This window comes from Lepus europaeus, chromosome 14 (assembly GCF_033115175.1).
Source record: "Lepus europaeus isolate LE1 chromosome 14, mLepTim1.pri, whole genome shotgun sequence".
NCBI classification, from domain to species: domain Eukaryota; kingdom Metazoa; phylum Chordata; class Mammalia; order Lagomorpha; family Leporidae; genus Lepus; species Lepus europaeus.
The window spans coordinates 76977819-77038766 of record NC_084840.1 but is presented as its reverse complement, the minus strand read 5'-3'; the positions used below and the strand labels follow the sequence as shown (position 1 = coordinate 77038766).

Genomic DNA, 60948 nt, shown 5'->3' with positions numbered 1-60948 from the left:
ATGGCCATTGTCAGTGGGGTGAGTTAATACTGCATTGGGCTTTTATTTTCACGCAGTGATCCTGAGCATTTTTTTCATGTGTCTATCGGCCATCTCTTTTTCATCTTTGGAAAATGTCTATTCATATAATTTGCCAACTTATTTTCTTTTTAGTACTTCTTTATTTGTTTGAAAGTCAAAATTAAAAAGAGATAGAGATAGAAAAATAGATGATAGAAAGATAGATAGATAGATAGATAGAGAGATATGCTCTACTCACTGGTTCACTACCCAGATGGCTGTGACTGCCAGACTAGCCCAGGAAGAAGCCAGGAGCCAAGAGTTTCATCCAGGCTTCCCACATGGATGGCAGGGGTCCAAAAACTTGGACTATATCCTGCCGCTTTTCATAGGCCATTAGCAGGGAACTGGATGGAAAGTAGAGCAGCTGGCTCATGTATGGGTCGCTGCCATGGTAGGCAGTTGCTTAACCTGCTCCATCACTATGCTGTCACAGTCTTTTGTCCATTTCTTTCTTGCTTTTTATTTATTTATTTATTTATTTATTTGACAGGTAGAGTTATAGACAGTGAGTGAGAGACAGAGAAAAAGGTCTTCCTTCCGTTTGTTCACTCCCCAAAAGGCTGCTACGGCCAGCGCTGCACCGATCTGAAGCCAGGAGCCAGGTGCTTCTCCTGGTCTCCCATGGGGTGCAGGGGCCCAAGCACTTGAGCCATCCTCCACTGCCCTCTCGGGCCACAGCAGAGAGCTTGACTGGAAGAGGAGCAACCAGGAGTAGAACCTGGTGCCCATATGGTTTGCCAGCGCCGCAGGCGGAGGATTAACCAAGTGAACCATGGCGCCGGCCCCTTGCCCATTTCTTTTTTTTTCTTTTTTTTTTTTTTATTAAACTTTTATTTAATGAATATAAATTTCCAAAGTATAGCTTATGGGTTACAATGGCTTCCCCCCTCCCATAACTTCCCTCCCGCCCGCAACCCTCCCCCCTCCCGCTCCCTTTCCCCTTCCATTCATGTAAAGATTCATTTTCAATTCTCTTTGTATACAGAAGATCAGTTTAGTGTATATTAGGTAAAGATTTCAACATTTTGCCCATATAGCAACATCAAGTGAAAAAACTACCATTGGATTACTAATTATAGCATTAAATAGCAATGTACAGCACATTAAAGACAGAGATCCTACATAATTTTTTTTCAAATTAATTAATTTTCTATGCCATTTCCATTTTAACACCAGGTTGTTTGTTCTCCCTTACCCATTTCTTAACTGCAACGTTTTTCAATGTTGTTGATTTCATTCCTGTACTTATGCATTTTGGATATTGATTTTGTTATCAGAGGCATAGTTTGCAACTATTTTCTACCAATCTGTGAGTTGTCTCTTAGCTTTATGAATCATTTATCTGTGGTACAGATGTTTGTAAGTTAGGTAAAGTCCCATTTGTTTATTTTCACTTTTATTCCATGTGCTTTTGGAGTCTGACTCACAAATTCATGCCTATGCCAATTTCTTACAGTGTTTCCTTTTTTTTTTTTTAATGTTATTTAAAAACAGAGAGAGAGCGAAAGCGAGAGAGAGATAAAGAGAGCAAGAGCAAGAGAGAGGTGTCTTTCATCTGTTGTTTCACTTTATTTATTTATTTTTTTTGACAGGCAGAGTGGACAGTGAGAGAGAGACAGAGAGAAAGGTCTTCCTTGGCCGTTGGTTCACCCTCCAATGGCTGCCATAGCTGGCATGCTGCAGCCGGCGCACCACGCTGATCCAATGGCAGGAGCCAGGTGCTTCTCCTGGTCTCCCATGGGGTGCAGGGCCCAAGCACTTGGGCCATCCTCCACTGCACTCCGTGGCCACAGCAGAGAGCTGGCCTGGAAGAGGGGCAACCGGGATAGAATCCGGCACCCCGACAAGGACTAGAACCCGGTGTGCCGACGCCGCAAGGTGGAAGATTAGCCTATTGAGCCACGGCGCGAGCCTCACTTTATTTATTTAAAAAGTTTTATAATTATTGTGAATGGTTTAATCTTTTAAGTTCTTTCTCAGCTAGACTGTTGTTGGTTTATATATAAATGCTACTGATCATTTGTGGTTGATTTTGTACCTGCAACATTGCTGAATATTCTTATCATTTGCATTTGTCTCTTGGTAGAGGCTATGTAGAGAAGCACATAATCTGCAAAAAATGATAATTTGACTTCCTCTTTTCCAGTTTGTATCCCCTTGGTTTTTTTTTTTTTCCTCCCACAATGGCTTGAGTTAAATCTTCCAGAGCTCTAGTGAATAAAAGTGATAGGAGTTGACATTCCTGTCTTGTTCTAGATCTTACTGTAAATGCTTTCAGTTTTTCTCTGTTCAGTATAATATTGATGTGGGCTTTTCATATGGCCCTTTAATGTGTTCAGGTGTGATCATTCTATACCCATATTTTAAAAGGATTTCATCATGAAAGGTGTTGTATTTTATCAAATGCTTTCTGGCATCTATTGAGACATTCATGTGGTTTTTATCCCTCATTTTGTTGATCTACTGCATCCTATTTATTGATTTGCAAAAGCTGAACCGTCCCTGCATTTTAGAGATAACCTCCACTTGGTCAGGGTGGATAATCTTTTCCATATATTGTTGGATTTGATTTGCAGCTATTTTTTTCAGAACATATTCATCTCTGGTCATCAGTAATATTGATCTATGGTTCTTTTATTTGTATCATTTCCTTGATTTTGGTATTTAGGGTATGCTGGTCTCATAGAATGAGTTTGGATGGGTTCACTATCTTTTCATTGTTTGGAATATTTTGAGAAGTATTGATAGTAGCTTTTCCTTGGAAGGTTAGTAGAATTCAGTAGTGTATCCATCTCGTCCTGAGCTTTTGTCTTTGGGAGGCCTTTTGTTTCTGATTCTATCTCCATCTTGGTTTTTGGTCTGTTTGGGTTTCCTTTATGTTTTTGCTTGAATTTTGGTAAAATATTTTTCCAGAAATCTATCTGTTTCTTCTTCCAAGTTTTCCAATTTTTTGCAGATAGTTTTTTCCTAAACATTTCTAATGATAATTTGAGTTTCTGTGGCATTGCATGTAACATTTCCTTTTCACCTCTAATTTTATTGATTTGAGTCTTTTCTCTTTTTTGGTTGGCCTGCTCAGTGGTTTCTCAATCTTCTTTAATTTTGCCAGAAAATCCACTCTTCATTTCTTTAATCCTTTATACTGTTTTTTAATTTTTATTTCTTTATCTCTTCTCTAAATGTAATCATTGGCGGCTCAATAGGCTAATCCTCCGCCTGCAGCACTGGCACACTGGGTTCTAGTCCCAGTCGGGGTGCCAGATTCTGTCCTGGTTGCCCCTCTTCCAGGCCAGCTCTCTGCTGTGGCCCGGGAGTGCAGTGGAGGATGGCCCAAGTGCTTGGGCCCTGCACCCCATGGGAGACCAAGAGAAGCACCTGGCTCCTGGCTTCAGATCAGCGTGGTGCGCCGGCTGCAGCGGTCATTGGAGGGTGAACCAACGGCAAAGGAAGACCTTTCTCTCTGTCTCTCTCTCTCACTGTCCACTCTGCCTGTCCAAAAAAAAAAAAAGTCATCATTTATTTCCTTTTATTTATGTTGCTTTTGCTTTGTTCTTGTTTTTCTAGGTCATTAAGATCCATTGCTAGATTATTTATTTTCATTTTTTATGGAGGCACTTACTGTTGTAAAAAACCTTCCTCTTAACACTGTGTTATCTGTATTCTACGCATTTTGATATGCTGAATTTTGATCTTCATAAGCACCAACAATGTTTTAATGTCTTTTGACTTCTTCTATGACTAATGATCATTCAGAAACATGTTGTTCAATCATTAGTTATTTTCATAATTTCTTTTGTTGCAAATTTTCAGTTTTGTTCATTGTCGTCATAAAGCTCTTTGAAAGCTATCTGGAATTAATCTCAGTCTGTATGTCTGTCAGTTGATGATTGGGTAAAGCATTGGAAGATTGCTCAGTCATAAAAATGAAGGAAATCCAGACCTCCATATCTGGAGGTCATTATGTTGAGTAAAATAATCCAATCTGAAAAAGACAAACACTACATGCATTATCTTTTTTGTAAGTTAGTAGAGAGCATAAAACTGTGGACATCCTATCATTTCCCATATAGTTCTAAAAATTGTTAGTTAAATCATACCATGTAAGAGACAATATATCCTTCTTGCCCCATTCTGTAAAAATTGTTATAAATCCCTCACTTTGTGATATTATATCTCTGTTTTCATAAAATTAAATTAAAAATATGAAATTATAAAAAATAAAGAAAGGATACATTTTATGATTTTTAAGAATTTATTGAGACCTGTTTTATGGTCTAGTATATGTTCTACATTATAGAATGTTCTGTGTCCTGTTGAAAATGATGTGTATTGTGCAGCTATGATATGGGATACTCTGTAGCTGTCTGTTATGTCCATTTGATCTACAGTGTAGGTTATCTCTATTGTCTCTTAACTGATTTATTTTCTAGTTCATCTGTCCATTCATGATGTTGGGTGTTACTGTATCCCAGTATTAAAAAATTGGAGCTAAGCCTTTTTCAGTATCTCTATTTGCTTTGTATACTCTGTCAAACACAATCCAAAAAATGGTCATTATCATTACTTGATGGCATATTCACCTCTGGTGTACTAGCCACCATGGATTAGTGTGTTTATAAACAATAACCAATAAATAATAGAAGTTCTGATGATATCTCAGGACACAGGAAATCCAAAAAGGGGGATCAGTTTCATCATTTTTAAAAGTGTATTTATTTACCCAAGAGGTAGAGTTACAGAGAGAGAGAGGGAGAGGCAGAGGGAAAAGTTTTCAATCCGATAGTTCACTCCCCAAATGGCCTCAATGGCCAGAGCTGAGTGATCAGAAGCCAGGAGCCAGGATCCAGGAGCTTCTTCTGGGTCTCCCATGTGGTTACAGGGGCCCAAGCACTTAGGCCATCTTCCACTGCTTTACCAGGCCATAGGTAGCAAGCTGGATTGGAAGAGGAGCATCTGGGTCAAACAGGCACCCATATGGGATGATGACAACACAACTGGAGGCTTAGCCTACTAAACCACAGTGCTGGCCTCATCAGATTCATCATTGTTAACTAGTAAAAAACCCTCAGTATGAGATGAAAGAATTCAAGTATATTGGATATGTATCCAGTCAGAGCAATAATGAAATAATGTTAGGAAATATCTTTGTTTTTGTCAGTAATTTTTACAATAATACCAAAAATTTACCCTTTTTTGCCAGAGCCTTTTCATTGATGGTGTTTATGACTGTGAGGCATTATAAACTCATGGACATTAACATTTTATAGCTTTTCTGCATTTTTTAGCATTACACTTATCATGGAATAGACCTTTGACCTAGGGTCTATAGTACAAGTATATACTGATTGATCCACATGCTTGCAGAGAGTTTAGGAACACTGACGGTTTAGCCTGTATCAAGATTAAAATTCATTATTTGTAGAGACCAAGGCCATGTAACTATTGACTTTCACAGTGAAAGAGAGGTATTACTCTAGAGGAAAGAACAGAACCACCCAAAGTAACGTAAATCCATAGAACCCTATTAGGATCTGGAAAATAGCATTCATCAATACACATAATAGATGTGAGAAGAGAGGAAGTATAGAGCATAATGACATTCCTTACCACTTGATATGCAATAACATTGTAAACATAAGTATGCAGAATGTTGCTCCAAATATTTCATGGTAGTCTAGTGTTCCAATTCCTAGATACTTCTGGCTGTACTACTCTGGGGTAGAAAATTGAATAGGGTGATAGAGTGAAAATGACTGCTTGTGTTCCAGTCTGTGGATGAGAGTTTTCCCACAGATGAATATGGAAATGTAATATTTGAGATAATGTATCTCCATGACACATAGGAGGTGACAATCTGGGTTAGTGAGTACAAAGAAAGCAGGGGGAGGGAGTATCAGATCATACTTAGTATCCTTGATAAGGATTAATCTGCTGGAGTGTTGAGTGAGGAAGACACACTGCATGTAACAGAGAGAAACAGAAAGAAATAGGGACAAGGAGGGCAGGCACGTTATTCTGTTCATGTACAACAATTTCTCTGGTTACTTACAGAGGGCATAAGAATTCCTTTTCTTTTTATCACTGTCTTTCCTTATGCTATTCATTTGTTTTCTCTTTTTTGGTCAGTCAGTGCCCATTAGCTTTATTATAATCTCTTAACAATGTTCCTTTTAACTGTGTTATCATGCTTTTATATTATTCAGCCAATGGTAGAAATACTCCATCACAATATTTCCCCCAGGCCATGGAAAAGTTCAAGGATGCAGGATTGTCCACGCCCATTGAGGTATCCAAAGTTATCTCAGACAGTTGCAGATGATTCTGAGCAAGCCAGAGCTCAAGTACAAGCCTGTCTGCAACCAAGTGGAGACTCTCAACATCTTCTCCTGCTTTCCATTCATTTCTTCTTCTCTCCTGGCATGTCCATTTGAGCCCTTCTTCAATTTACTTTGTGAAATGAAGATTTTACAGTGTGAGCCTCTATGTGAAAGAGCAGGGAGGGTCTGCATTGTATCTATGCTTATAAAAGTCTCAGTGAAAAGGTGAGGACATTTTCGTGCTGAAATGTGTGTAAGACAGCAGTCAGACATAAACCTCAGTGGGAAGATGGATTTCTTCCAAGTTAAAAAAAGGACCATTGCAGGACACCTGATATATTGACTGTTAAGGTAATGCGGAAGGCACCATTTACAGGGAAGAAGTCCATGAAAACCTCTAATGGGCAGTTGATAAAGACATGTGAAACAGGAAGAGATAGGTGGTAAAGGTTTGTGTGGTGTTCATCCCTGAGTCTTTTCCTCTTTGCATCTTTGATTTTAGGTGTCTTGAACAGAGAACTAGATACACAAAATATTAGCTGGAGACTATGATAATAATCTGGGGAGTAGGGAGCAAGTTATCAAATTATGATGATAGTATGGTGAGTAACATCAACACTCATGAAATTTTAGTAAAACTTAAGCAGATCTTGTCCATTAGCCCACTTTAGTCTGCGTCTCCTCCCTACTGTCTCTCATCAAATCAACATATGTCGATGCGTGGTTCTGTGTTTTATCTAACAACTTGCAGTCACCCAGTACAGATCTTTGGGTTGTGAACATACAGCCAATATTGTGGCATAGCATGTTAAGCTAACTCCTGAGATGCCAGCATCACATATGAGTGTGGTTAGAGTCCCAGATGCTCCACTTCTGATCCAGCTCCCTGCTAGAGGCCTGGGAAAAGCAGCAGAAAGTGAACAAATATTTGACTCCTGTCACCCATATCGAGGATCCAAATGAAGCTCCTGGCTTCAGCCTGACCCACTGCTGGCCATTGCAATCTTCTGGAGAGTGTACTAGAGGGCAGAAGATTTCTCTCTCCATCTTTTCCTCTCCTTTCTTCTCTGTAACTCTGTCTTTCAAGAAGAACGAATGAATCATTAAAAACTATAAAATAAAACATGATTTTGGTAATTAATAATGTAGCACTCTGATTTTAAATAAAATGTAAAATATTAGTTTTACTCCAAGTTTTATTTTATCATAATCACATTGAAACGTTCAGAACATTTAAAGGCATTAATGCAAAGCTTGCATGCTTTTTCACACACACTCAAAATTGTTGGCAGCTTTTCATATGTCCAAAGTTCGTAGGCATATATAAGTATGTCTTCATACATATGAGCAAAATTTTGTAGAACTTCTTGATAGTATTGTGTAAACATGCCTAAATAACCCTGCACACCTGAGAAAGCATCTCCTGTGGTTCAATTTACTCTCCCACATGGTTTCAGTTTCATTATTGAATCAAAATGAGTTAATAATTATGAGTTAATAATTAACAGATTAGCATTGATTTCAGAGGTCTTGAAAGTTTATTTATAGGAACATTTTCTGGGGGAAAGGAAATAGATGAAGGAGTGTTACCACAACAGGATAATTTTTTTTTTTTAATTTTTACAGGCAGAGTGGACAGTAGAGGGAGACAGAGAGAAAGGTCTTCCTTTTTGCCGTTGGTTCACCCTCCAATGGCTGCCGCAGTAGGCGTGCTGCGGCCGGCGCATCGCACTGTTCCGATGGCAGGAGCCAGGTGCTTCTCCTGGTCTCCCATGGGGTGCAGGGCCCAAGCACTTGGGCCATCCTCCACTGCACTCCCTGGCCACAGCAGAGAGCTGGCCTGGAAGAGGAGCAACCGGGACAGGATCGGTGCCCCGACCGGGACTAGAACCTGGTGTGCCGGCCTCGCAAGACGGAGGATTAGCCTACTGAGCCACGGCGCCGGCCGATAAAATTTAATTAGTGGTGAATTTAGGTACTTCACCACTAGCAATGGACTAGCAATAATAATGAATTTAGATACTTCACCACTAACAATGGACTAATAATGGAAGAATGGAAAATAACTAAGGTATCTCCATACTGTCTTCCACAGTGGCTGGACCACCAGCAGTGGTTTACATTACCACCAGCCGTGAATTAGTCTCCTTTCCTTTTCATTGGTATTAACGACTAAAACGCTGCATTTACCTTGAAAAGGTTTGGTTGTAGAAGAGGCACTAGAAACAATTAGCTATGATTTTCAGAAATATAATGATCTCAATGCAGAAGATGAAGTCTTAAAAGTAGATTTAAATCCAAAGAATGAAAATTTAGTCAGAAATTTCACAATGGGAGAGAATTTACAGCCAGCCTAAGGTCTTTACTCTTCTTCTGTGCTCTTAGGTTATAGAATCTAAGCAAAGAAATAAAGTGAGAGTAACAAGGATTATCTATTCCTCTACCTGTGAGATTTTTAATTCATGATACAAGCAAATCTGATGATGTATTTAAGATTAGCATGATTTTTTGAATGCCTGTCAAGAATGCCAAGAAGGCTCAAAATCCAAAATATCTGGTTGAAATAAGATTTCTTAAAATCATGACATAACATAGACCAAATTTGATCATTGTTACAAGGTGATTATTCAAATTTTTGAAAAAAGCACATATTTAAATAACCCATAGCTCTTAATAAAAATTCAGCTGTTTTTGAACAATTAGAATTTAACAGACATCAAGAGAACATAATAGATTACTTTAACACATTGCTTTAACAGAGCATCAGAGTTTAATTCTATGTCAAAGAGAAATTGAGCTTCCTGTGATCTTTTGCTGTGAGGTTTCCTTCCTTTACCTTCTTTCATATTGGTGACCATGTTTCTGTGTTTCTGTGTGTAACACATCTTTAAGCATCTTTTGCAGGGCAGGATGAGTGGCAACAAATTCTTTCAGTTTCTGTTTGCTATGAAAAGTCTTAATTTCACCTTCATTCACAAATGAGAGCTTTGCAGGATATAGTATTCTGGGCTGGCAGTTTTTCTCTCTTAGTACCTGGGCTATGTCTCGCCATTCCCTTCTAGCTTGTAGGGTTTCTGATGAGAAGTCTGCTGTGAGTCTAATTGGAGATCCTCTAAGAGTGATCTGACGTTTCTCTCTTGCACCTTTTAGGATCTTTTCTTTATGTTTCACTGTGGTGAGTTTGATTACAACATGTCGTGGTGAGGATCTCTTTTGGTCATGTTTATTAGGGGTTCTATAAGCTTCCTGTACTAAGATGCCTCTGTCCTTCTCCAAACCTGGGAAATTTTCTGCTAGTATCTCACTGAAAATGCCTTCTAATCCTTTCTCCCTCTCCATGCCTTCAGGAAATCCTAGAACCCGAATGTTGGGTTTTTTAATAGTATCCTGTAGATTCCCGACAATATTTTTTAGATTTCTAATTTCTTCTTCTTTTCTGTGGTTTGCCTGTTTCCTTTCCTGTTCTCTGTCTTCTAAGTCTGATATTCTCTCTTCTGCTTCGCCCATTCTGTTTTTAAGGCTCTCTAATGTGTTTGTCATTTGATCTATTGAACTCTTCATTTCATTATGATTTCTAGTCACTATCAGAGTTTCTTGTTCCACTAGTTGTTTCATTTCATTTTGATTCCTCCTTAATATTTCACTTTCACGAGAGAGATTTTCTATCTTGTCCATGAAGGATTTCTGTAGTTCAAGAATTTGTTTTTGAGAACTTCTTAATGTTCTTATCAATTTTTTGAGATCCACTTCTTGCATTTCTTCGATCTCATCATCTTCATAATCTTGAATTGGGGTGTCTTTTTCATTTGGGGGCATCATAGTTTCTTCCTTGTTCTTGTTAGCTTGGTTTTTGCGTTTGTTGTTTGGCATGTTGGAGATATTTGGTTTCTTCACTGTGGTGTTTTTTCTTGTTACACTATGGCTCTATATTAAGTGGACTGTCTGCTTTCAGTGGAGCCTTAGAGGCTTGAGATGAGTGTGGACTGAGAGCTGTGTTTGGTTCCTCAGGGTTGAGGGTGTGTCAAGGATGACACTCCCAGGTTAGGTGTGGTAAATCTCTCTTTCTTTGATTTAAAAGGGAAGTAATTCCGCACAGCTGAACGTAATTGGAGGTAGTTAGCAGGCAAATGATATACCCACAGGAGCCAGAGATCGGAAGCTCTTTCCCAAGGACCACACAGGGAATCTCTGCTGCCCTCAGTGTGGGCTCCAATTCTCCTGCAGTCTCCCACTGGGTTGCCAAGTTAGATGCTAATCTCCTGTTATTTCACCCCTCCCCACAGAGTCAGGTTTTTCTGCTAGGCTCAGGGCTGGTGCAGACCCGAGGTCGCCCTGCTTAAGACGTATGCCCCAAATGGCGCCTGCTCTGTCTTGCTCGCCTTTGAGAGGTGAGCGGAGAGAGAGAAACTTGTGTCCGTATCAGTCACTTTTTTTATTTTTTTTCTCTCTCTTCTAGTTAGCCTGGTGAACTTTTCCCCACGGAGTTTCAAGCCTCGTTCCCTCTAGCCTCCTCTTTCCGCTTGCCTGCTGGTATCTCGGGCTATGGAGCTTCGGCTCACCTCGCGTTCCAGCGCTGGTGCGTTGAGTCTGCCGCTGGTGTCCCGAACTTGGGCTCCCACACTCTCCACGCAGGTCCACTGTGAATCACTAGTTCCGGAAGAGTTTCCTCTGCTGTTTCATCCCCTACTCTTCCTTGACCCTGCAGTATCTCCACTTATATTAAACTTTCTCTCCCCCCGGACTAAGTGTGCTCCTTGCCTATTCCGCCATCTTAAGGAATCTGTAGGATGCACAATTTAATCTTTAGACCTTATAAAAGAGATGGCTAACATTTTTCTGCAATAGCATAGCCAAAATAAGAACTCAAATAATAATCTCATAGCTAGATTCACGTCGTCATCAGCGAAGTATACAGTAAGTAGAAAAAACCTCCCTTTCAGACCAAAGGGAAAGAAAGTTTTAAAGTGAGAATATAATTTTCCTCATGGGCATTGTCTACCTTAGAAAAACTACTACAGAACATGCCTGTGACTATAGACTTGTAGTTCAGGCCACCGAAGATTAGAGATGGGAAACGGGCACTCCCTTGACTTGCATCCTCTGGTCTGCTTTAACACAAACCAGGAGGAAAAGAAAGCTAGGCATCAGAAGCAATGGGTGGCAGGCCTATTAATGGCTGATCTGTACAGTGATCTGCCCTCAAGGAGACCCAACAGGCCAGTCCACTGCAGTGGCTTTCAATGTGGTAAGCCTGGGCTTCAGCAGAAGTCAGCTTGTGAAGAGCACTGGCAGCTCTGCCAAGAGTTGGATCACTGGACATGGACCTGCCCTGGAGTCGAAGGATGCCCAGGTCAGAGCCACAGATCTTATTGGCTCCAAGCTGAAAAGCCCTTCACTCAGCCCAACTTCCAAAGTGACCACTGCAGCTGAGGGGATGGTCAAGTAGGGTCAGCAACATTGCAGGCAGAACTGTAAATTTCTTGTTAGAGATGCCCCCTGCCTTTACCTGGCCAGCTCTCCTCCCAGGCCAGCCAAGTAATGAAAGTCAACAGAGTGCCTTCCCCTAGGAGGTTCACACCTCCCTTAGGATATACCCCATGTGAACAGATAGATAGGTCTGGGCCTCTTAACTTACAAGGCCTAAAGCCCACCAGATTATTATCAAGCCCCTTCTGTCAGGTTCTATTTGCCTCTCAATCAGAAAACTTAATTGTAGCTTAGACAGCACCTTTCTTAGCTCCTCTAATAATGACTCTGTCCTTTGTTCTAGGCCCTGTCTAGTGCACTTGGGCCTCATTCCTTTGTAATCATAACCTCTACTCTACCACCAATGGCTCTACTCCCAACCTGTGTGTACTGATGGTCCTCTTCCCCACTTAATGCTGTATAATTGTTCAAACCTGGTAAATGCCACTCTTAGGATCCTTGGTTACTATCCTCACTCTGTCTTTTATGACCTTGTCTAAATATGATCAGAGTCGGCAAACTTGGAAGGCTTCCATAGCCTTGGCAACTCATGACGACAGCCTAGGATGGTTACTGGCGCCATAAACTAGAGTGTCAATTTGTTGGGTCAACAACAGGAGCCACTGTGCACTTGCTCCTCATGTGGGATCTCTGTCCTTAATGTGCTGTACATTGTGATTTAATGCTATAACTAGTACTCAAACAGTATGTTTCACTTTGTGTTTCTATGAGGGTGCAAACTGTTGAAATCTTTATACGAAATTGATCTTCTGTATATAAAGAAAATTGAAAATGAATCTTGATGCAAATGGAAGGGGAGAGGGAGCGGGAGAGGGGAGGGTTGCGGGTGGGAGGGAAGTTATGGGGGGGGAAGCCATTGTAATCCATAAGCTGTACACTGGAAATTTATATTCATTAAATAAAAGTTTAAAAAAAAAAGATTAGCATGATATAAATATATACATTATTCAAACTTGATAGGCTATAATTGCTAATGTCTTATTAGTATAGAAGAAAATGCAGAATTCAGCAGAGACACAATGCAGATAAAGAACCAAGCAACAAATAATTCCTACTGTCTTTAAATATTTTAGTAACTATTCTTTGTTATCACTTTATATTTTGAGCAGTTATAAAATATAGAGCTACACAAATTATGCAAGAAATCTTTGGCCATTGAAATCTATTTATCAGTGCCATTCTCTCCAGTTCCTAATCTGATATTTTAATTTTTTTATTTTATTTTTGATAGGCAGAGTGGACAGTGAGAGAGAGAGAGACAGAGAGAAAGGTCTTCCTTGGCCGTTGGTTCACCCTCCAATGGCCGCCGCGGTAGCGCGCTGCGGCCGGCGCACCGCGCTGTTCCGATGGCAGGAGCCAGGTGCTTCTCCTGGTCTCCCATGGGGTGCAGAGCCCAAACACTTGGGCCATCCTCCACTGCACTCCCTGGCCACAGCAGAGAGCTGGCCTGGAAGAGGGGCAACCGGGACAGGATCGGTGCCCCGACCGGGACTAGAACCCGGTGTGCCAGCGCCGCAAGGCGGAGGATTAGCCTGTTGAGCCACGGCACCAGCCTAATCTGATATTTTATGCTGTGTCATGGGTTAATAATTAAAGGATTAAAAAAATCATATCAAATGACTTGAAGTTTTGGACATTGAACTCTAGTTTATCAGTGACATTCTCTGAAGTTCCTAATCTGATATTTTATGCTGTGTCATGGGTTAATAATTAAAGGATTTAAAAAATCATATCAAATAGTTTATAGTGTAAAGTCAATAGTCGCTTGATCAATGTTTTGCAATACTTTACAACATATAAGAGATATGAAGGGAAACTTTACTAAATGTAATGGTTTATTTATAAGTGATTAAATGTTTAGTTTCATATAAATTAGTGACTTGGTTCCAAGTCTCTATTTAAATGTGGAGTGCTGCTTTAACTTCACTCCTCCCATATGTCATAGATATTTATATAGGCAGTGGGGCATTGACTTCCTGTTATCCCTCTGAAGGCAGAAGTAATAAGCAGAGTGTGCTTGGCCAGAGGAGGGAAAGGCCATGGATCCCAAGCATCAGCGTATGGCATTAAATGATGGTCACTTCATTCCTGTACTTGGACTTGGCACCTATGCACCTGCAGAGGTAAGTCTAGCTGTTGTTCTGTGGTTGATGGAACAAAAGAGAGTTGACTAGGAAGGGTGCAGCATGACATGAATGTGAAGTCAGCCCGCTCCTGTGTGACTGCAGGACTCACTTAATTCTCCATTTCCCCAAGCTGGAGCTATTTCATGCAGAAAATTGAACTTAGTCACAGTTTATTCTGTGTGACAGTCAGGTCCTGTGGTGCTCTGCTGATGAACAGGATTTTCATGCTGCTTCTTGTTTCCATTTACTTCTTGCTTTGGTTAAGGGAAGTAACCCCACTTTCAACAAGACTGCTCACTTGCCTGTTATTTCTCTACAGTTGGAGAAGATTTTTTTTTTAGCATTTAAAAAATATTTCCTCTTTCCAAAAAGGATGATACAGAGAAATTTTTGTCACTATGCAGAAAGAAAATGCATAGAACATGAATAGGGTTCATGCTGTTCTGCTGTGGGTTAACCTTGAGCACTACAACATAATCACTAGATCTGAATCAAGTAGATATTCCATTATACTACTCCTACCTCTGACAAACTTACCTGAAAGAATATATGGTATCGAGTTAGAGGAAAATGGGAATCCAGTGAGATGAGAACAAGGCTAAATTATTCATTGTTGTTATCAAGTGTTGGACTTAAAGGAAAATAGTGTATGTGTGGGCCATGAAATAAAAGAAGTCACCATGACTTACTCCCCATGTAGGACCTCTGTCCTTAATGAGTTCTACTATGAGAATAAGCTGCAAATCGAGTCCTCAAATTGTACTCTATATGTTGTGTGTGTATGTGTGGTGCAAACTATTGAAATCTTTACTTAACACAGAGTTGGTCCTCTGTATATAAAAGCAAACTAAAGGCCGGCACCGCGGCTCACTAAGCTAATCCTCCGCCTGCAGTGCCGGCACTGCAGTTTCTAGTCCTGGTTGGGGCGCCAGTTCTGTCCTGGTTGCTCCTCTTCAAGTCCAGCTCTCTGCTGTGGCCCTAAAAGGCAGTGGAGGATGGATCGAGTGCTTGGGCACTGCACCCGCATGGGAGACCAGGAGGAAGCACCTGGCTTCTGGCTTTGGATTGGCTCACCGCGCCGGCTGTAGCAGCCATTTGGGGCGTGAACCAGCGGAAGGAAGACCTTTCTCTCTGTCTCTCTGCCTGTCAAAACAAACAAACAAACTAAAAATGAAGCATAATGAGGAAGGGGATGGGAGAGGGAGTGGGAGGTAGGATGAGAGTCAGGTGGGAGGGTGGGTATGAGGGAAAGAACCACTATCTTCCTCAAGTTGTACCTTAAAAAATGCATTCATTAAATAAAATCAAGCACTGAAGGGTTGAGGATGGGTACATCATTATATTCCTACAATGTATCTATGGACTACATTGAATCTGTTCTCTTTGTATTATTATTACATTAACATGAAAAAATAAAGTATAGGAAATACATGAACACTGTTAAGGCAAATTGGCACACTAACATCTTCTGATTACATAGTTGTATGGCAATGAACTATTTAACACAAACTTGAACTACTATTTTATGCTTTTGTAATACTTAAGGAAATAACTGAAGTACTTTTGGAAGACTCATGCCAAGACAAACTTTTCTTTTTTTTAGAAGATTTGTTTATTTATTTTCAAAGTGAGAGAGACAGAGAGAGAAGAAAGAGACACAGAGACTGACTTTCCATCCTCTGGTTCAGCCCCTAGATGGCCCCAGTAGCCATCCATATCTCCCACATAGGTGGCAGGGGCTCAAACCCTTAGGCCATCTTCTGTTTTCCCTAGACCATTAGCAGGGACCTGGAATGGAAAGTGGTGTCCATATAGGATGCTGGCATCACAGGTAGTGGCTTTATCCACTATGCCACAGTGCCAGCCCCATACTAATTTTTCAAAGTGAAGTAATGTGAAGGAGAGTAAAAGATCAAGGACACCAGATAAATTCTTGGTCATGGTAAATGAGTGAGTGTCCTTACATCTATGAGAAGTAGAATGCTGGTATCAGCAGAGGGTAGTAGGACCTACTATGTGCTTCATTGTTATTTCATTGCATAAAGGGATCCTCTCAAATTCTTCACATAAATGGAAAAGTTTTTGTTCCATTTATTTGTTTATCATTTACCAAATACTTTCAAATCTTTACACAATTTTTAAAAGCTAATAATTTTAAATTTAACTGTGTATATCTTACCAAAAATAAAAGGGCTATTTTATGAAGTAAAATTATGTTAATAATCATTTATATGATGCAATAAATTTCTTGTGTAAAAATACATACACAGGGGGCCGGCCCTGTAGCATAGCAGGTAAAGCTGCCACCTGCAGTTCCGGCATCCCACATGGGAGCTGATTCAAGTCCCGGCTGCACCACTTCCAATCCAGCTCTCTGCTATGGCCTGGGAAATCAGTAGAATATGGCCCAAGTACTTGGGCCCCTGCACCCACATGGGAGACCTGGAAGAAGCTCCTGGCTCCTGGCTTCGGATTGGTGCAGCTCTAGCCATTGCAGCCAACTATTGAGTGAACCAGCTGATGGAAGATCCACCCCTCCGCCTCTCCTTCTCTCTCTGTGTAACACTTTCAATAAATAAATATTTTTTTAAAAATAAATAAATACATATACATTGTGTGTATGTGTGTGCATGTGTGTGTATGGCCAGTATTTTTAGTTAGCCTATTTGGTGGGTGAAGCAGACAGAATGGATCTGTATATTAGCATTAACATAATATCCTGCTGTCCATTGAACTGTCTATTTTCAGACTTGTTCCAAATTGGCAACATATTTCCTTCATTGTTCCAAATAGTTCCTAACTTAATTTGGATGGTGATGTCTGCCTGTGCAGACAGTAGACTGTATGCATTTCTGCTTTTATTTCAAAGAATGGAATATGTGTGTGGTATAGCAGATGGGATGTATGTAACCAAATCTCAATAAAAAAAAAATCTTAAGAATGGAGACTCTAAATAAGCTGCTTTCTTTACAGATAAGTTTTCAAAGGTCCTTAAATTCAGTTATGACACAACTGGATGTATTCTGTTTACTTAGACTCATAGAAGCTTGCACTGTATTTCTTCTATTTTTCATTCCATTCAATTTTCCCATATTAATTTCCTTTGTGAACTCTATACAAATGACAATTTTGCTACTAACTTTTTTGCTGTGTCATTTGAACTATTCCATCAAATAAAAAAACTGGCATAGTTCCCGAGGACCTTTGACACCAGTGACACCTTTGACACCTAAGGAAAATATATTTTTGTGAAAATCATTGATGATGTCTGAGCTATTTCAAATCACTTGGGTTTTCAAATAATACTTTTGTCTGCTTATTTAGGTTCCTAAGAGTAAGGCTACGGAGGCCACCAAAATCGCTATAGATGTTGGTTACCGGCACATTGATGCTGCTTATGTGTACCAAAATGAAGAGGAAGTAGGTCTGGGCATCCGAAGCAAGATTGCAGATGGCACTGTGAAGAGAGAAGACATATTCTACACTTCAAAGGTACAGTATACTCAATGTAAAGTTGGGCTAACTAATGAAATGCTATAATTTTCTGGTAATGGTTGTTCTAACTTGTGAGATAATTGTTCATTGCTGCTTTTATTTTCATTTATTCTCTCCCATTCTGTCAAGTGTCTCTTCACTGTGTTTCTTTGGTGTACAAGCATGTTACCTTCTTAAGATCTCATCTGTCTATTTTTACTTTTATTTACTTGAGTATTACACAAAAAGTCTTACACAAAATGTCATTCCCCATTCTCAATGTCTTGCCATTGTTCTCCCGTGTTTTCCTTTAGTAGTTTTATAGTTTCAGGACTTAAGTTTAGAAACTTGATCCATTTTGAGGGTATATGTAAGATAAGAGTCTTTTTTCAAATTTCTGCATGTGCAAACCCCATTTTCCCAACACCAGTTTTTTAAGCATTTATCCTTTCCCCAGAGTATTTGTTTATTATGTTTATTAAAGATTAGTTGGTTATAGATGTGTGAATTTGTTTCTGAGGCTTCTATTCTGTTCCATGGATCTATTTCTAAACACTACGATGATATTTCTTTCATTGTCATAGGCTTGTAGTATGACTTGCCATCTGGTATTGTGATGCCTCTGGATTTGTTTTTACTTGTTTGTTTAAAATTCCCTTGGCTCTATGAGGTAGTTTTTGTTACCATATTCACTTTTAAAGATTTATTTTATTTATTTGCAAGGCAGAGAGATTTTTCCATCCACTGGTTCACTCCTCAAATGACTGCAACAGTCTGTTTGGGCAAAGTAGAGTTCAGGAGCCAGGAATGCCATCTTGGTCTCCCTCATGTGTAGCAGGGTCCAAGTAGTTGGGCCATCTTCTTCTGTCTTCCCACGCATAATAGCAGGGAGCTGGATCTGAAGCAGAGCAACTGGGACTCAAAGTGGTACTCCCATATGTGATGCTTTAATGCAGATGGTGGCTTAACCTGCTGTACCACAATGCTGGCCCGGGCATATTAGGACTGCTTTTTTATAGTTTCAAGAAGAATATCAGAAGTATTGGTGGATATAGCATTGAATCCATGAATACCTTTGAATATCATGGACATTTTGATACTTTTAATTCTTCCAATCTATAATCTGAAGATTTTTCTTTTATTGTGTGTGTCTTCTTATATTTCTCTCTTTTTGTAATTTTCATTATAGATATCTATCATTCCCTTAGTTAAATTCATCCCAAATTTTTTAACTTTAGCTATTGTAAAAGGTTTGTTCTTTAAATATTTATTTATTTACTTGAGAGATAATGTTAGAGAGAGAAGGAGAAACAGATAGACAAAGAGGTCTTTTATCAACTAGTTTATTCCATAAATGGCTGAAACAGCTGGAGATGGGCCAATCCAAAGCCAGGAGCCAGGAGCTTCTTTTGGGTCTCCCCTGTGGCCCCAGGGGCCCAAGCACTTGGGCCATCCTTTACTGCTTTCCCAAGCCATCAAAAGGGAACTGGATCAGACATGGAGTAGCTGGAACCAGTACCCATATAGGACGCCAGCACCACAGGTAGAGACAATCTACTACTCCTCAGCGCCAGCCCCAAGGTTTGTTCTTATAATCAGATCGTTGTTGGTGAATAAAGATGCTGTTGATTACTGTGTGTTGATTTTTGTATCCTTCAACTATTTGTATCCTCTTTTCAGTCTAATAGTCTCTTGGTTGAGTCTTTTGCTTCCCCTACATATAGATTCATTAGATACATAAACAAGGGTAATTTGATTTCCTCCACTCCAATTTTTACTACCTTGATGTCTTTTTCCTGCATAGTAGATTTGGCTAAATTTTCCAGAACTATACTGAATAAAAGTGGTGAGAGTGGATATCTTTCTGTGATGTCAGGTTTTAATGGCAATGCTTTCAGCTTTTCCCTGTCAGTTGGTTATTGGCTGGAAGTTTGCCACATATTGCCTTTATATCCACATTTTTAAAGGGTATTTTATCATGAAATGATGTTGTATCAAATGCTTTCTCTGCATCTGTTGAGATAATCATATGATTTTTGTCCTTCATTTTGTTGATGTGATGTATCTCATTTATTGATTTGCATATGTTGAACCATCCCTGCATTTCTGGGATGGTCTCATTCGATCAGGGTAATTGATCTTTTTGATGTGTTGTTAGAGTTGATTTGTTTCTTTTTGTTGGATATGTTTGAATCTTTGTTCAAAAAGGATATCTATGTTCAACAGTTCCTTTTTATGTATCTTTTCTGGTTTTGGCATTAAAGTAATCTTGGCTTCACTGAATCGGTTTGGAGGGTTGTCTCTGTTTTAATTATTTGGAATAGTTTGAGAAGAATTGGTATTATTTTTTCCATAAACGTTTTGTAGAATTCAACAGTGAAGCCATCTGGAACTAGTCTTCTCCATTTTAGATTTTCATTACTAAATCAGTCTCAATTTTGATTAGTTTTGTGTTCAGATTGTCTATATCTTTATGCCCCTAAATTTTGTGTGTCTAGAAATCTATCAATTTCTTCTAAATTTTCCAAATTTTTGGAATTTAATTGTTTATAATTATTTCTAGTGATTCTTTGTATTTTTTGTGGTATCATTTGCAATTGCTCCCTTTTCTTTTTTAAAAACTATTTATTTATTTATTTGAAAGAATTACAGACAGACATAGACAGAATGAGATAGGGAGGAAGAGAGAGAGAAGGAAGAGATAGGAGGAGACAGAGAGGGAGAGAGAGCTATCTTCCACGGCTGGTTCACTCCCAAGATGGCCACCACAATGGCCAGGCACCAGAGACAGAGCTTCATCAGGGTCTCCAATATGGGTGGAAGGGCCCAAACACTATGCCATCTTCTGCTGCTTTTCTCAGGGTATTAGCAGAGAGCTGGATTGGAAGTGGAGCAGCAGAGACAAAAACTGGTGCAATAAGGGATGCCATCACGGGTGGCAGCTTTGCTTGCTACACAATTTCAGTCCCAGTAAAAGCTCCTTTGTCATCTCTGATTTTATTGAGTTGAGTCCTCTCCCTAACTTATTTAATCTGGCAAATGGTTTATCAATTTCTTTTTCCCCAGAAGATAGTTCTTCATTTCACTGACTTTTTATTGCTTTTTTATTTTCTTTTGTTTATCTCATTCCTAATTTTTTTTTTATTTCTTTCCTACTAATCATTTTGGTTTTGGTTTGCATTTGTTTTTCAATGTCCTTGAGATGCAGTGTTAGATTCCTTATTTGAAACATTTCTACTTTTTTTTTGAATTAGGCAATACATAATGTAAACTTTTCTGTTAACATTGCTTTTGCTTTTCTAAGTTTTGATTTGTTGTGTTTGTATTTTCATTACTGTCAAGAAATTTTAATTTCTACTTTTCTTTCCTCTATGACCCAGTGCTCATTCAGGAACATGTTGCTCAATCTTCAAGTATTTGCATAATACCTAGAATTTATTTTACCTTTAATTTCCTTCTTCATTTCTTTAGGTCATAAAAGATACATATGAGGCTTGTTTTATGGTCTAGAATATGCTCTATACTAGAGAATATACTATGTGATTGTGGAAATAATGTGTATTTTGCTATTGTGGGTTGCAATGTTCTTTAATGTCTATTAGGTCTATTTGGGGTACAGCTTAGATGATCTCTCTCTCTCTCTCTCTTTTCATTTCGTTTTGTCTAGTTGACCTATCTATTGATGAAAGGTGTTTACACATGTCCTCCATACTACTGTCCTGGAGCTTGTGTGTTTTTTTAACTTTTATTTAATAAATATAAACCTCCAAAGTACAACTTTTGGATTATAGAGGCTTTTTCCCCCCATAACCTCCCTCCCACCTGCAACCATCCCATCTCCCAATCCCTCTCTGATCCCTTTCACATCAAGATTCATTTTCAATTATCTTTATATACAGAAGATCAATCCACTAACATTTGTTTTATAAAACTGGATGACCTGGAATTAGATATACACACATTTAGAACAGTCAAATCTCGATAAATTGATTGCTTGATCATTAGATGTTGATCTTCTTAAAGTCTTTTAACAGGTTTTTTTTTTTTTCATAAAGTATGTTTTATCTGATATAAGTGTAGCTACTCCTGCTATATTTGATTTTGGCATGCATTGATTTTTTTTTCTGTCCTTACTTGTAAAGTGTGTTTCTTGTATTGAACGTACAGTTAAATGTTGATTTGTTATTCACTCAGTCTATGATTTTAATAGGGGAATTTGGTTCACTTATATTCAAGTTTGCGGTTGATAAATGAATGTTTCATTCTGTATTTTTTCCATAAAATTTTTGTAATCTTTATTTTGAATATAATTTGCTATTTCATTAGTAGTTCTTCTACCTCCATTGTTTTATTACGCAAAATGCATTGTTCTGTTTCTGTATGTAGTACATCCTTCAGTGTAATTTGCAAAGCTTGCTGGGTAGTGATGATTTCTTTTCATTTTTACTTTTCTTGGAAGTCTCTATTTCACCTTTGTTTACGAACGAGAGTTTCTTGGAGTAAAATAGTGTGGGTTGATTGGTTTTCTTTCTTTCAGACCTTTGGCTATATCACTTTATTCTCTCCTGCCTTGCAGGGCTTCCATGAAAATTTCAGTCAACATTATGGGACTTTCTTAAATGTCAACTGGTCATTTTCTCTTCCAAATTTTAGGACATTCTCATTATGTTTTACTTTTCAAAGTTTGATTATAAGATGCCCTTGTGTGGGTATTTTCCGATCATGCCAACTGGGATTCTATGAGCTTCCTGTATGTGGATACCCATATGTTGCTCCAAAAAGGGGAAGTCTACTAGCATTCTTTCATTGACTGAGTTGTCTTAGCCAATCTTTTCTCAACACTCCTTCAGGAATTCCCAAGACTTATCCATTGGGTAGTTCAGTGGAATCACACAGATCCCTAACATTGTTTTCATTCCTTTTATTTTTTTTCTTTTAATTTTTATGACCTGAAATGTTTCAAAAGGTCTCTCTTCTTGAACATATATTAATTCTTCTGCCTCTATAGTCTGCTGTTAAGGCTTTCCATTTTATTTACTGAGTTCTTCATTTTTATTTCTTCTGTTTGGTCCCTCTTTTATTACCTCTATCACTTTGCATTTTGAACTCAGGCAAATATAACCTAAGCAATGTCATTATCATTACTTGATAAAATATTTAGCTCTGGTGTAATAATGGATTACTATATTAATGAGTAATATCTACTTAAGTGAAAGAGGTCATGAAGAAGACATGAGGAAACAGAATATCCAAAAAGAGGGGAGTATTTTCCTTCATTGCTTCTCACTTCTTTATGTGTTAAGACTTATTATTTATGTGAATGTCAAAGTTAAAAGGAGAGAGAGAGAGAGAGAGAGAGAGAGAGAGAGAGAGAGATCTTTCATCTACTGATCACTCACCATATGGCCAGAATGACAGGAACTGGGCCAGGCCAAAGCCAGGAGTAGTGAGCATCATTCCGGGCCTTCCATGTGGGTGGCAGGGAATCAAATTTTCAGGTCATCCTCCACTGCTTTTCCTAGGCCATTAGCAGGAAGCTAGATTGGAAGTAAAGCAGCCAGGACATGAACCAGCACTCATATGGGATGGTGGCACTGTAGGCAGCAGCTTTACGTGCTATGTCATAATGCAGGTCCTGGTGCTAATCACTTCTCATGTAATAGAAAAATGTCTCAATATTAGATGAAAGAAAGCAAATGCATTCATTCAGCACAACTTCCACAATTTAATCCCCTGCAGCTTTGGTGCACTTTCCTTCGGCCAGAAATGGTCAGACCAGCCTTGGAAAAGTCACTGCAAAAACTTCAACTGGACTATGTTGATCTCTATATTATTCATTTTCCAGCAGCTCTGCAGGTAGGCAGCGACCATCATTTAATTTATTTCACTTTATTTGTGAGCATAACCATCATTTCTATGGGTGACTAAATGATATTAATAATTTATTAAATTGTATAAGTTATAGAAACTGCTCAACTAGTTTAATCAATAGAATTTATTTGATTGTGGACTTCAAGCCAGGAGTAAATATACATATTTGAAGTCACCTTAACAAACATCTGTTTTCATGTCAATAATTTTCCACTGTACTAGTCTGGTTTTATTTAATTTTTGTCTGAGCCATTTCATTGGTGGCATTTATAGCTCTTGGTTATTTCACAGCTCATGGTAATAAACATTTGGTAACTTCTGCTAATTGTCTAGTACTAAAATTATTATTGGACAGAACTTTGATCCATCTTCTGCAGTGGAAGTGACTGCTGTGTGATCCACATGTTTTCAGCAAGTTGAGGAATACTGACTGCTTAGTCTGGGTCAATATTACAATCCATTATTGGTGGAAATCAAGGCCATGAAACTCTTGATTTTCACAGTGAAAGAGTCATTTCAGTATGAGGAGGGCAGAGGAAAGAGCAGAAAAATACAAAGTAGCATAAATTAATGAGATTCCTTAATACACATAACTGAGAGGAAGTCGATAGCTTAACATGACTTTTTACCACTTCTTATGTATTATCCATGGCAAATATAAGTATATGGAATTTTGCTCAAATGTTTGTTCAAAGGCTATAGGGTGGATATCTGAATAAGGTGAAATATATTAAAAAATGATTGCTTGTATTCTAGCCTGGGGAGGACATTATTCCAAAAGATAAAAATGGAAAAGTAATATTTGACAAAGTGGATCTCCGTGCCACTTGGGAGGTGAGTACTTGGAGGAGTGAATAGAAAGGAGGAATCAAGAGGGCTCATTACATCAAAATTCAGCTGAAAAGATTGGGACATGTGTTATTAGATGTAAAACTCCATGCCCTTTGTGGCAGTTAATGTAATTCAGTGGTTAGGGTGGAAGACAACAGTGGAATGTCACAGGAAGAAGCAGAAAGAATTAGGGCAGTGAGGGCAGGAACATCTTCCCATTCATGTTCAATAATTTTTCTTGTTTCCTAGTGGACACATGAATTCATTTTTTTCACTGCCACTATATTTACCTACTTACTAGTTTCTGTTTTGGCCAGTTAGTGCCCATTAGCTTAATATAATCTCTTGAGAATGTTTCTTTTAACTGTGTTAAATGCCTTTACATTGTTCTAGCCAATCGTGGAAATATTTCTTCACAATCTTTTCTCCCAGGCCATGGAAAAGTGCAAGGATGCAGGACTGGCCAAGTCCATCGGGGTGTCCAACTTCAACCGCAGGCAGTTGGAGATGATTCTGAACAAGCCAGGCCTCAAGTACAAGCCTGTTTGTAACCAGGTGAGGAATCAGCCTCCTCTCCTTCTGTTCTGCATTCCCTCCTTCTCTTGCTACTCCCAAGTGTTCGTTTGATCTCTACTCTTCTTCAACGTTCTGTGTGGGACAGAAGATTCACATGCAGAGACTCTGTATGGAAAGACAGGGAGTACTCTCCAATGTCCATATATTTGTTAATGTCTCAGTGAAAACGTGAGCAGACTTTAGTGCTGAAATCTGTGTAAGAACCTGGGAGGTAAAGATGATCTAGAAAGGCTGCAGTCAAGAACCAAACCGCAGCTGGTGCCGCGGCTCACTAGGCTAATCCTCCGCCTTGCGCCTTGCGGCGCTGGCACACCGGGTTCTACTCCCGGTAGGGGCGCCGGATTCTGTTGTGGCTGCGCCTCTTCCAGGCCAGCTCTCTACTGTGGCCCGGGAGTGCAGTGGAGGATGGCCCAAGTCCTTGGGCTCTGCACCCGCATGGGAGACCAGGAGAAGCACCTGGCTCCTGCCATCGGATCAACACGGTGCGCCGGCCACAGCGCGCCGGCCGCGGCGGCCATTGGAGGGTGAACCAACAGTAAAAGGAAGACCTTTCTCTCTGTCTCCCTCTCTCTCACTGTCCACTCTGCCTGTCAAAAAAAAAATTTAAAAATTACAGAGTGAAAGTAGAAGATACATGATAAAGGTTTCTGCAGTGTTGAGAGACCTGAATCTTTCCCTTTGTTATCTCTCCTTTTTGCACAGCCTTACATATAACAAAACTTAATTGGAGAAAATGAGAATAATCTGGAAAAGTGGGAAGCAGTTACCTACTTATGGTGACAGTGTGGTGGCCAACGTCAACACTCACAGAATTTTAAAAAACTTAAGCTGATCATGTTCTTGAGCCTATCTTAGTCCACCTTCCTACCTGCTTTTGGCCATCAAATCAACTATTTAAGCACATCTAATCTGTGCCTAGTTTCATTATGTAACTTAGTATCTAACAGCCTTTACCTACCCAATCATGGCCTTGACTGGAAATATGGATTAGAAAAACCTAGAACTTGTGTATTTAATGACCTGTGACTCTGATCTTCAATTAAAAATATTACAAAATTACCTTACCAGAAGACTGATGTCTCCATGCAGAGTGAAGAGCCTTACAAATCCCTTTTGTGATCTAGAGCTCTGGTTAAGGCAATCAGTTCTGCTAGCTGAGCAAAAGTTCCTGGGGGCAGAGCACGCTTCAATAACGTGCCATGCTGTAACTGTTGCATACCCTGAGAAGCAGGTCCTGTCTGACAAAACTGTTTCTGTCTGTGAAACAAACCTCATCTGCATTAGTCAGGGGGCTTTTAGGTCCCTTCTGCTGGCATAGATCAAGACTATAGACTTGATCTATAGTCTCAGTACAGGAGTGGAGGGGACCACTTTCCCCTGGAAATGGCATTAAAGTAACTGGGTTTAGAGTAGAGCAATGCCTTATTTTTTTTCCTGAGGGTTTTCTAGAAGGAGGACCTGATATTTTAGTATTCTACTATCTGTGAGCCAGTGAAAGCCCTTTTGCTCTAATAGAGAATTTATTTGATGTGAGGTATAAAGGGCGATATTTTGCCCCAGTGTAATTCTAGATACCTCCTCTGTTAGCAAGGCGGCTGCTGCCATTGTCTTTAGGCAGTAAGGCCATCCTTGTGCAACCATGTTTAATGTTTTAGAAAAGTAGCCCACAGGTTCCTTAACAGGTCCCAGATCCTGAGTTAACTCTCCTAAGGTGACTCCCTGCCTCCCAGTGATGTACAGCTGGAAGGGTTTCTCTGGGCTTGGCAGTCCTAGCACAGGGGCTTTAGCCATAGCATCCTGTAGCTGAGCAAAGGCTGTGGTTTGCTCTTTCCCCCAAAGGAGGGGGCTCTGCTTTGGCTGCCTGTTAAGAGCCTGGTTTAGAACTGTGCTATTTCCCTGTATCTAGGAACCTGTAACCTGATAGAGAAAAGCTGGGACTGCCTGGAGTTTGCAGAAGTAGGAATTTGCTGCATGGCCCATATCCTCTCTGGGGCTGGTTTTCTCTTCCCAGGGGAGAGGATAAGGGTTAAATAATTAACACTCTAATGGACTAGCAATGCTTTGTTTTCCTCCAGATACCTAGTAGCTAGTTTTGCTAGGAAGTTAAGCCAATGTACAAGACTAGAGTCTCAGGCTGGGAAAGGAGACAGACTAACAAATCATTTACATTTAATCATCTACATTATGGATTATTGTGCACCCCCCTCAAGAGATAGTCCCTTTAAGTCCTCAGTGAGGACCTGTCCAAATAGGTGCAGGACTATCTGAGTTAGCTGTTACTGAAAGCCCTGTTTTTAGGAACAGGCAGGGAGGGCTTTCTCTAAGCTTAATACTATTGGATAGACGTTTAAGGCCTGGCTGGGTGTGTGAGGCCCAGACCTATCCAGGGGGTGCTGGAAGAGAATTACAAGAGATGCGAATCTCCTTTAAGGGAGGCACCCTGTTGACTTGCATTACCTGGCTGGACTAGGAGGAGAGCTTTAATAGGAGGCTGGTAGAAATAGGCAACTTGTGTTTCACTGACCCTAGGCCATCCCCTCAATAGCAGTGGCTGGAGCTAGAAGCTGGGCAGAGGCTGGGCAGAGCTAAAGGCTTTTTAGCTTGGGGCCACAAGGTCTGCGGTTCTGAACCAGGAGTCCTTCGACACCCAGGGCAGTTCTGTGTCCAGTGACCATGTTCTTGGCAGAGCAGACAGAAGGCAGTTTCTGTCATGACAGCTGCTTGCCCAATGCCCTGGCTCCTTATATCAGCAGCAGGTGCTGTTTGGGGTGCACTGGCCTTGCTGGGTCTCCTTGACGGCAGATCACCATGCAGAACAGCCATTATTGGCCTGTTGCCTATCCTTATATCACTCCTGCTGCTAGCTTGTTTTCAATATTGATTTTATTCCAATTTTTATTATTATAACAACTTTCAAACAATCGGACAATTTGCAGGAAAAATGCAGACTTTCCAACGTTTCTCACTATAACCAAAAATGTTTACCACTTTTCATGTGTCAAACGTTAGTAAGCATACATGAGTATGTCTTCATATATCTGTGCAATATTTTGCTGAACCTCATGGCGCTATGTGGTAAGCATGACTATCCATCACTACAGACCTCAGAAACAACTCTTGATTGACGATGCTGTCCCACTTAGTTATAGTTTCATTATTGGATCTAAAGGAGTTAACAATTATTCCCTCATGTAATTTAACATCCGTCCATACCATGTTTTTTTTTTAATTTTTGCTTCTAAATATTTTCCATTTTGAGTACAACAAAATAGAAGTTCATGCATATAATTATGTTGTGTTTCTAACTTTTTTCCGAGAATAGTCAGTATTCTTTTTTTTCTTGGATATACTGACAGATCTTGACAGGTGTCTGGATTTGTCAGATTATTATTACATAATAATAGATAACTTGTTTCTCTACTTCAACTCTATAAATTATAATTAAGGTTTCAGTGTTTTGGTACATTAAGGTTGAAGATTGTTTTTCAAGAAAGTGTGCTTAGAATGGTGTATTCACCAAATTTTATCCCAAGAGAAGCACAGAATGGTAGGTTTTCCCACGTTTAATGATTTGTCTTTTGATCATTTCATTAAATTATTCAGAACCAAATGTCTTTTGTGTGAACATATTTTCACCTACAGCAATTACTAGTAATCTGTTAGGCGATAATATTCAAAAAAAGGATGCAGTATTAGTTAATTTTTTCATGGGTGATTTTTTTGTCCTTGTCTTACTTTGGGTTTTTTAAATAATTACATGCATTTTAACTAAGATTTTTGCTTTTTATACTTGATGTTTACAACTTAAGTGAGTCTAAATGATAATTAATCCTTAAAGGCAGTATTAACTTTCATATTTTCCCTTTAATTAGAATGAAATTATTGTAATAATAACTATTAGCAGGGATAAATATTTTTCCCTCTCTCTCTGTGTGTCTCTCTTTTATATATATTCAGAAATACAAACTTAGGGGTTTTTATTTACTATATGTGTTATAATTGGCCTTATCAATTATTCCTTGGGATGCTTAAATCTACTCCCAATAAATCACTGAGATTCCTACCATTCTGACTTCTTCTTGAGTCTTTTTTTTAAGGATTTATTAATTTATTTGAGAGGCAGAGTTACAGGGAGCTGGAGAGACACTGAGAGAGAGGCCTTCCATCCACTGGTTCCCTCCCTAATGGCATCAATGGCTAGAGTTGGGCTGACCTGGAAGCAGGAGCCAGCGCTTTCTTCTGGGTCTCCCACATTGGTGCAGGAGCATAAGCACTTGAGCCATCTTCCACTGCTTTCCCAGGCTGTTAGCAGAAAGCTGGATGGGAAGATAGCAGCCAGGACAGATCTTGGACCCATATGGGATGCCCAGACTAAAGGCGGAGGCTAAGCCTACTACACCACAATGCTGCCCCCCCTCCCCCATGTGTCTTTGAATTTATTTTTTATTTTCAGGCAAAAATTCCTTACTTGTGGGCTGAGATTACAGTATAATGCATTAAGCTGGTAATTGTGATGTGGGTACCCAATATTGGAGCACAATTTCAATTCCATTCACACACCTGGGAAAGCAGAGGACAGTGGCTCAAACACTTGGGCCCCTGCTACCCATGTGGGGGATGCAGATGGAGCTCTAAGAAAGCCTAGGCCTGGCCCAACTCTGGCCATCTGAGTCATTTGGGGAGTGAACCAGCAGATGGAAGATCCCTTTCTCTCTCTCTCTCTCTCCCCCACCCCACTGTGGTGTGTGTGTCTGTGTGTGTGTGTGTTACCACTAACTGATTCATTGTCTTTAAAAATGAATAAATTCACAAATATTTGAAACAAAATAAGAGATCCTTAATTTTGCTGTTATCTGTTTAAGTTTCATGTTTTATTTTTAAATTTAGCAACTTTTAAAGTGTCCATTTATATTAATATTTGCATGTCATGTATGCTGAAAATGTGTTGTCTTGTCTCTCTGCAGGTGGAATGCCATCCTTATCTCAATCAGAGCAGACTGTTGGAATACTGCAAGTCCAAAGATATTGTTCTGGTTGCTTATAGTGCTCTGGGGTCACATCGAGAAGCAAATTGGTAAAAGTAAAACGAAAGCCCACCAAACACTCTTTTGAGGAAATATTTTTGGTTGGAAACTACTCAGTTCTATAGTCAAGTGGCTCAGCAGGAGGGGAGAACGTGCGGATGATGTTAATGCTGCTGGACTAAGGAGCACGTCTGAGAAGCACTGGTCTAGAGTGTGTCCCTTAGTCAGTTTTGGAAGCCCCCCAAGAACTGCATACTCAGTCTTAGGAGTTCATTTTTCTGCCTTTCCTTCCAGGGTGGACCAGAACTCCCCAGCTGTTTTGGAAGATCCAGTCATCTGTGCCCTGGCAAAAAAGCACAAGCGAAGTCCAGCCCTGATTGCCCTTCGCTACCAGCTGCAACGTGGGGTTGTGGTCCTGGCCAAGAGTTTCACTGAGAAGCGAATCAAAGAAAATTTTCAGGTGATGAGCATGTGGGGCTGGAGGCATCTAGGACCCACACATGTGCTCCTTTGCAAGATGTCAAGACACTCGGGGGTCACGATTTTTTTTCTGTCTCTGCTCATGCATTTAAGATTTGTCTCCATCACTGAGGCATAACAGCTAGACAGAATTATGACTCAACAGAAAACAGAGAATCATGTTTCAGCATTAAATTGCCAATATAATCTGTAGCCTGCTGCAAGTGACAACCTTTGTTCATTTCCTGCAATAAGGGAGTTAGATTAGGTGATTTTTGATAATAAACTGTTATCATTGTATTTTGTGCTGCTGAGAAAATTCCTATATTTGAATACTCAAATTTTTAGCCATTGATTTTTATAACTTTTTAAGCACTTATTCATTCTTTGACATTTAAAAAGATTGACTGTGTCTGAATTCTAAGAAAACATTATTAATCATTAGATTTTGTAGTTGTGAAACAAAGCACCTTCCAGATAGAAGATTATATGAAAGGAACTTTTTAAAAAAGATTTACTTATATATTTGAAAGTCTGTGTTACAGAAAGAGAAGGAGAGACAGGGAGAGAAAAATCTTCCATCTGCTTCTTCTGGGTCTCCCAAATGAGTGCCAGGGACCAGGGAGTTGGGCCATCCCCTGCTGCTTTCCCAGGCCATCAGCAGGAGTGCTGGATTGGAACTGGAAAAGTCAGGACTTGTACTGGTGCCCATATGGGTTGCCAGCAAGTCAGACAAAAGTTTATACCATTAAGCCACAGCATTTCCCTGAAAAGAACTTTATATCTCATCATTATGTGGTTTGGAAATTAGTCTAAGCTCAGGCTCAACTCACCTAAGTTGGGTTCTATGTTGGGCTCTCTCAGGTACTTGCAATCAACTCCCTCACACAGTTGTAAATAGGAGCACTCTCTTCCAGGATTTGCTGAACATAGTCTGGGGTGTCTCAGTCCTCCTACAGGCACTTTTTCATTCTCCATCCAACAATGTAAAGGGAATAAGTTTATACCTGCAAAGCCTTCTCAGAACTGGCAAGCTATTGCTTCTGGCGAGTTCTACTGACCACTGAACAGGCCAGGCCACACTGAAATGGTGCAGTACTGGATATTAGATCCAAAGGGCATGGAGTCAAGCACAATGAAGATTTGGAGGATATTTCTCTAACTAATTACCACATTTATGTATTCTGGACCCTATTTTCAGGTTGTGATACATTTGTTGACATATGTCCTCAAAGTTTATACCAGTGTTTTGGTTATCTTCTTGGTGTATTCTCATGATCAAAAGTTCCTACTCTTCATATCCTTAAATTTTCTGCATTTGTTTGCAGCTGATGTGTGTCATATCTTTTTCTATATTGAACACATGACAATATTCTGCTACATTATCTTTGAAAGTGCCCTTCTAAATTTGATCTTTAATTCAACTGGCATCTTTTTCAATGCTATGTGAAACATCTTTAAATAGCAACAAAGATACACTTACAGGTTTAAAAATGCAGTCACAGAGATTTTGGAACACTGCTAAGGATGTCCGCAGCCCATATTGCAGTGCCTGGGTTTGAACCCCATTGTGCTGTAGATCTACTTTCTTGCTAATGCACACCCAGAGAAGCAACAGTTTATTACCAAACTGCTTTGATCTTTGCTACTCTTGTGAGAGATTCAGATGAGGTTCCTGGCTCAAGGCTTCTGCCTGCCATCATCCTGATTCTTGCAGACATTTTGCACATATACTGGGAGAGGGGAGATCTATGTCTTTCTGTCTCTGAATTTCTCTCTGTCACTCCATACTATCCAACTTTGACACATCAAAGTCTGTCTACCCTACATACACAAAGTATATTTCTGCCTTCACTCTTCCCTTCAATGGATTCATTTTCTTTTCTGTAGTGTCATCATTGCATTGGAAAATGAAGAGCTGCATTCCGGAATGTTAACAATTTTTCTAAATCCTCATATTTAAACAGGGCTTGGCTATTCTTTACAGAAATATCTGTTATATAAAAGTTTATGGTTTTATAACTTTTCAACTTCCACATAGACTACTTCTTTAAGTAGTTGCATAATATTGCATTGAAACATTCCATTACTTTTTATAAGCCTTTTAAATACTTTTTTCTTTTATCAAATTGTCACATTTGTTTTGTGATTTTTTTCTTTCCTTCCTTCCTTCCTTCCTTCCTTCCTTCCTTCCTTCCTTCCTTCCTTCCTTCTTTTCTTTCTTCTTTTTTGTTAAGGTGAGGGCAGGAGAGTGTGAGGGAGAAGGAGGGCGAGAGAGAGAGAGAGAGAGAGAATCTTCCATCCACCATTTTATTTCCCAAAGGTGCACAACAACCAGAAGAGGCAAGGCTACAGTCTGAGTACAGAATTCAAATCAGGGTCTGTTACGTGGGTGGCAAGGTCTCAAGTACTCAAGCTAACACCTGATACCTTCCAGGGTGCACAATAACAGGAAGCAGGAATCAGAAGTGGAGCCAGGGCAGGAATCCATTCTGACAGAAGACATAGGTGTCCCAAGTGACTTCTAAACTCCATAACCGAATGTCTGCCCTGAGTAGTAAATTTGTAGCAATGTTTAGGTTTCCTATCCACACATTTCTTTTATTTATGTGTTCTTTTTACAAAATTAACAAATTTTATACCTTTTTTCTTTTTTTAACTTTTATTTAATTAATATAAATTTCCAGTGTACAGCTTATGGATTACAATGGCTTCCCCCTCCCATAACTTCTCTCCCACCCACAACCCTCCCCTCTCCCTCTCCCCTTCCATTCACATCAAGATTCATTTTCAATTCTCTTTATATACAGAAGATCAATTTAGTATATATTAAGTAAAGATTTCAATAGTTTGCACCCACATAGAAACACAAAGTGAAACATACTGTTTGAGTACTAGTTATAGCATTAAATCACAATGTACAGCACATTAAGGACAGAGATCCCAAATGAGGAACAAGTGCACAGTGACTCCTGTTGTTGACCCAACAAATTGGCACTCTAGTTTATGGTGCCAGTAATCATCCCTACGCTCTCGTCATGAGTTGCCAAGGCTATGGAAGCCTTCCAAGTTTGCCGACTCTGATCATATTTAGACAAGGTCATAAAAGACAGGGTGAGGATAGTAACCAATGATCCTAAGAGTGGCATTTACCAGGTTTGAACAATTATACAGCATTAAGTGGGGAAGAGGACCATCAGTACACACAGGTTGGGAGTAGAGCCATTGGTGGTAGAGTAGAGGTTATGATTACAAAGGAATAAGGCCCAAGTGCGCTAGACAGGGTCTAGAACAAAGGACAGAGTCTTTATTAGAGGAGCTAAGAAAGGTGCTAAGCTACAATTAAGTTTTCTGATTGAGAGGCAAATAGAACCTGACAGAAGGGGCTTGATAATAATCTGGTGGGCTTTAGGCCTTGTAAGTTAAGAGGCCCAGACCTATCTATCTCTTCACGTGGGGTACATCCTAAGGGAGGTGTGAACCTCCTGGGGGAAGGCACCCTGTTGACTTTCATTACTTAGCTGGCCTGGGAGGAGAGATGGCTAGGTAAGGGCAGGTGGCATCTCTAACAAGAAATTTACAGCTCTGCCTGCAGTGTTGCTGACCCTACTTGGCTGTCCCCTCAGCTGCAGTGGTCACTTTGCAAGCTGGGCTGAGTGAAGAGCTTTTCTGCTTAGTGCCAATAAGATCTGTGGCTCTGACCTGGGCATCCTTCGACTCCAGGGCAGGTCCATTTCCAGTGATCCAACTCTTGGCAGAGCTGCCAGGGCTCTTCACAAGTTGACTTCTGCTGAAGCCCAGGCTTACCACATTGAAAGCCACTGCAGTGGACTGGCTTGTTGAGTCTCCTTGAGGGCAGATCACCCTTTTTTCAATAAGGCATTTGTATATATTGATCCACAGAAACCTGATAACTTTTATAGTGCAGTTTTTAACTTCCTGTTTTGAGAATTTTCAAGTGTAAAGAAAATTTCTAAAAATAAGGCATTGTAAACCTTTTCCTAGCTTCATCAATTATGGAATCATAGACTTTCAAAAATTTTTTCTCATTATCATTGTTTTTGAGTATTGCCATTTATCTATGGATAGTTCATATGTTCCAAATAGTATTTTTTTTTTGCTATTTAAAGTTCCTAATATTATTGAATGGGATCCACTTTAAGTAAGTTCCTGTGTCCTTTGCACACAATATCATTATGTTTGGACAATTGCTGTTTCTAACTATGTTGGAGAAAAACCTTTTTGTCATGTTAACTCTTCATTATTGGAATATAAAAATCTGACTGTATCAATAAATTTTCCTAAATTGTCTTATATATTTTACATTCTTCTGAATCTTGCATGTACATGACCCTATATACTGTAAATAATTTCAGCTTTGATTGCTCTTTTATACTTCCTTTTATCTGTAGTGTCAAGTAGCTTCAGTATATCTTATCTGGTAATGTGTTTCTATCATTTTTCACCTAGTGCTTTTTGATGGTCTGAGTTGCTTTTTATATATGTCAAAACATTTGAAAACTCTTGATGCTTTCCAGACTGACAAAGAAGCAGATAAACATAACAGAATTTTCTACTTTTCTAATAGGTATTTGAATTCCAGTTGTCTTCAGAGGACATGAAGGCCCTGGATGACCTCAACCAAAACCTTCGGTACCTTACAGGCAATTAGTAAGTCACATTGCTAAATGCACTTCCTCCATTTGTTTTCTTAGGAGGAATGTAGGGTGGGTATTAGCCTCTATTCTCCATATATCCATGGACATGAAAAGTGGGTTCACCAATGTAACCTAACTAAATATTTGCAAAACGATGTTTTCTTCCTCTTCTCCCAGACTTGCTCAATTCTTATCAGATTGGAGCATTTCCAATAATGGGAATGTCCAAAGTACAAGTCCTTTTTCTAATCAGTATTTTGTTTATTTCATAATCATTTATTTCAGAATCCATTAAGATATCTTGCCTTCCAATGGAATATATAATTATAGTAATAGACTCTGGAATATATTCATCTCTGAGTTTATTAATGTGCAAATTGAATCCTCATTTTTATTACTGATACATATTTGCTGTGTTTTCTGTTCAAAATAATATTGAAAGTTTGAGAGTTTGGAGAAATGCAGTATGAACTTATAACAGTGAATTGCCTTTTATTTATATTAGTAGGTTTATTTGACATCACTTTATTCCTGAAAATTGCACACTTAAGTACATGAAAATTAAATAAAGACATTTAACCTACATTTTAAAACAAACCAATACTAATTTCAGAAGCCGTGAAAGGTTACTAATAGGACTATTTTCTTGGGAAATAAGACAGAGCAGTGTTACCATGATAAAGTAAAATTTATTTTCTTAATAAATTTAGATACATCAGTTCTAATGGAATCATGTGGGAAAAATCCACTTTATTAATACTCAAATGACTTTGGGTTATGCCAAGAAAAATGCCAAATGGTCCTTAAGAACCAGTGATATTCATTTTAAGTATATTCCTGGAGTATACTAAAATAAGTCTTTTTTGGGCTGGGTCAGTACTTTACTTCCTAAAATAGCTTCTTAAGTTTTAGAATAACCCTGGTTATAATCCTGGTCTGTAATGCATAAATATCGAACTAATAATAAGTATATAATATAATATATGTGAAACTATTTAAAGAAGTATGAAGAATTTCAATTTGGGACATCCAAAGTTTGAATGTGATGAAATATATTTACATAAAATTATGCTTATAAATATGTTGGATTTTAAAACTGAAAAGACAGCAAACTTATTCAGTTTGATTCTAGTACTAGTGACACACAAACCACTTCTTTAGTCTTCTAGAAAAGTGGTCACTGAGTTTAGATTCTACATTTTTCTCATTGTAGTGCTACTGGACACCCAGAGTTCCCATTTGCTGATGATTATTAATACAGAGGCCTTTCCCATGTTTCAAGCACAAGCTCCTGTAAGTGGATCAAGATGCCTGTGACATCGCAGACGCTGGTGAATGGGCATGTCTCTCCTGGTTGATCTTTACTGCTTAGCAATCTACACTCAGCTAGAGCTTACCCACAGAAAATAAATCATGTCAGTGAAATTGTGTCCTTTAATGAAAAATTAAATAATATTGATTTATTAAAGTTACCGCTGACCTTATTACCTATATGCCTTATTTCTGACTCCTGAGTCCCTCTAACTTATTTGACTGGAAATGTGGATGTTTGTGGTGAGAGAGGAGAGCAACCAGTTCATAGATGTGTCTGGGAATGGGGTGTGGAAAGTTGTCAGTCAGTAGAGCACTTGGCAGACATTTCTGTCATATTTTCCCAGTGCTTCCCTGCACAGAGCCCAGAAGGAGAGGCAATACTGCAAGGACAATCAATAGTCGAGAGGCTCTCTTCCAGCAGCTTACAGATCAGATCTACAGATACTCGGGTATTTTGTTATCCTTGGGGGAGGTTTATTCACAAGGATGGAAGGTTGACAGAATTCAACCAGAAAGAGTGATCAGGTATCTGATATGCAGGGGACTGACAAAAAGGAACTGAGCACCTCATGCTTGGGAACATTGGCCACAGACTTTAAAAAAAAAAAAAAGATTTATTTTGTTGATTTGAAAGACAGAGTTACAGAGAGAGGTAGAGATAGAGAGCGGTTTTCCATCCACTGGTTCACTCCCCAGATTGCCACAATGGCTGGAGCTGAGCTGATTCGAAGCCAGGAGGCAGGAGCCAGGAGCTTCTTCCAGGTCTCCCATGTGGGTGCAGGGGCCCAAGGACTTAGGCTGTCCTCTACTGCTTTCCCAGGCCATAGCAGAGAGCTGGATCAGAAGTGGAGCAGCCGGGACTAGAACCGACGCCCACATGGTATGCCAGTGCTGCACAGGCATCCCATATGGGTGCCGGTTCTAGTCCTAGTTGCCCCTCTTCCAGTCTAGCTCTCTGCCGTGGCCTGGGAAAGCAGTGGAGGATGGCCCAAGTGCTTGGGCCCTGCACCCGCATGGGAGATTGGGTGGAGGCACCTGGCTCCTGGCTTCAGATTGATGCAGCTCATACTCTTGCAGCCACTTGGGGAGTGAGCCCACGGAGGGAGGACCTTTCTCTGTCTGTAACTCTGCTTGTCAAATAAATAAATAAAAGATCTTTAAAAAAATAATTGGTGAGAATAGGTATCCTTGTCTTTCTCCTGAACTTGGAAATCTTCCAATATGTCAAAATTTTCAATTTAAATATGGTTGGTTGAGTTTTTTTTTTAAATATATTGTTGCTGTGGTACAGTAGATTTTTGTCTTCACCTAATCCACTGAACATTTTTTTCCATTGAAGATGTTGAGGTTTTTTTCAAATGTGTCTCTATATTTGGGTAGATGACCATATCACTTGTCTTCATCCTGTTAATGTGGTATATCACACATTTTTGTCTCTGTTTATTGAACAGTATTTGCATCCCGGGGATCAATCCCACTTGATCACAAAGACGGATCCTTCTGATTGCTGATGAATTGTGTTTGCCAGTATTTATTGAAGGTTTTCATCACTATCTTCATCAGGAATGTTGGGCTCTATTTTTTTTTCCTGTAGGATCCTTATCTGGATTTACTATTAGAAAAATGTTCATCATTAGCCGGCGCCGCGGCTCACTAGGCTAATCCTCCGCCTCGCGGCGCCAGCACACCGGGTTCTAGTCCTGGTCCGGGCACCAGATTCTGTCCCGGTTGCCCCTCTTCCAGGCCAGCTCTCTGCTGTGGCCAGGGAGTGCAGTGGAGGATGGCCCAAGTCCTTGGGCCCTGCACCCGAGGGGAGACCAGGAGAAGCACCTGGCTCCTGCCTTCGGATCAGCGCGGTGCACCAGCTGCAGCGCGCCGGCCGCGGCGGCCATTGGAGGGTGAATCAACGGCAAAGGAAGACCTTTCTCTCTCTCTCTCTCTCACTGTCCACTCTGCCTGTCAAAAATTAAAAAAAAAATTTAAAAAAAGAAAGAAAAAAAAAGAAAAATGCTCATCATGTAAAAGGATTTTGGAAGTATTATTTCTCATTCATTCTGAAAAAGTTTGATACAGATTGGCATCATATATCCTTTAAATGTGTGGAAGACTTCCCACCGTTACCTCCAATCTGCCCATGCTCTCCCTTCTCCTTCCTTTTATATTCTTTCTTTTAATTTGTACAATGACATGCTTTTAGTTTATTTTATAATCGTAAGATCAGCCTTCTACTAAATGTTCAACAAATAATAAGCAGATCACTATGCTCCTAAATCTGTTTATATAAAATACATGAAATATATAAATTTATAAATAAGAATGTGTGGTAGACCATTCAAGAGGCCATCAAGTTCTTGTAAGCAAATGTAATGAATGTGGAGTAGATATTCAGGGAAATTTGGTCAGTAAATTGTTTGAATTCTTGGCCCACTGGAATCCCCTGGATCTCATGAACATTCTATGTTTGACCCTAATCAGGCTCATGGATAAAATACTAGCAAAATTTTCATTTGATCAGCAGGACACATTATCAAAAGAGTATTTTAAGGGCTGGCACTCTGGCCTAATACCCTATGCCTATGCCTGTGGTGTCAACATCCTATATGGGCCCTGAATCGTGTTCCAGTTGCCCAGCTTCCAATCCAGCTCTCTGCTTTTGGACTGGGGAAGCAGCAGAAGATGGCCCAAGTGCTTGATCCCCTGCACTCATGCAGAGGTCCAAAGGAAGTTCCTGCCTCCTGACTTCAGATAGGCCCAGCTCCAGCCTTTGTGGCCAATTGGGGAGTGAACCTGCAGATGGAAGACCTTTCTTTCTGCCTCTCCCTCTCTCTGTTTGGAACTCTGCCTCTCAAATGAATAAATAAAATATTTTTTTAAAAAAAGAGTATATATCTATACATACTCATTTATATTGTATGTCCCTACTCAGATTCAGTAACCTGAGAGCATCCAGAAAGAGTAGGGTTTTGCTTATTGTCAATTGTTTCCAACAAGGGGGTTTTGTATCTACAAGCTTGCTTTTGTTTTAATTCTCTCTCTTTTCTAAAAATTTCTTCTCTGAATTGAGCCCTCTGTATTTGGGAAACAATCTGAGAGGTTCGGAAGTGTGACTATGAACTTCCCCAAAACCATAGTTTCCCTCCATTCAAAAGGAAGACACAAAAGTCAAGAAAACTTATTGAAATGCTGAGATAAGGGAAAGATAAAAGAAATTATAGTACCAAATCTCATGTACTGAAACAAAAATATTATTTAATTTTTCACTACTGTAAGCCTCCCTTCAACCTCCTGAGAAAAATCCTAATTCAACTATATGTATAAAGGAGGGTCATTTTTATCTTAGCAGTGAAATAGTTTTGATCACACACACTTCTTAACTTTAGAGGCATTTGAAATGAGTACATATAGAGGTCAATATATAATTGAAGTTTTTCAGGGAATTTTCCAAGGCTCATCTGATCAACTGTTATCTGTGGAAAGTGAAGCAGAGCTGTCTACATTAAAGAATTAAATTGGGGATTAGCACTTGAGCCAACTTTGGTGGTTTTCTCCACCTACAATAGAGATGTTTTTTCTATATGTTGGAAACTGATGACCATAGGTAAAAAATACCACCCTCCTTCTGATTTTCTTTTGAGCTGACCTATCTGTATGTAATAGTCACCCCTTGTCCATGGGAGGTGTTATATCACTAGACCTCAAATGAATGACTCAATCCACGCATAATACAAAATCCCATGTATACAACATCTTCTACATGAAACGTACTAGTCATATTTTCATCACTTTAATTAAAATATATAAGGGGTGCTAAATTGAGAGAAGAATATTTATTTTGCCTTACAGTTTTGAGTCACATTCCAAGATTGGGTAGCCCTATTTCTTGGATTTTTACGGCAGAATATATTTAGAGAGAGGATAACATGACAAGGCAGGCAGCAGAATGAGAGGGAACATGATCTTTTCTCCAAGCACATCTGTGTCTCCTTCTAAGTTATCAAGATTTGACCATGGAGGACTATCCTAGGAACCTAATACAGTTTAATCACTTCCCAAATGCCTCATCTTCAGATTCCATTATTAGAGTCCCACTCTAACCCCTCACCAATAGCATTAACCCATTAACCCTTTACAGAATGCATCAGGATTTGAACATCTGCATGGAAATAGGCAGCCAAATATCAGGTTACCTAAAAACCCATGATATAGTATGGTTTATAATTTAGGCACAATTAGAGTATTAATGATAATAATAGAATAATCATGATAATTAACTAATAAAAGTCATTTGAATATAATCCATCTCAAAATATCTCAGGAAAATAAAATGGCATTATGTTGAAATAATTTGGCCACTCTCAAAGTGATAATACTATAATTTTCTGCTTTTGACATTGTTTGAAGACATTAATATGCATGTTTAAAAGTTGTACCAACTGGGCGGAGCCAAGATGGCGGATAGTGAGGATGTGTGCCTTAGTTTGGGAAAATAAACTTTCATAAAAGTGGAATTACTGTAGCCTCAGGAAAAGACTCAAGAAAAAAAACTGCAGAGGAAACGCTTCCGGATCTTGTGGATGAGACACAGAGGACTTACAGGGAACCCACCGCGTGGAAAACCAACCGAGACGAGCCGAGCGGCAGCGGCAGGAGAGGAGCCAGAGCCACAGAATCTCGCCAGCGTGGGAACGGAGGACGGTAAGACAAAGACCTGAGAAGTCCAAGACATTGGGGGGAGGGGGAACAGAGGCCTCTCCCTTCACTCACCAAGCAAAACAAAGAGCACCGCGATTTTACATATGTAAAGCTCAGCCAAACTCAGTATCTTTAGTGAAACTGGAGAACACATTGAGGGCTGCATAAACTCTGTGTATGGTCCCAGGGGTAGATCAAACGAATACTCACAGAGGCTAGATTTCAACTACCCTCAACTCCACTCCCAACTGAGTCAAAAGAAAAAAAAAAGAGAGAGAGAGAGAGAGAGAGAGCGTCCCAGCAAGGAGCAAGTAATCTGGGAGAGTCACTCTTTACACAGCCTTAAACCTCAAGAAACAAGCATAGCTCTCTGGCCACACCCATCACAGCCCCTAAGGCTCCAACAAAACAGCTCACTTAGAGGCATAGTATAACGAGAGAAAAACAAAAACAAAAACAAAAACACCACAAATTATCTCTAACATGCCAAGCAAGAAACATAGAAGCGGAGGTACCAAGAACAAGGAAGACACTATGACGCCCCCAAGTGAACAAGACACGCCAATGCAAGATTATGAAGATGAAGAGATAGAGCAAATGCAAGAAGCAGATTTCAAAAAATTCATAAGAACATTAAGAAGTTCTCAAAACAAATTCTTGAACTACAGAAATCCTTAATGGACAAGATAGAAAATCTCTCCCGTGAAAATGAAATATTAAGGAGGAATCAAAATGAAATGAAAAAATTAGTGGAACAGGAAACTGCGATACTGACAAAAAACCTCAATGAAATGAAGAACTCAATAGATCAAATGGCAAAAACATTAGAGAGCCTTAAAAACAGAATGGATGAAGCAGAAGAGAGAATATCGGAATTAGAAGACAGAGAACAGGAAAGGAAACAGTCAAATCAAAGAAAAGAAGAAGAAATCAGAAATCTAAAAAATACTGTCAGGAATCTACAGGATACTATTAAAAAACCCAACATTCGGATTCTAGGATTTCCTGAAGGCATGGAAAGGGAGAAAGGATTAGAAGGCCTTTTTAGTGAGATACTAGCAGAAAATTTCCCAGGTTTGGAGAAGGACAGAGACATCCTAGTACAGGAAGCTCAGAGAACCCCTAATAAACATGATCAAAAGAGATCCTCACCACGACACGTCGTAATCAAACTCACCACAGTGAAACACAAAGAAAAGATCCTAAAATGTGCAAGAGAGAAACGCCAGATTACTCTCAGAGGATCTCCAATTAGACTTACAGCTGATTTCTCATCAGAAACCCTACAAGCCAGGAGAGAATGGCGAGATATAGCCCAGGTACTAAGAGAGAAAAACTGCCAGCCCAGAATATTATATCCTGCAAAGCTCTCATTTGTGAATGAAGGTGAAATTAAGACCTTTCACAGCAAACAGAAATTGAAAGAATTTGTCGCCACTCGTCCAGCCCTGCAAAAGATGCTTAAAGATGTGTTACATACAGAAACACAGAAACACGGTCACCAATATGAAAGAAGGTAAAGGAAGGAAACCTCAGAGCAAAAGATCACAGGAATCTCAAACCAGATATTAGAAAATATCTTTGGCAAATGGCAGGGCAAAGTTACTCCTTCTCAATAGTCACATTGAATGTTAATGGCTTGAACTGTCCAGTTAAAAGACACCGATTGGCCGATTGGGTTAAGGAACAAAACCCATCCTTTTGCTGCTTACAAGAAACCCATCTATCCAACAATGATCCATTCAAGCTGAGAGTGAAAGGCTGGAAAAAGATATACCACGCCAACAGAAATGAAAAGAGAGCGGGCGTAGCCATCTTAATATCGGAAAACATAAACTTTACCACAAAAACTGTTAGGAGAGACAAAGAGGGGCACTATTTAATGATTAAGGGATCCATTCAACAGGAAGATATAACGATTATCAACGTATATGCACCTAATTACAGGGCACCAGCTTATTTAAAAGACTTGTTAAGGGACTTAAAGGGAGACTTAGACCCCAATACAATAGTACTGGGGGACTTCAATACTCCACTCTCAGAGATAGACAGATCAACAGGACAGAAGATCAACAAGGAGACAGTAGATTTAAATGACACTATAGCCCAAATGGATCTAACAGACATCTACAGAACATTTCATCCTACATCTAAGGACTTTACATTCTTCTCAGCAGTACATGGAACCCTCTCTAGGATTGACCACATACTAGGCCATAAAGCAAGTCTCAGCAAATTCAAAAGAATTAGAATCATACCATGCAGCTTCTCAGACCACAAAGGAATGAAATTGGAAATTGGCAACTCAGGAATCCCTAGAGCACGTGCAAACACATGGAGATTGAACAACATGCTCCTGAATGAACAATGGGTCATAGAAGAAATTAAAAGAGAAATCAAAAATTTTCTGGAAGTAAATGAGGATAACAGCACAACATACCAAAACCTATGGGATACAACAAAAGCAGTGTTAAGAGGAAAGTTTATATCAATAGGTGCCTACATCAAGAAATTGGAAAGGCACCAAATAGATGAGCTTTCAAGTCATCTCAAGGATCTAGAAAATCTGCAGCAAACCAAACCCAAACCCAGTAGGAGAAGAGAAATAATTAAAATCAGAGAAGAAATCAACAGAATTGAATCCAAAAAAAACATTACAAAAAATCAGCCAAACGAGGAGCTGGTTTTTTGAAAAAATAAACAAAATTGACACCCCATTGGCCCAACTAACTAAAAAAAGAAGAGAAAAGACCCAAATCAATAGGATCAGAGATGAAATGGGAAACATAACAACAGACGCCACAGAAATAAAAAGAATCATCAGAAATTACTACAAGGACTTGTATGCCAGCAAACAGGGAAATCTATCAGAAATGGACAGATTCTTGGACACATACAACCTACCTAAATTGAGCCAGGAAGACATAGAAAACCTAAACAGACCCATAACTGACACAGAAATTGAAGCAGTAATAAAGGCCCTCCCAACAAAGAAAAGCCCAGGGCCAGATGGATTCACTGCTGAGTTCTACCAGACATTTAGAGAAGAACTAACTCCAATTCTTCTCAAACAATTCAGAGCAATCGAAAAAGAGGGAATCCTCCCAAATTCTTTCTATGAAGCCACCATCACCTTAATTCCTAAGCCAGAAAGAGACGCAACATTGAAAGAGAATTACAGACCAATATCCCTGATGAACATAGACGCAAAAATTCTCAATAAAATTCTGGCCAATAGAATGCAACAACACATCAGAAAGATCATCCACCCAGACCAAGTGGGATTCATCCCCGGTATGCAGGGATGGTTCAACATTCACAAAACAATCAACGTAATACACTACATTAACAGACTGCAGAAGAAAAACCATATGATTCTCTCAATAGACGCAGAGAAAGCATTTGATAAAATACAACACCCTTTCATGATGAAAACTCTAAGCAAACTGGGTATGGAAGGAACATTCCTTAATACAATCAAAGCAATATATGAAAAACCCACGGCCAACATCCTATTGAATGGGGAAAAGTTGGAAGCATTTCCACTGAAATCTGGTACCAGACAGGGATGCCCTCTCTCACCACTGCTATTCAATATAGTTTTGGAAGTTTTGGCCAGAGATATTAGGCAAGAAAAAGAAATTAAAGGGATACAAATCGGGAAGGACGAACTCAAACTATCCCTCTTTGCAGATGATATGATTCTTTATTTAGGGGACCCAAAGAACTCTACTAAGAGACTGCTGGAACTCATCGAAGAGTTTGGAAAAGTAGCAGGATATAAAATCAATGCACAAAAATCAACAGCCTTTGTATACACAGGCAATGCCACGGCTGAGGAAGAACTTCTAAAATCAATCCCATTCACAATAGCTACAAAAACAATCAAATACCTTGGAATAAACTTAACCAAAGACGTTAAAGATCTCTACGATGAAAACTACAAAACCTTAAAGAAAGAAATAGAAGAGGATACCAAAAAATGGAGAAATCTTCCATGCTCATGGATTGGAAGAATCAATATCATCAAAATGTCTATCCTCCCAAAAGCAATTTATACATTCAATGCAATACCCATCAAGATCCCGAAGACCTTCTTCTCAGATCTGGAAAAAATGATGCTGAAATTCATATGGAGACACAGAAGACCTCGAATAGCCAAAGCAATCCTGTACAACAAAAACAAAGCCGGAGGCATCACAATACCCAATTTTAGGACATACTACAGGGCAGTTGTTATCAAAACAGCATGGTACTGGTACAGAAACAGATGGATAGAACAATGGAAGAGAATAGAAACACCAGAAATCAATCCAAACATCTACAGCCAACTTATATTTGACCAAAGATCCAAATCTAATCCCTGGAATAAGGACAGTCTATTCAATAAATGGTGCTGGGAAAATTGGATTTCCACATGCAGAAGCTTGAAGCAAGACCCATACCTATCACCTTACACAAAAATTCACTCAACATGGATTAAAGACTTAAATCTACGACCCGAAACCATCAAATTATTAGAGAGCATTGGAGAAACCCTGCAAGATATAGGCACAGGCAAAGACTTCCTGGAAAATACTCCAACAGCACAGGCAGTCAAAACCAAAATTAACATCTGGGATTGCATCAAATTGAGAAGTTTCTGTACTTCGAAAGAAACAGTCAGGAAAGTGAAGAGGCAACCAACAGAATGGGAAAAAATATTCGCAAACTATACTACAGATAAAGGATTGATAACCAGAATCTACAAAGAAATCAAGAAAATCCACAACAACAAAACAAACAACCCACTTAAGAGATGGGCCAAGGACCTCAATAGACATTTTTCGAAAGAGGAAATCCAAATGGCCAACAGACACATGAAAAAATGTTCAAGATCACTAGCAATCAGAGAAATGCAAATCAAAACCACAATGAGGTTCCATCTCACCCCGGTGAGAATAGCTCACATTCAGAAATCTACCAACAACAGATGCTGGAGAGGATGTGGGGAAAAAGGGACACTAACCCACTGTTGGTGGGAATGCAAACTGGTTAAGCCACTATGGAAGTCTGTCTGGAGATTCCTCAGAAACCTGAACATAACCCTACCATACAACCCAGCCATCCCACTCCTTGGAATTTACCCAAAGGAATTTAATTTGGCAAATAAAAAAGCCATTGCACATTAATGTTTATTGCAGCTCAATTCACAATAGCTAAGACCTGGAACCAACCCAAATGCCCATCAACAGTAGACTGGATAAAGAAATTATGGGACATGTACTCCATAGAATACTATACAGCAGTAAGAAACAATGAAACCCAGTCATTTGCAACAAGATGGAGCAATCTGGAAAACATCATGCTGAGTGAATTAAGCCAGTCCCAAAGAGAAAAATATCATTTGTTTTCCCTGATCGGTGACAACTGAGTGCCAAAGAGAAAACCTGTTAAGTGAAATGGACACTATAAGCAACAATGAACTGATCAGCTCCTGTCCTGACTTTAGATGTACTATGTAATACTTTATCCTTTTTAGTATTTGTTGTTGTTGTTGTTGTTCTAGTACTATTGGTTGAACTCAGTAATTAACACACAATTATTCTTAGGTGTTTAAATTTTAACTGAAAAGTGATCCCTGTTAAATCTAAGAATGGAAAAAGAGAGGGAGGAGATGAACAATTAGGAACATGCTCAATCGGACTGGCCGCAAATGGTGGAGTTAGAAATGTGCAGGGGATTCCAACACAATTCCATCAAGATGGCATGTACCAATGCCATCGCACTAGTCCAAGTGATCAATTTCAGCTCACAATTGATAGCTCTGATAGGTCTAAGAGTCAAAGAGATCACACAAACAAGACAAGTATCTGCTAATACTAACTGATAGAATCAAAAAGGGAGAGAAAGATCCAACATGGGAAGTGGGATACACAGCAGACCCATAGGATGGCAGATGTCCTAAACAACACTCCGGCCTCAGAATCAGCCCTCAAGGCATTCAGATCTGGCTGAAGAGTCCATGAGAGTATAGCAGGCATGGAAAGCCAAGATATCATGGAAAAAAAAAAAGACCTAAATGAATGATCTCTGTGAGTGAGATCCCAGTGGAAAGAACGGGGCCATCAAAGAAGGAGGTACCCTTCTCCGAAGGGAGGAGAGAACCTCCACTTTGACTATGACCCTATCGGAATAAGATCAAAGTCAGCGAACTCTAAAGGCTTCCATAGCCCTGGCAACTCATGACTAGAGCCTAGGGAGATTACTGACGCCATGAACAGGAGTGTCAAATTGTTAAGTCAGCAACAGGAGTCACTGTGTACTTACACCCCATGCGGGATCTGTCCCTAATGTGTCGTCTAAAACCTAGTGATGCTATGACTGGTACTGAAACAGTATTTTTATACTTTGCGTTTCTGTGTGGGTGCAGACTGATGAGGTCTTTGCTAATTATATACTGAAGTGATCTTCTGTATATAAAGAGAATTGGAAATGAAAAAAAAAAAAAACAACCTGGTGTTAAAATGGAAATGGCATAGAAAATTAATTATTTTGAAAAAAAAATTATGTAGGATCTCTGTCTTTAATGTGCTGTACATTGCTATTTAATGCTATAATTAGTAATCCAATGGTAGTTTTTTCACTTGATGTTGCTATATGGGCAAAATGTTGAAATCTTTACCTAATATATACTAAACTGATCTTCTGTATACAAAGAGAATTGAAAATGAATCTTTACATGAATGGAAGGGGAAAGGGAGCGGGAGGGGGGAGGGTTGCGGGCGGGAGGGAAGTTATGGGAGGGGGAAGCCATTGTAACCCATAAGCTATACTTTGGAAATTTATATTCATTAAATAAAAGTTTAATAAAAAAAAATAAAAGTTGTACCAAAAGCACAGTTAAGCAAGAAGTTGTTGATTCATATTTGTTACCTGTATAAAATTATATTAATTAAATATGCACATAAGCACAGTGTAGGTACAATTCATTTGAGATACCACAGTGCCCTCTGCAATCTTTCTTTAGATGACAAGTTTAACTTCCTCTTCCTTATGGTACAAATAGACAGAATCTATACAGCAGAACTCAGCTTTATTGCTAATTTAGTGACCTCCATAGCCTCACTCTAGGAACCTAGAGAATAATAAAAAGTAGGAATTAGAGATTCACTTGATTGAGAAGTAGTTCTGGCAGAAGCAGAGCTTTTATAAGAACCATTTTCTCACATCTTGGATTGGTTCTGCACATGTGATGACTCTCCATCTCATTTGCCTGAGTCTTTCCCAGTTAGTAATGAAGATTCGGCAACCTACAAACTCCTCCAATTGGGCAATCAATCACTGGTTCATCACTGGCATTGTAGGACCACAGGATACCGTAAGTTCAGTGATTTGGTGGAAGGACCCATAGGTTGAGGCATAACATTATAGTCTTGGCTATAATTTGTGGAGTAAGATTATTAAGTAAAAGTAAAAGTAAAGATTGGGCAAATGAACATGGAACCAAATATATAAGAAATTTGGTGCCAAATTCATGTCTTCTCCCAGAGAGTTCACACAGAATGCACTGAATTTCCCATCATTAGATTTTATGAACAATTGAAAATGTTATCTACAAGCAAAACTTGTCTAGAGACATAATTCCTATGCATTTCAGCAGAGGTACATTTTGTAGAAAACTTCCTCTAGCACACAACAGAATTCCAGGGTCCCAAGAGAAATATGTGTGCTTAAAGGCTACTGTTTGTACACATATTTAATGTAAAGAGAGAAATTAAAGTTCTGAAATGCCAGCCAGCTATCAGTTTAAAATGAGACATTTCTCGGGTAGCAATCTCTTAAGTTAACATTTTTCTGGACTAGCTATTCTCACTGTATGAAAGAACTGAACACTAGGAGTAAATATTCATTTTCTAAGAATATAGATTGACATATAATTATGTATTTAATTGGCTGGGTGATGGAGAGAGTAGGATAGAGAGAATAGCCCAATCGTTCATACCCTGGTTAACTCAGCAAAAGGCCATGGAAGCTTCTGCTGCGTTCCAAGGTCCATTAGTAGGGAGCTGGATTGGAAGCAGGGTAGCTGGTACTCAGCTGGAAATCTCATATGGGCTTACCCTGATGCAACACCATTCTCTTGCCCTAAGGGAGATGTGATATAGAGGGAGGTGCTTTGATTATGAGGCCACTGCTCTAGTGAAAGGATTGATGTCCTCTATAATGTGCTTGAATAGATTTCTTTCCCACTTTTTTCTCATTTAAATGTGTTTATTCAAAATTCTAGTGTGATTTTACAAATAGGATGAGGATCAGGTTTTTCTCTGGAGATGAATTTTTTATTTTCATCACTCAAATTTTATATCTCCTCATCTCCAAATTCCAACTTAAATTTCTTTCAGCATGGTTAAGCTCATTTCTTTTCAATCCCCACGTCCTGCAGGAATCTGAGTACACTGAGAGTATGTCATTGTGAAAATTAAAAGAAAAATAAGAAAGGAAGGCAGAGGGGGTATGGGGACGAAGAAAGGAGGAAGGGTTGAGAGTATCATTATGTTCTTAAAACTCTATGAAATCTGTTCTTTTATATAAAAGATTTCTTAGAAGAGTAAAAAAAAAATGCAGCACTGTTGAAAATAATCCACAGAACAGGGTTGCAGGAACACTCAGAGGCAGCCTTCTGATGAACAGAGTTGACAAACTGTCTTGACTTGAGAATCCAGAGAAATTACAGAACATCTTCTCTTGGCATATGTCCTGGGGAGACATGGTCCATTAACACTTATGGTCCAACTAGTTTCATAAACATTTTAAAGTCCAATAAGATTAGATAAATGAGTAAATTGAAGCTGTGAAAGGAAAAGAGAGCCAAGGGAGAGATCAATTTAGAAGAAAGAGATGCTGGCATGGAAAGGATAATGCCAAGTTAATGAGAAATAGCACAGGATGCTCAGCACAAGAAGTGGAAGCATAGTGAACCAGACCTTCCGTAGGATCTGTGCACATTTCAACTCGTAAACCCATCCTGCATAAATAGTATTAAACTAAAATTTAATTAAACTAATAAAATTGTTAATTTACATAGAAATATAAATGAGAATGTGTTTTATTCCATATTCACTAATGCTATATTCATTATTATTTTGATTTTTTTAAGATTTATTTATTTATTGGGGGCAGCACTGTGGCATAGCAGGTAAAGCTGCTGCCTGCAGTGTCGGCATCCCATATGGGTGCTGGTTCAAGACCAGGCTGCTCCACTTCCCATCCAGCTCTCTGCTGTGGCCTGGGATAGCAGCAGAAAATGACCCAAGTCCTTGGGCCCGTGAACCTGCGTGGGAGACCTGGATGAAACCCCTGGCTTCTGATTGGCGCAGCTCCAGCCGTTGTGGCCAACTGGGGAATGAACAAGTAGATGGAAGACCTCTCTCTCTCTGTCTCTCTTTCTCTCTCTCTCTCTGTGTGTGTGTGTGTTTGTGTGTGTGTGTAAACCTGACTTTCAATTAAATAAATAAATCTTTAAAAAAAAAGACAGGGATAGAGCGATCGAGAGAGCCACATGTTCAGGAACAGGTCCTCTTAAACCTGGGCAGGGAAGTAGGAGCAGCGAATCCCATTAGGATGGGGCTGGAGCTGACAGAGGTGGTTGGGCCATGGGGTCACCTGGCTTCCAGCCATGGGGGAGGGAGCTAGAGCCTAAGATGCTGTCTGCGGTGTAGATTGTGCCATAGATAAGACTGTTTCAAAAAATTGTGTTGAATTTTTGTGAATTTGGAGAACATTAGCTTATAATGCTCAGCATGTGAATTGCCTTCTTTTTTTTTTTTTTTAGAAAAAAAGAGGTTTATGTATTTATTTGAGAGATTGAGTTACAGACAGAGAAAGGTCTTCCTTCCATTGGTTCACTACTCTGGCCACAATGCCAGAGCTGAGCCTATCCAAAGCCAGGAACCAGGAGCTTCTTCCATGATTTTAATGCTGGAACAGGAGCCCAAGCACTTGGACCACCTTCCACTGCTTTCCTAGGCCATAAGAAGAAACTTGGATCAAAAGAGGAACAGCTGGGACTCCAACCGGCACCCTTAGGGGATACTGACAATGCAGGTGGAGGCTTAGCCTAGTACATCACAATGCCAACCCTGTGAATTGCCTTCTGTTTATGGTTATAGACTATGTGACATCACTCACTCTTAAAATTGTTTATTTAAGTACTTATAAGCTAAAGCAATAAGTTTCATCTATATTTTTCAAGGATATAAGTAATATTTTCAGAAGTTTTGAAAGTTTATTTATAAGCATGTTTTCATGGAGAAAGACAGCAGATGAATGAGTGTTACCATAATAAAGTAACATTTATTTGGTGATGAATTTCAATACACTACCATTAACAATGGAATCACACTTGGAAAGCCAAGACACCATGGAAAAGAAAAAAAAAGAAGAAGACCTAAATGAAAGCTCTACTTCAGTAGTTTACCGCTAAGAGGCCACATGTTGTGCGGTCCCGGACACATCCAGGAAAGAAAAAACTCACTAGACAGAGCACAGAGGTGAGGCAATACTACAAGGCTGACTGATAGTTCAGGGGTGCAGTTTGTGGATCAGAGCTACAGTGTACATGTGGATATTTGGGATCCTTGGGGTGGGCTTAGACACAGGGACTGGGGGTTGGGAAGAAAAGTGATTATGAGTCAGGTATGAGGAGGATTGAGAAAGAGGAAGTGGAGCACATATCTGCTTAGAAATAGTGGCAAATGTCTTTTGATAATGTTATCTGCAGATAGAAGGAAACTTTCTACATGTTGATCATTTCCTTGCCATGCAGATGCTTCTGATTTTGTTATAATCCTGTTTATTTAGGGTTGCTTTTGTGGCCTATGCTTTGGGGGTATTGTCCAGGAAGTCAGCCCCTACACCAGTGCCTTAGAGTGTTTCCCTTACATTTTCTTCCAGCAACTTCATAGTGTCAGGTCTTAAATTTAGTTCTTTGATCATCCTTGAGCTGATTTTGTACATGGTGAGAATTATGGGTCTAACTTTGTTCTCCTACATACACACGTCTAGTTTTGAAAGCATCATTTATTAAAGAGATTATCCTTACTCCACTGAATGATTTGAGCACTTTTGTCAAAATGTGATTGGTTGTATGTGCATGGAACAATTTCTAGGCTCTCTACTCTGCTCCACTGATCTATGCATTGGTTTTTGTGCCCGTAGCATACTGTATTAATTATTATAGCTTTGTAATGTGCTTTGAAGTCAGATATCATGATACCTCCAGCTTGATTTTTTTTCTCAGAATTGCTTTGGCTATTCTGGATCTGTTTCCATATGAATTTTAAGATTGTTTTTTATAATCCTGTGAGAACATCATTGATATTTTCAGGGATCACATTACTGGTAGTTTTCTTTAGGTAGTATAATTTTTTTTTTGGACAGGCACAGTGGACAATGAGAGAGAGAGAGAGAAACAAAGAGAAAGGTCTTCCTTTTTTTCCATTGGTTCACCCCCCAATGGCTCCTGTGGCCAGTGCACCGCGCTGATCTGAAGGCAGGAGCCAGGTGCTTCTCCTGGTCTCCCATGGGGTGCAGGGCCCAAGCACTTGGGCCATCCTCCACTGCACTCCCTGGCCACAGCAGAGAGCTGGCCTGGAAGAGGGGCAACCTGGACAGAATCTGGTGCCCCAACCAGCACTAGAACCCGGTGTGCCAGCGCTGCAAGGCAGAGGATTAGCCTATTGAGCCACGGCACTGGCCTAAATGTTTTAAGTATATTGATTTTTCTAATTCATGAACAAAGAATATATTCCTATCTTTTTGTGTCCTTAAAGATCTCTTTCATCAGGATTTGATAATTTTCAATGCAGAGATCTTTCACTTCTTGAAGTAAATTTATTCCTAAATATCTGAATTTTGAGATAGTGTCAAGGGCTGTTGGGCAAAGAACTCAGAGAGAACTGTTCATGACCTTGGTATACCTTCCAGAATTATCTGCATTACCACAATTATCCAGCCTGAGTAATTTTTGACTACATTGTTTCCTTCAGAACATAGAATTTTGCAGTTACCAAGTGTTTGAAGCAGAGGCTTGAGTTTCCTAAAGAACTTTATATTAGAGGAATAGAGTAGGGAATTAACGAATCAGCAATTACTTTAGATAAAGGGAAACATCTACGAATATGATGGACAGAGTAACATCAGAGTCAAAATATTATTGATGAAATGAATTGATTACCTCCAGTGGCTTGGAACTGAGTAATGGAGAGGTCAAATAGTCTGATTGGAGTCTTCTAGTGATTATTCCAAGGCTGGTTGGAACTACCTTGCCTGATTGAAAGTAGACCAAATCTTCTGTGAATAAAAATGGAATGAATAGTTTTACCAGTTAGATACATTTTTCCCACTAGTTGTTGCATGACAACTCCAGGAAAAAATAACTGTTTATCTCTTGTGGGTTTTTTTTTTTATGTGATGTGTCTGTATGGAGTAGTTCCTCATTGTCCAAGAGGGATATATTCCACAAAACCCAGTGGATTCCTTTATATGCACATGCATAAATACCTTCATACACTGAAAATATATGTATTTGGAACTTTTTCTATTCATAGTAAAACTCTCATTATAAAAATTAAACACAGCCGGTGCCATGGCTCAATAGGCTAATCCTCCGCATAGCGGCACCAGCACACCGGGTTGTAGTCCCGGTCGGGGCGCCGGATTCTGTCCCAGTTGCCCCTCTTCCAGGCCAGCTCTCTGCTGTGGCCCGGGAGTGCAGTGGAGGATGGCCCAAGTGCTTGGGCCCTGCACCCCATGGGAGACCAGGAGAAGCACCTGGCTCCTGCCTTCGGATCAGCACGGTGCGCCTGCCGCAGTGCGCTGGCCGCGGCGGCCATTGGAGGGTGAACCAACGGCAAAAAGGAAGACCTTTCTCTCTGCCTCTCTCTCTCACTGTCCACTCTGCCTGTCAAAAAAAAAAATTACACACAAATGATTTAATACTTTTCCCACTTGCTCAAAGGAATTTATTGTGTTGATAGTTGCAAAGGCACTGATGATATAAGCTAACAGTAATGATTGAGGACTCTGAGTTAGAAAGGGCCATCGATGAATTCACACAAACACCCCATGAAATAACTTCAACTATCAAATTATTTTACCTATAATGGAACTGACTTATCAAAGGTCACTTGCAATAACTTATTCTTCCTTGTCTTTTCTGATTGTCACAAATCCACTTGTATTTTGGGATCTTTGCTCACCTTCTTTTCCTTGCTTACCCCTTAATCTGATAACAAGATGTGGTGGTAGACAGAGGACTTTCGGTGTTCACTCCAGGAGACATCTTCATGTACTACATTTGCTTTATATAGAAACAGGATAAATAGTAGGAAGAAATAACATATTGTACCTCTGGCTTCCTACCTTTCTCTAAAGCTACCTCATGGCTCAAATTTCCATCCAACACTAGGAGTACATATTGAATTCATCATGTCACAGAAGAATTAAAATATCTTTGCTGTGTTGCACACTTCTTGGTGTAATTCTAGCTTACATCTCAATAGTAACACATCAACCTGTAGAAACCTTGTTGAAAGCCACCAACTTATAGTTTCCAGTGATCATTCCATGCACAGATTGGAAGTTGTATAGTGATTGGGGGTCCCAGAGATTCTCTCAAAATGATGGTTATTAGGACTGGCCACTTGGAGTCTAAGATACAGAAAATAACTTGATGGAAGTGAGTTCATAAACATACTAGCAAGTGTTCCAAGACTGACCTACTAATGAAGTCTCTGATTATGGACAGTTTTGTAACTTAACCTCCTGGCTTTTCTTTCCTGTAATTTATTTTATAGTTTTGATGAATGGTAAAACAGTAATTTTATTTCTCTGAAGTAAAATCGCCTAAGGAGAATACACGTGGCTTTCAGCAAGCAAGTGGGAAGCTTCTTTCACTATTTAAGTTGTCAGACCAAATATCAGAGATGCAAACTCTTCACCAATTAAGAAAAGCAATACAAGACCCATATGCATAGTGCTAGGGTGCAGTTCTCTTAACTGATGTAATTTGTTTCTCATCCTGAATAGAACTTTTTTCTACATTTCTTTCAGAATCCGACACTCAATGCTTTGTGACCAGGAGAAATACTGGAAAAAGAAAGTAGATAGTTTGTCTTGGGAGATGGCATATTCCTTATGAAGAAAGAAAACATTAATGCACTGTAAACAGTGTCTACCATCCTTTCTTTCATATTTTCCAAAAGAAGTCATAAAATTTTTAAATCAAATCTTTGAGAAATACTTCCTAATTATCAAGTTGTAAAATCACCATATTCAAATTAGACTTGATAATTAGCTCACTTTAATTACTATAAACTTCATTTCTAACAGTGTGTTTCATCAAGGAATATGCAATGTGTTAATTTATGTCAGCATTGTAGTTAGAGTTAATCATAAGAATTAACATAACATTGTCACTGCAGTTTTTTCTTTATAAGAGGAACAAAAGTATATAAAGAGAATTGAAAATGAATCTTGATGTGATTGGAAGGGGAGAGAGAGCAGGAAAGGGGAGGGTTGTGGGTGGGAGGGAAGTTTTGGGAGGGGGAAAGCCATTGTAATCCATAAGCTGTACTTTGGAAATTTATATTCATTAAATAAAAGTTTAATAATAAAAAAAGAGGAACAAAAGTTACCTTTAGGGCTTTTAAGGTATTTGATAGAAATGAAGAAGAAATTGACTTGCTGCACTAGGATTTGTAGAGTTGTTTGTGGATTAGGTGCTGGTCCGTGCCTCAGCTGGTGGATATCAGGGTTCTAGAAGGGAAGGATGAGCGTAAGCTGGTTTATCTGCAAGCTACTCAAGAAGTCAGCACCTAAGTGGGAGCTACACCCATTTGCTCCCAGTTTGGAAAGCTTCATTCCAAATAATGTGATCATAACTGAAAGGTATTGATATCATCATAACTTGCTGGTCCTGGGCAAAGACAAATTAGAGAACAAGGCAGGGCTTCTAGGAGTTAGTGTCCTGAGAAACTCAGAACTTCTTGGCAAGATTTTAAAGCAAATAACCACACCTTGGCTTTACTATGTTTCCAATGATGAATGATCTTGCGAATGGAGCTCAGCTTTAGATAAAATGTTCTATGTAAATTAACCCAGGGCAAATATTTGGTAGACTCACAGAACAAAGGGCTCAGAAATTATACCACATACTTATAACCAACTGATTTTGATTAGTTGTGAAGAATATACATTTCAGCAAAGGTAGCATTTTCAATATATATTTAAAATATATGAATTCTAAAATATATATAATATTCAGAATGTGTTTAGGACTCAGAAAACTGAACATCATCACAGTCACCATGTTCCTAAAGTTGTAATTATGAAATATATGAAGTTTGTATTCCTTAAGTAAAAAGTTTTGGGGTGGAGGAGAAATAGACAAAGGAACTAAATAACAGCTCTCAAATGAAGAAATAGAATGTCCACAAATTTAAGAATAAATTATTTATATGACTAGCCTCAAAAAAATATAAATAAATCAAAGTGAGATATCATCTCATGTCAGTCAGAATGTCTATTATAAAAAAAAAAAAAAAAAAACACCAAGGCCAGGGCCGCGGCTCACTAGGCTAATCCTCCGCCTTGCGGCGCTGGCACACCAGGTTCTAGTCCCAGTCAGGGCGCCAGATTCTGTCGCAGTTGCCCCTCTTCCAGGCCAGCTCTCTGCTGTGGCCCGGGAGTGCAGTGGAGGATGGCCCAAGTGCTTGGGCCCTGCACCCGAGGGGAGACCAGGAGAAGCACCTGGCTCCTGGCTTCGGATCAGCGTGGTGCGCCAGCGTGGAGGGTGAACCAACGGCAAAGGAAAACCTTTCTCTCTGTCTCTCTCTCTCACTGTCCACTCTGCATGTCAAAAAAAAAATAACCTAGAAACTAATATTAATGAACATATGGATAATAGGAACTCTTAGTGTAGGGGAATATAATCATCAAAGCCCAGATGAAAAATAATATGGAAATTTCATTAAAAGACTAGTAATAGAACATGATGTTATCTAAAATCCCACTCTGGGTATATATCCAAAAGACGTAAGATTTAGTATCACAGAGATACCTGATTCACCATGTTAATTGGACCATGGTTCACAAAAGTCAAGATATGGAATAAACCAAGATGTCCATTATCAGGTGAATAAAGAAATTAAGACACACATGTGTGCACAAGCACACACACACACACACACTCAACCACATGCTGGGATACTATTCAGCCAGAAAAGGAATGAAATTCTGTCACTGAAGCATAATGCGTGGAACTAGAAGAAACCACATCAAGCAAAATATGGCAGACATAGAAAGATAAATACCAAATGTTTGCCTCGTATAGAGGAACTACACACACACACACACACACCTCAGTCTGAAATACAGTAGTTACAGCTAGAGGCTTGTAGCATTTGGGAGAATAGACAGTGGTTGAACTAAAAAGCAAGCAGGGCATGGTGAATGTGGTTCATTAAGTATGACAAATACATCATAGTAATATCAGATGTTAATAATAGGGGAACCTGGGTGTAAAGTACATGGGAAACCATTGTAGTACTTCAATCACATTTTTTATTTTGTAAATTTGAAATTTTTCTTAAACAAAATAATGTGATTTTAAATTTAAAGTGATTGTTTAATTAACACATCAAGTCATGATACTTTAAATATTTTCTAGTATTAAGAAATAAAGGCTGATACCTAAAGTAAAAGCAGCAAACCAAAATTAGACAACTGGAATTACATCAAATTGAAAACTCTAAATGTAGAGGCTAACGCTATGGTGTAGCTGGTTAAGCTTCTACCCTGGATGCAAGCATCCCATGTGGGCACTGGTTGAAAACCCAGCAGCTCCAATTCCAATTCAGCTCACTGCTCTTGAATCTGGGAGTGCAGCAGAAGATGGCTGAAGTGTTTGGGCCCCTGTGCCCACATGGAAGAACCTGGAAGCTCCTAGATCCTGGGTTCTACCCGACCCAGCCCTGGTTGTTGGAGCTGTTTGAGTGAACTAGTGAATGGAAGATTTTTTTTTTCTCTCTCTCTCTCTCTCTTTCTCTTTCTTCTCTCATCCTCTTTCTGTGACTCAGCCTTTCAAATAAATAAAAAATAAATATTTTAAAAACAGTTTAACTGCATTCAAGGATAAAGTCAATAAAAAGAAAAAGCAACCAAACTAAGGGAGAAAATATCTGTACATATTATAGAACTTAAGGGTTAATATTTAGAATATTACAAAAGACTTCTACATGGCAACAAAACAGCAAAAAGCCAGAGAAGATCTATTTTAAATACAAAACTGAATAGATGTTTACCAAAGATGGCATGCAATTGGCCAACGGCATATGAAGAAATGCTCAGCATGACCACATCACTAATCATTGGAGAAATGAAAATCAAAATCATGACAAAATATTGCTTTAAATTCATCATATGTACTAGAATGGCTGCTATCCAAAAATCAGAACAAAGTATGATGATTTGAGAGCATTGAAACCCTTGTGACTTGTTAGTGATTATGAACAATGGTGCAATCACCATGGAAAGTAATATGATGGTTCTTCAACCCTGCACCCCATGGGAGACCAGGAGAAGAACCTGGCTCCTGCCATTGGATCAGCGCGGCGGCCATTGGAGGGTGAACCAACGGCAAAGGAAGACCTTTCTCTCTGTCTCTCTCTCATTGTTCACTCTGCCTGTCAAAAAAAAAAAAAAAAAAAAGGAAAAAGAAAACAAGGGTCGGTACTGTGGCACAGTAGGTCAAGCCTCCATCTGTGGTGCCGGCACCTCATAGAGATGCTGTTTTGAGTCCCTGCTGTTACACTTCCAATCCAGCTCTGTGCTAATGGCCTAGGAAGGCAGTGGAAGACAACCCAAGTACTTAGGCCCTTGCACCCACATAGGAGTCCTGGAAGAGGCATCTGGCTCCTGGCTTCGGATGGGTGCATCTCTGGCTGTTGCGGACAACTGGGGAGTGAACCAGCAGAAGGAAGATCTCTCTCTCTCTCTCTCTCTCTCTTTCTCTCTCTCTCTGCCACTGCCTCTCTGCCTATCTGTTATTCTGCCTTTCAAATAAATAAATGAAGTTTTTAAAAAACTGAAAATAGCTCTTGGTTCTGCTCCCTGCTCTCTTGGCTTCTCTCCTCCTCTCATCTCTCTTCTCCCTCCTCTCTGTCTCTCTCTCTTACAGTCTCCTTCTCTCTTTTTGCTTCACTGCCCCTTCACTCCAGTCTGTAGGGTGGCCCCCAATAAACCCTTTCCCTTACTCCGGTGTCCGGTGTGCTTTGCGATGGCTAACATTAAGATATAACATTGGTGCCGTGACTCGGATAGCCTCATATTGGTAATCCAGTGTCCCCCAGTGCTCTGTGGTCCTGGATCTGCCAGTCACAAAGCACACCTCTGGAACTCCTTCCACGCTACCGAACGCTCTGCGATCTCCATCCACACATTGGCCTTCCAAATTTTGAGGTAAGACGCGGAACGGGAAGCTCTCACGGCGACTCTACTTGTCTACTGAGTTGTGTTCTACTCTCGTCTGCATTTGTCTGAGGCTCTTCTACTTTTGTCCAAAGTTGTAGTGCTAGACACCACAACTCCTACTTAAGGCCTTTAGCCTCTACGGACACTGTGTCCAGCCAACAGTGGGTGCGAGCGACGACTCCATCTCTGCTCACCTCTTTACAGGCGAGGCCCTGGGCTCCAGCAGGCGCTTGGGTGACGACCCCGCCTTCTGCTCCCATATTCTCTCCTTAGTCAGATAGCCGGGATGCAAGTATGCTTGCAATCCACGGATCTGACTCTACAGGTCCCAATGGGAACTTTTCTCTAACCACGTTCATCTGATGGTCCCTCTCAAATTGGCCCCAGCCCTCAAAAGTGGCCCCTCCATGGTGGCGCATTTGGCCCTGAGGAATCGGAAGTCGGAGTAGTTTGATCCTGATAACAGAGCCTGAATTTCTGGGTCCCCAGGGTGCTACCCAGGACCCTGCCAGCTTTGGGTCCTTCAGTACTTGTCTTAGATGAATGCAATTTTAATTTTAATTAAATTCAGATAAGAATATATCAGCATCCTAAGTCATTTAGGTGTAACTGCTAAATTAAATTGGGTAAAACTTTTGTATACTCAACATGTTATATTCTATAAAAACTATTTGGGTTAGTTTATAAACTTATAAAAATAGTTCAACACTGTTTAAAGTAACTCAGACTGAAATTTGATGTGTTACCTTATCTTATTCTGGAAATTTTAAGCAGATTATTTTAAAATGTAAATCAAGGACATTGGCAGGTGGAAAACATCACAAGTATACTAATCTATTTCTCTTTACTGCAAAATATAAATCTGATTCTCTGTTAAAGCAGTGTTAATCTATTATATTCTTGATGTCTGTTAAATTCTAATTGTTTATTAAGAGCTATAGGTTATTTAAATATGTGCTTATTTTCAAACATTTAAATAATCACCTTGTAACAATGATCAAATTTGGTCTATATTATGTCATGATTTTAAGGAATCTTATTTCAACCAAATTTGGATTTTGAGACTTCTTGACATTCTTGACAGGCATTCAAAAAAATCAAAAATCAAAGTTTCAAATAATTTGGACTCTGAAATTTCCAGTAAATTTTGGACTTTGTTTTTTCCAGTTCGGGCCCAACTGAAAAAATCGAAGGACCTATGTCTTTCATCTTGTGGAGACACCAACTAATCAGGCTATTTGGATTATATTAGAAGTACTGTCAAGATGTGAAGTGGTGCTAAATTTTAAGTTTCTATAATATAAAATGGCATTAATACAAATGTCTAAGAATTAAAACGCCTAATGATCTTGTGTTACTAGACAAGATAGTTATCTTAGAGAGACAGCCCCAGAGGCCTAAAGGGTTAAATGTTTTATAAAATCCTACAGGTGCTTTCAAAAAATACTGTGAAGTAAGCAAGTGCCTCTTGTTTGTTAATGAGTTTATAATTTTAAACGTGGCAACATAAAGTCTTTTGTCATCTACAGTTTTATATATCAGA

General features: G+C 39.4%; 1 protein-coding gene across 1 annotated transcript; it reads left to right on the top strand.

The window, feature by feature from the left end:
* The first annotated feature begins 13693 nt into the window (after window positions 1-13693).
* On the top strand, window positions 13694-36370 carry LOC133773893 (prostaglandin-E(2) 9-reductase-like). Its single transcript, XM_062211438.1, has 9 exons — window positions 13694-13990; window positions 17318-17485; window positions 23207-23323; window positions 24095-24172; window positions 24602-24724; window positions 29710-29819; window positions 30064-30229; window positions 34817-34899; window positions 36100-36370. Exons 1-9 carry the CDS (start codon window positions 13907-13909, stop codon window positions 36140-36142), a joined length of 972 nt encoding a protein of 323 aa, XP_062067422.1. The 5' UTR covers window positions 13694-13906; the 3' UTR covers window positions 36143-36370.
* The last annotated feature ends 24578 nt before the right edge of the window (window positions 36371-60948 follow it).

What these genes read in the sequence shown, in the direction of transcription:
- LOC133773893 (XM_062211438.1), top strand. Translation starts at nt 13,907, where the DNA reads ATGGATCCCAAGCATCAGCGTATGGCATTAAATGATGGTCACTTCATT. An exon ending in ACATATTCTACACTTCAAAG is followed by an intron (nt 17,486 to 23,206) that starts GTACAGTATACT and finishes AATCCCCTGCAG; the next exon opens with CTTTGGTGCACTTTCCTTCG. An exon ending in ACAAGCCTGTTTGTAACCAG is followed by an intron (nt 24,725 to 29,709) that starts GTGAGGAATCAG and finishes GTCTCTCTGCAG; the next exon opens with GTGGAATGCCATCCTTATCT.